Source organism: Anomaloglossus baeobatrachus, chromosome 7, assembly GCF_048569485.1.
Source record: "Anomaloglossus baeobatrachus isolate aAnoBae1 chromosome 7, aAnoBae1.hap1, whole genome shotgun sequence".
NCBI classification, from domain to species: domain Eukaryota; kingdom Metazoa; phylum Chordata; class Amphibia; order Anura; family Aromobatidae; genus Anomaloglossus; species Anomaloglossus baeobatrachus.
Window position 1 is genome coordinate 106,824,224 of NC_134359.1, and position 72,089 is coordinate 106,896,312.

The 72,089-nt window shown below is 46.0% G+C and overlaps 1 protein-coding gene across 1 annotated transcript; it reads left to right on the plus strand.

Annotated features, from left to right (window-relative positions):
• Nucleotides 1–25,297: 25,297 nt before the first annotated feature.
• POFUT2 (protein O-fucosyltransferase 2) lies at nucleotides 25,298–59,566 on the plus strand. Its single transcript, XM_075318956.1, has 9 exons — nucleotides 25,298–25,538; nucleotides 31,458–31,708; nucleotides 45,802–45,946; nucleotides 49,507–49,617; nucleotides 49,706–49,772; nucleotides 55,554–55,679; nucleotides 55,839–56,019; nucleotides 57,056–57,179; nucleotides 58,380–59,566. The coding sequence occupies exons 1-9, from the start codon at nucleotides 25,387–25,389 to the stop codon at nucleotides 58,531–58,533; spliced, it is 1,311 nt and encodes a 436-aa protein (XP_075175071.1). The 5' UTR covers nucleotides 25,298–25,386; the 3' UTR covers nucleotides 58,534–59,566.
• Nucleotides 59,567–72,089: the final 12,523 nt, after the last annotated feature.

Here is a 72,089-nt window from a genome sequence, read left to right on the forward strand (position 1 = left end):
AATAGTCCTGAGAAGGACTTTTGGTCACACTGTTTGCAGCCCTGCTACGGAAATAGCTATAAAGGGCCGCAAACCTTTCCCTGAAGCAGCAACACTCTCCCTGCACTGACTGTCTGGATGGCTGTGTGCAGAGCACAGCGCGCCCGCCGGTATAAAGGCTCGGTCACGCTGTGCAGGCCGGCCAATCACTGCAATTCCACAACTAACAGGGCTGTGGCATTGCAGTGGTCTGCCAGCCAATCCCTGCATGAGGGCTGGCTCTCAAAAGAGCGCCAACATGCAGGGATGAAGACCACGAGTACAGCACGAGTATCGCGAGATTACTCGGTCCCCGCCGAGTAGCCCAAGTACAGTGATACTCGTGCGAGTACCGAGTAGTAACAAGCATGCTCGCTCATCACTAGTAGGGATACAAAATATTTGATAAAGGAACTAGGTATTTTAATGGGAAGAGTTTGAAGAATATATTGGATGCGGAGAAGAACATTCATTTTACGCATTTCACATCTAACAAACTATGTGAAGAGTTTTTTGACCCCTTTGCGCAATCCTCTTTAATGCCTGTAGAAAGAGCAAGAAATTAATTTTGAAGATGAAATTTAAGTCAGGAGGGAGGAGAACACCCAAGTATTTTAAAGACAGAGATGACCAACACAATTTAAATGTCTTTTACAATGAGGAAACAAATTGTGAAGGAACTTTTATGTTCAAGGCCTCTGACTTGGAAAAGTTAATTTTAAAATTGGAAAGGAAAAAACATTTTTTAAACTCCAACATCAAATTAGAGAGAGAACTAACTGGTTTAGAGAAAAAAAAATAACAGGTCATACAAATAAGCTGAAATTTTATAAGAAAGATTTTGAATATATAGGCCTGTAATATCCGGATTAGAGCTGATCGAAAGAAGGGTTCAAGGGTGAAGATAAAAATTAGGGGAGAAAGGGGAATGTCCTGTCGGGTGCCATTTGTAATAGGAAATCCCTTGGAAAAAATGCCATTGTCTCAGACACAGAGCTCCAATCTAATTTACCATAGAGCTCTGCAATCCAATAGATTTCAGTACCTCTTCCATAAACACCCAGATGACCCTGTTGAAAGCCTTTTTGGCATCAGTGGACAGAAGCATCAAATGGGTATGAACTAATTTGGCCCTGTAAATGAGATTCAAATCCTTGGTAGTATTATCTCTTGTCTTTCTACCAGACATAAATCCCACCTGATCCGGATGAATGACGTCTCCAAGTAATGGCACTAGTCTGGTTGCTAATATTTTGTTAAAACGTTTGAAATCTACATTAGGTAAAGAACAGAGGACAGGATCTTTATCTTCTTGCTGTATAACCACAATATTAGCAGAGAATTTGTGCCGCCCCTGCAGCAGTCGAACTGCTCGGATCCGGGGTTGCTGTGGCTCGGGGGTCTCCGGACCCGGGGGCTTGCGGCCACTAAAATATAAAGGGGGGATTTACAGGGGATAAATGTTCGTGACGCCACCTGCGGATTTCGGTAAGGGGAGTACCGCCGTTGCCGAAGGGAGTACCGGGGCAGATGGTGTGGGGGCAGCAAGGTGTCAGTCCCTTCGCAGGTGGGGAAGACCCCGGCCTCTGGGGTTTTGGTGAATGCTGGAGAGCGCAGGGTGCAGGGGAAACAGAGTACTCTCTGTGGGTTGTCGTGGTGTTGGGTGAGGATTACAAAGCAGACACTCAAACTGAAGATAAACCAAAGTCTCTATGCATCCATTCACTACAGGGGAGCCCGTCCAGTTGTCCGCTCCCACCGGTGTCACTTGATAGTCCAGACCTTTGACTCCGTGCACACTTTTAGTGTTCGTTGTGGCCCCTTGGCGTGAAGCTGTTGGGGCCCCGCTACCCATATGTATGGCAGCTGTGCTCTTGATGGCTGGCACTTGCGATTTCAGTTAGGTTGCTTTTCTGGGAAACCCTATTCCCCGCGCTGTGCTGATGCCTTCAATCTCTGAGCTCCTAGGGAAGTTTGTGAAGATATTCTCCCTCCCAGGTTAATTATCAGGACGGATGAACCTGCTCCTGACCTAGGGTCCTGGACCCCGCTGTGCTTGGTACCGGTCGGTTCTTTTGGGGTTCTGATGCCGACAGTCCTCCTAGGCCATGTTCGTCGCACCCTTTTCAATGTCACTGCCAATGGTCCCTGACTCCTGTGGTTCCGGACCACCATCTGTGACCCAACCTGTCGCCTCCATGGGAGCTACAACTCCCCAGCTCCTCACTCTCTGAGGGCTACTACAGAACTGACTCTAAGCTCTGCTCTCCACTTCCTCCCTCCCACCAGTTTGCCTGACCCCTAGGTGGGAGGCGCTATCCAAGCTTAACCAACCCACAGGTGTGTCTGACAGGTTTGATGTGAGCTATGGTTGGGATTTGTAGTGCTGATGGTGTGATACCGGTTATTAGGAACCTGGAACCATGGGGGGTAGGCCATGCAGGATTGCAGTACCCTGTGTCACCCTGATATATTCAGGGGCGCCACAAATGTATCTTTAGCAAGTGGAGAGACCGCAGATTTTGATATATTATTGATAGCAGATAGGAAGAGAAAAAATGGGTATGATCCAAATTTTTTGTAATATATAAGGGTGAGGTCATCAGGGCCAGGAGATTTACCAGTCGGAGAATTCTTGATTGTATTATTAAGCTCCAGCTCAGTGATAGGACTTTCAAGAGCAGATATGTCCTCACTCTTCAAAGAAGGGAGACCCAAATTTGTAATGTACTCTTGAATACAGTTCCGACACTCCACCTTAGTAGTCTCAGATGAATGTCTATCAATAGAATATAGAGAAGCGTAAAACTCCTTAAAGGAAGAGGCAATATCCTTAAGTAAAATAGCTTTATTGCCCAAAGACGTTCGGAACAATGGAATAAATCCCTTGGATTGCTGAATCCTCAAGGCTCTGCCAAGTATTCTACTACTTTTATTCCTGAACTCATAAAAGAGCTTTCTACATTTGGCCAAGCATTACACCTAGCTCTATGAGATGATAGAGATCTCAACTGCTCTCTTTACTGGATTAGATGAACTTTTGTATTGTGATCAGGGAGGCCCTTATGTCGAGTTTTCAAGTTTATGAATGTCGGCCAGCAAATCACTGATTGCTAAAACTTGATTCCACTTTCGATGAGATTCATGTTTAAGAAAGATCCCCATGAGCACATATTTATGAGCCTCCCAGATTATATTTGTAGACATTCCCTCCATGGATTTGGTGGCAAAATAGTCCGTTAGAGAGTTCTAGATTTCATGGATAGTAGTCTGGTTATTTTTTAATGCCGCATTTAGTACTCAGTGCCCATGCCTGGAAATAAGATGAGACAATGAGAGAGGGAGAGTGACGAAAGCATGGTCTGAGAAATAGATGCTATCAATTGCAACATTACCAAGCAAATGTAGTTTGCTTTGTTTGATGAAAAAGTACTCTATGCGCGAAGTATCATGAACTGAGTAATAGTATGTATAATCCTTGTCTGACGTGTGTAAAAGATGCCAGGTGTCAATCAACTGATTTCCATGAAACCTATGTCTAAAATGTCATAATGTAGGTCCCCTTTGATATTTCTACTGAAGGTTCAAGAGATACATTGAAATCACTCTCTAAAACTAAAAAAAATTTTGTTTAAAAGAACAGAGAGTCCTCAGTGGTTGATACCTTTTAATGGCTAACTGAAAAGATGGTAATAATTGCAAGCTTTCGAGACTACTCAGGTCTCTTCATCAGGCATGGTATAACACAAAATCTGAAGAGTGTGTTATACCATGCCCATGAAGAGACCTGAGTAGTCTCGAAAGCTTGCAATTATTACCATCTTTTCAGTTAGCCATTAAAAGGTATCAACCACTGAGGACTCTCTGTTCTTTTAAACAAATTTTTTTTTATCTCTACTGGCTAACACGGTACAAAGATATATTTTACTTGTCTCTAAAACTAGTGTACCTTCTGTGAGCTCTTCCACTAAATCAAGATAATGTAAAAATAAAGAGCATTGTCCCATGTTAGGAAGATATAGAGATGCAAAAGTAAAGACTTGGAAGGCAATTCGGCCTTTGAGCAATAAAAATCTGCCCTCCTGGTCAGTGTGAGACTCCTTAAAAGAAGTGATCTTGATATCAAAATAACTGTTCCCCTTGATTTCGAGTCAGTAGAGGGAGAATTGGAAATCTCCTGTCTTGGTTTACCTGTACAATAGTGGGTGTCTTGTGAAAAGACTACTTGTGATTTGTTTATCCATAGCATATTCAGGGGAAAAGAGCAACTTTCAGAGCTATGAAGACCCTTTACATTTAGTGAACCTACATGAATCTCAAACTTTACCTGCTTAGACATGACCCAATCGGTCAGCTCAAGAGGAAAGAGAGAGAGAGAGAACAAAGGGGGTAGGGAACACAGAATATGAAGGAAGAAGAACGAAAGAATAGACAGGTTGAAGAATGAAAGAATAGACAAAAAAAAGAATTAAGCGGAAATGATAGAGAAAAGAGAGAAAAGCTAGAAGAGGATGAGCAGAAAAAGAGGAACAAAGGAAAAAGAGAGAAGACAGCTTACAATAGCAAACAAGCCATGAACCAGCCTAATGCCTGCTAGGGTAGGGTGGAAGCTAACCATGAGGAGGGAGCCCGTCGGTCCACATAAGATCAATGTACAATGAGCAATAGACTCCCCCAACAACAATGTGAGGGAGTGCACAAACTTAAATTATTGCTGAAGGAAACAAAAATTAGCATGTAGCACCCATGGGGAAAAGGAGTCAATTGGCTCACCTTTACTTGTCGCCGGGCCAGTGATGCATATCTCTGCGATGTCACGGGAGGCCTGGACGGTTCCGTGGCCACAAGGTGTACAGTGAAAGGGAAAGGTGATGGAGGTGGGAAGGATTGTTATGATGCCACCTGCGGTATGCGGCCAGGGATTAGCCACTGCTGTTGTCGCTGTCCTCCGGGGCGGATGGTAGTAGCAGCAAAGATGGTTTCGTTCCCCACAGGTGGAGAGGGCCCCAGGGAAATGATGGTGGTTGGGATGGCCGGTGGCGCCGAAGCGCGTGACGCCGTCGCCGTCAATGACAAGGACGTTAACAAAGTCATGTTTACTCACAATTCGTAAGATGCCCCGGTGGTGCCGCTCTTCGCCGCGATGGGCTCCAGCCGGTCCCGGGTAAATCAGAAGCAATTACCGGTGTCTGTGGAGTGTGAAACCTTCCTCCTCTGCACTTACTTGTGGATCCCCATGCCTTGAAGCAACGGGGGGACCCTGGTGTTCTTTTAAAGTGTTCCGTCCCGTATGCAGGTGGTGCAGATCCTCGCTGTGGGGCCTGGCTACAATCCCGACCCCGGATCCTATGTGTCACTGTGCTCCAGGATAATAGGTGGTGAGTGATGGGACTTAAGGCTGCTTTACACGCAGCAACATCGCTAGCGATGTTGCTGCCTATCGCACCCACCCCTGTCGTTTGTGCATCACAGGCAAATCGCTGCACCTGGTGTACAAAATCGCTAGTACCCGTCACACGTACTTACCTTCCTAGCGACGTCGCTGTGGCCGGCGAACAGCCTCTTTTCTAAGGGGGCGGTTCGTGCGGCGTCACCCGGCAGGCGTCCAATAGAAGCGGAGGGGTGGAGAGCAGCCGCAGGAAAGTCACGTCCACCTCGTTGCCGGAGGACGCTGGTACGGTGATGTTCGTCGTTCCCGGAGTGTCACACGTAGCGATGTGTGCTGCTTCAGGAACGACGAACAACCTGTGTCCAGAACGAGCAACGATATTTTGAAAATGAACGACGTGTCAACGATCAACGATTAGAGTATTTTGCATCGTTAGTGGTCGCTTGTACGTGTCACACGCAATGACGTCGCTAATGAGGCCGGATGGTTAGCGATGTCGTTGCGTGTAAAGGGGCCTTTAGAATGCCCATCCTCTGCAGATTCTGGTAGACCAACGTGGAGTATGTCCTACCCCAGGGCTCTGCACCCTGACTGCGCTGGCACTGTGGGAACAGTTAGGCTCGCCTTCAGCTACCATGTTTTACTTTGTCTCACTAGCTCCACCGGTTGCCTCTCGCCCCATTCCAGTCTGCCCGTTCTAGCAGGAGTAGCTCTCGAGCACTCCCTCCTTCGACCGTGTTCTTCAGAGTCTCAGACTATTCTAAAATGAAACTGTATGTGTGTTCCTACTCCCTTAGTGCAGCTCCCACCTTTCTGATGACTCACCAGTGGTTGTCCCAGCAACCAGGAATTTCCCTTGCTGTCTGGCTTCCTGAATTGTGTAACTGTCTGAATCACTGGCTGGATGTTGTGTAAGTGAAAAACACCAATGATTAACCTCCTCTTACCAGGGATAAGCATGGCATCTTAAATAAGATGCAATACCCTGTGGCGACTGAAGCTTCAGGGGCGCCACATACAGAAGGAGAACGATATAAATGACATATCCCTCCAAACAGCCTTAAAGATACTTATAATACAATTGAATACCTAGGATCGTGTCAGAGACAATGACCCAAATAATATCCATTTCTTGGTACACAATATACACAATAAACATCTGAGCAATGTTAAAATTATTAAGATCAGCTACAAAACAGCAATAAGCAGAACCATCAAGTCAGGTTTCCATCAAAACAGTTGGAGTGGGTATAGGCAAGTTTGGCCCAGTAAATATAGTTGCTGAGCTAGCCTTAACAGATCAGGAGATGAATCTTCTTTAGTCCCTCTACAACTTGGTTCCCGGAGGTCTCCAAAGAAAGCCAATTTGGAACAGTCAGGTGATCAGATCCCAAGATGTCGAACAGACCGGGTTGGTTCTTGTGTTTCTTCAGTAGGAAAGATTAATCTCTTTTACGTACCATAAACTGGAATAGATGTTCCCACCTTTAAGAAGCATTAAACTCCTTTACTTTGGCCAGCAAGGGCTCAAGTGAGCGCCAGATAAGTCAGAATGTTTTGTGTTAAAGTATTCACAGGGTCAAGTTCCCAGGTAGCTGGAGAGATGGGTGGGTCTGGCTATCTACATACCCTACCCATGGGTGTGTCTGATGTCTGTCATATATCTGTAAAATGGAGACAGGTTGTTTGGCACATGGTGATGGTGTTCAATGTGTGAGGAGCACTGTGTGACAAGTAGTCTCTCAGAGCCTCTGAGAGAGTGTGTGCACAAGCACGAGCCAGTGTGGAGAGGCTGCTAACTCTCATAAAGGTTTGAAGCCTCTGGAAGGGACCTTTTGGGGAAAGTGAGGGTTCGCTTCAACTGACTGGAGTGAGTGGAGGCTGAATAAGCTCCAATGGCATACTGGAGGTGTATCTGAACCTGTGCGGTAATGGTTTTTTTCTTTTTTTTTTAAGGTAATGGTTTGTAGATTGTGTATGTTTCTTAACCCATTACTTGCCAAATTAGAAATTTTCATTTTGTTTATTAAATGACAGATTTTTAATGAAAAAAAAAATTAAAAATTAAAAATGAAAATGAAATTTAAGCAAAATTAATGAACGTAATGTATAAATTAAATGAATTAATGATTAATTAATTAATTTAATTAAATGAAGTTTAAGCAAAAGATTAGGCGTCCCAAAAAAAGGACATTGGTAGATAATAGGTTAAAGCCAGAAGAGGCTACATGTTATGTTCTGGAGAGCTGTATTTAATAAACGGATACCACGTGTACCCATTATAACCTATGGTGCTGCTCATATATCTGTGTTTTCAAATGGATCATGTGAACCACACAGAGACGTCTGTTTTCTTCAGGCAGCACAGATGACATGGGCCAATACAAGTCTATGGATCCTTGAAAAACATGCACAGCACAAGGATGGCATCCATGTGCTTTATATGTTTAACATTGCGCGTATGGGAGAAACTTTGTAATATCTTTATCTTTTACCATACCAGAATAACAAGGCTGGAAAACACTGATGACACCGGTACCAGTTTTACACATACGCTTTTTATACGCACGTGTGAAGGAGACCTGAGGTGATTAAACTCGGCCCAGGAGACCCCTAGGTCCCCTCTAGACTGCTGTGTATCAGTGAATTGTGTTAGTTATAAACCACTCTCTAATAGCTGACACCACATAGACCAGTAATTAGAGAAATGCTGCTGGTATTTTATTTCCATCATTTGAAGGTCTTTTAATATTATGTCTTGCAGCTGAATGTAAAATCCTGTAGAAGATTCCTGTTGAATTTCAATCTGTCTATGGCTGCAGTTGCTCATTGTCTCACTCTTTGTAGAGCAGCCCAGTGCTACCTCCAGGAGGAGCGGCGATTAATTATGTAGATTGCATATTAACTGACACCCTGTCTGGGCTGCTCCGGCACTTGATATTCACAGGACTGCATATTCATTGGAACCACAGACAGGAGCTTCTGTCTCAATGTCATATTATATTTTGGTTTCTGTAGTTCCCTTTCAAAGTGGTTGCGTTTATAGGAACCATTTTCTTAAGTCCTATAAGAGCAAAAAGAGGAGTCCCAAACAGAAACCCCCAATATCTGATTATGTTAATGAGAACTTCAGATTGAAATGATTGTGCAAAATCTCTGAATCAAGATCATTGAGGGACATGGAAAAAAAAGTGTTCAACATCGAATTGCAGCTATGCAAAAATGCATATGAGTGTTACTATGACGACTGTTGGGAGTGTAGAAACAGCAGAATCCTAACAGTGAGCACATTATGATTCCACAAGTTACAATCCCTGTTAAATTATAAAAAATATCCCAGACACCTATATGAATAAATCAAGGCTGGTTATTAGAACTGTCTTGTTACATCTTCATACAGGTCAGTTCCTTAGATGTCCACAGTCTCTACTATCAATGCCCTTGTTTTAGGTCTTTGCCACAGGACCAGTTAAAAAAAAATTGAGGTGGCCATCTTCCTATTCATTGAACATCTTTTACCCTTCTAAATTTTAGCATATGAGCATGCCGTGTAGAAGACTCTGGAGATGGGACATCCAGTGTAGTCACTGCATCTGCATTTCAGCAAGTTAGATGAGAATATGTGATTTAGTTTTCACTAGCTGTAGTATCCAGCGTTGCCCGGAATAATAAGTAAGTTTCTCTCTCTGTCTCCCCCCCACTCTCTGGCTAGATCATTCCTCCTTTGCCAGCTATAGTTTATCTTAGCTGGTCTGGTGGGGTGTTGTCAGAATATCTGGTGGTTGTTATGTTTGTTGCTGAGTGTGGTTGCCTTTTTGCTGTTACCTTCCTGCTCTTGCTTTACTGCTGAGACTCTCATTGTCTATTCCTGTGTCTGTGCACTGTTAGAGTTTTCTTTTTCCCTTATCTGTCTTTATCTGTTTCCATCACAATCCTGCCCCATCCTTGTCAGGTTGGGTGGGGGTATCAGAGTAGTACTGGTCAGGAGCATGGCCAGGAACGGGACTCAGGCATCTCCACCATAAGGAGTAACCCTGAGGTTAGGGACAGCCCAGAACCCCTTAGCGTGAGGGACAGCATAGGAGCCCTGTGCTATCCTAACAGTCACCTCGTGACACTACTGTTGTATCATTTCCCTGATGTACCCTTTGTGTTGCCCTTCCGCCGGCGTAAAATTACCCTGGTGGTTCCCGCAGTATTGCGCCGCTCACTAGGAGTCCCTTTGTTCCTGGCTTGACGCTTATAGTCACATCGGGACAATAACAAATTGTTTTTACATTGCTGTGCATTATGTTCATTTTCTGTGGAAGTTTTACTGTTCAAATTCCAGGTGTAATCCGCCTGAAAAATATATAGTGCACACATACCCTAAAGAAGTTATTGAAGCGGTTTGTAAATTCAAGAATTAAAAATCCGAATGACAAGACGTTTCCGTCTTACAATGTATGGTAGGTTGCTTTTGTACATGTATTTTGGCACAGAATAAACACGGGATACACACCGAAATTCACATATCTAAAAAAAAAAGTACATAATGCAGCTGTTAGGAAGTCATACTATTCATAATAACACATCCTGACTTGACATATTTGCTAAACACCCAGGTTAAATTATAGGACAAGCCTAAGTACAAGGTGTGTCCCTCTCTGTTGCACTTAATCATTTTTATGTAACATGAGCTGCTAATTCTCCTTGTTCTTCTTCCTCCATATATTAGAGTGTTACAATGTTTTATAGCCACCAAAATAATATCATACTAACACATTTGTTGGTATTGCTGTGTAGGAGTATTTGTAGCTTTCACCTGTTACACAGTACAGATAAGACAAATCTAAAATTTCAGGTTTGACTGCAGCTAACCACAATGTCCCAAGAGAACCACAAGAAAAGATCAAGAGAGAAATATGTGGAGTGTGCTACATGAGTGCTGCCGGCTGTAGAGAGCTACAGTTCATTGAGGGAACCATGAATGCCAACATGTACTGTGACATACTGAAGTAGACCATAGGGTAGAAGACAAAATATGAAGGAGATGGCTTAGATGATACAGTCTCACAGAAATCAGACAAGAATAAGGTACTACCATCTCCAGCAAATCTCATTACCTGCTAAAGTAGAGAAATAAGAGAATTCTGTACTACAGTATTTAATCACCGATCAAGGGCCAGCAATGTGCACTTTGTTTCTGCGGAGTCCCTAAATAACTGCTAAAGCAACTCTCTCGCTTAGGCCTCATTCAGACATCTGCCCTGTACTTGATACGTCAGTTTTTTCATGGATTCTACTCACGGACACCATTAATCTATGGTGCTATTCACATGTCTGTTTTTTTCCAGCAGCACAGATGACAAAGGCCAATACATGTCTATGGGCCAGTGAAAAACTAGTACAACACATGGATGGCACCCATTACATTGCAGAGAATAGGAGAAGCTTTGTAAATTATATAGTTAAAGGGGTTGTCTACTACTTAGACAACGCTTTCTCATTCTCCATCTTCGCCCCGTATAAAAATAACAAATCCTATACTCCCCTCCCGTGCGCATTCCATGATGTTGTTATGGCACACGATCCCCGTGACCAGTCAGTGCCAATTATTGTGGTTACTAAAATTTAATATTAACTGTAGATCAACACTGGCTGAGTCTAATGGAGAAGCATTTAGGTATAATTGTTGATAATCAGCTAAATTAGAGCTCCTAAAGAAAGACCAGGAAAGATCAAAGTGCGCCTGCGCAAGATTGCAATGTCGGCTAGTGTGCATGATGTAGGACGCGTCATGCACATGTGCCTCAGAAGGAGGACGGCAATCGCCACAGAGAAGAGGCGCCGAACAGGAGAACAGCGACACCCATCAACCTACACCACCCCTTAGGTGAGTATAATAAAAGTGTTTTTTACGTTGTACACAGTGGCCTGGGATCTTATATACTCTTATATACTGTAGTCTAGAATGCTGTATATGAGAGCTCACTGGTGGTGGCTGCAGTTTACAATCGCCAAATCAGGTGACAGGTTCCCTTTAAAAGGTCTCAGGTGTGAATGGGGAGCAGGTTTGTTACATTTTGTGTCATCGCTCACACACTCTCTCATACTGGTCACTGGAAGTTCAAAATGGCTCCTCATGGCAAAGAATTCTTTGAGGATCTGAAAAAAGAATTGTTGCTCTACATGAAGATGGCCTAGGCTATAAGAAGATTGCCAACACACTGAAATTGAGCTGCAGCATGGCGTCCATGACCATACAGCAGACTAACAAGAAAAGTACCACTCAAAACAGGACTTGCCATGGTCCACCAAAAAACTTGAGTTCATGTGCTCAGTATCATATTCAGAAGTTGTCTTTTCAAAATAGTTGTATGAATGCTGCTAACATTGCTGCAGAGGTTAAAGGGGTGGAGGGTCAGCCTATACGTGCTCACACCATATACAAAAACTGCATCAAATTAGCATGCATGGCTGCTGTAAGAGATGGAAGCATCTTCTAAAGATGATGCACAAGAAAGCCGTAAACAGTTTGCTGAAGACAAGGATTCCTGGAACCATGTCCTATGGTCTGATGATAACAAGATAAACTTATTTGATTCAAATGGTGTCAAGTATGTGTAGCGGCAACCAGGTGAGGATTACAAAGAGAAGTGTGTCTTGCATGGTGAGAGTGTCATGGTTTGGGGCTACATGAGTGCTGCCGGCTGTAGAGAGCTACAGTTCATTGAGGGAACCATGAATGCCAACATGTACTGTGACATACTGAAGTAGAGCATGATCCCCTCTCTTCAAAAACTGGGCTGCAGCGCAGCATTGCAACATGATAATGACCCCAAACACACCTCCAAGACGACCACTGCTTTGCTAAAGAAACTGAGGAACTGAGGGTACAGGTGCTGGACTGGCCAATCATCTCTCCAGATGTAAACCCTGTTGAGCATCTGTGGGGCATCCTCAAACAGAAGGTGGAGGAGCGCACGGTCTCTAACATCCACCAGCTCCGTGATGTCATCATGGAGGATGGAAGAGGATCCAGTGATTCCTGTGAAGCACTAATGAACTCCATGCTCAAGAGAGGTAAGTGCTTGAAAATAATGGTGGCCACACAAAATATTTACACCTTGGGCACAATTTGCCCATTTTCACTTAGGAGTATACTCACCTTTGAGATATTAAAGACCTAGAGAAAGTTCAAAGAAAGGAGATCAAAATTTTTGGGGTCAAATGACCACAAATATGATTTGCACACTTTTGGTTTACGTGCTGACTAGATTCTCATCCACTTCTCTCAATTTTCTTTTGAAAGAAGCAGATGACAATCTAGTCAGCATATGACCACAAGTATACAAGTCTCATACTTGCGGTCACATGAGCGCCCAATCGTGTTGGAAATAGAGGGGAATCCTGACAGTGCGCATTGATGGTCAGTGGTCAGAAGCTTTTTCAGCAAAATGTTATATGCTATTTTAGGGTAGTTTGTGCTTTCTTGTAAATGGCTGATCTTAAAGCGAACCTGTCACCGCAAAAAAATGCTTCTTACCTGCAGATATAGTGCTAATCTGCAGGTGAATAGCATTTACTCATGTCTGGCAACCTTACTTAGTCAGCGGTTACCGGGAGAAAAAAAATTACAATCTTCTGGCGGCCGCTTGCTTGAATTCATCAGGATACTGCAAGGGGTTATAAGGCCAGAGTCACATGAGCTTATAAAAAAAGGAACGATTTTCATCCAGGAGAGTTGGACGAGTGAAATCCGTCTCGTATTCCATATGTCATATGAGTGCTATGCAAGTGTGATTTTTCTCATCTAGAATATGTATGCCATTCATATACAATGAGTTGTTTTTTTTCTCAGCAACTATTATTCTACAATCATTTACAGGACCATTTACAGTGTTCTATGCTACAGAATGGTAACGTATCTGTAAAAATCGGACAATTTTTTTTTTATTGGTTTGCACTCCTCCATTTTATACTCTCATGTGATTGAGCCGTTACAGTCGCAACACAGCTCTGTAGCATGGTGGGGATCAAGAAATGTCTCGGGGAGTGATTGCTCACTGAGGAGTGAGGATAGTGAGCAGTGGCTGTAACGGCTCCCTGCACCATCCCGATGGCTGCAGTTAGTAACTACATAGTGGATATTACTTCACTTTCTCCCTGTAGCTTCCCGTAAGCCTCGCAGGCATGATGTAAACGCTATTTACCTACAGAGTAGCACTACAGCTGTAGGTTTTGGCTTTTAATGGCACACCAAGGGTGAATATAGAATTACACACCATGCATTCAAATTAATGTGACCATAATATTCATAGTTATCTAGTCTTCCAGGGCGTATAAGGCATATGAATACAGTTACCAAACTGGAAACAGCCTCAACCTTTATTAAGTACTGTAAGCAACTAAAATTTAGGCATTTCCATTCAAAGTCAAGTTGCAGACACAATAGTAATTCTGCCCATTATATGTATTCTGGGCAGACCAATTTCTGTAGAACATGCATTTTGCAGATGTATTAAAAATGGAAGCAGCTATGGTGGCTTGTGACTTGAAAGAGATGTAGCAATGAGCCAATATATAAATGTTATTAATGAAAGTGACACAGAGACCCCTTCATACTATTGATTGACAGATCCCGTGGTGTTAAGGGTGCATTACACGCTGCAACATCGCTAGCGTTAGCTAGCGATGTTGTGCGCGATAGCACCCGCCCCCGTCGTTCGTGCAACATTTGGTGATCGTTGCCGTAGCGAACATTATCGCTACAGCAGCGTCACACGCACTTACCTTTTCAGCAACGTCGCTGAAACAATCCCACCTTCAAGGGGGAAATGCGTTTGGCGTTATAGCGACGTCACTGCGGCATCACTAAGCGGCCGCCCAATAGCAGACGAGGGGCGGAGATGAGCGGCCGGAACATGCCGCCCACCTCCTTTCTTCCTCATTGCGGGCGGCCACAGGTACGAGGTTGTTCCTGTGGTTTCACAAATAGCGATTTGTGCTGCTGCAGGAACGACAAATAACCTTGCTACTGAACAGACGATTTTTGGGTTTTCAACGACGTGTCACAGACCATTGATTTTTACCTCTTTTGCGATCGTTTAAGGTCGCTCATAGGTGTTACATGCAACGACGTCGGTAACTACACTGGATGTGCTTCACAAACACCGTGACCCCGACGATATAATGTTAGCGATCTCGCAGCGTGTAAATGGCCCTTTAGACCCTTTTCAATCAAATATTGTTGCAGATAGTCATTTATTACAGAGGTCTGGTAGGTTAAGTGCTTTTGTTGTGCTAGAGATATTACATGCACGTGTGTATTTCTTCCATGTGTTCTTGATCTGTAAGGCATTTGGGCGTGATGCTGTTTCGCACATTATAAGATAAGCTCGTAAAGAAATCTATGGAAGATATATGTATGATGGGCATGCTTTCACAACCATTCTAGTTATGCTTAGAATTTAGAAGGCTAAAAACATATTTTGCTCAGGGCTTGGCTATTCTCTTGAATTAGTAATGTTTAGCTACAGTCTGTGTTTTGTTGTAGACGTCTGGACAATATACAGTACATTGCTGTATGACACCATGTGGTAACCTTACTAACTACAGGCCCATAAAAGAACACATCGAAGGCTCTGGAAACCTCATTATGCATTGATAGTATGCAAGGAGGACAGGGGCGGACATATCATTGGTGCAATCTGTGCGAATACTTAAGGAAAATTCATTGTACGTTAAGGGATTAAAATGTCTCTTTGGCGTGCCGAAAATGTCCTTTTTTGGGTTTATTTTGTCCCCGACTTCTATTGAAATGTATCCGGTTAAGGATCAGGTCATTCATGACTGGGTTCAGCCAACTTCTTTGAAATCCCTTCAAAGATTTTTGGGCTTTGCCAATTTCTACCGTAAATTTATAGGTAATTTCTCTAGTGTGTTTAAGCCTTTGACTGATTTGACCAAAAATGGAGCTGTTGTTGAGAATTGGACTTCAGAGGCAATTATGGCGTTCCAGGAGCTTAAAAAGAGGTTCACTTCTGCCCCAGTCCTGCAGCAACCTGATGTTTCTCTTCCGTTTCAAGTGGAGGTAGATGCCTCAGAGATTGGAGCAGGTGCAGTTTTGTCTCAAAAGAGATCCTAGTACTTCCAAGCTGAATCCTTGTGCTTTCTTCTCTCGGAAGTTTTCTCCATCCGAACTAAATTATGATGTGGGTAATCGAGAATGAAGTGGGCCTTTGAGGAATGGAGACACTGGCTGGAGGGGACAAGACATCAAATTGTGGTGCTCACTGATCATAAGAATCTGACCTATCTTAAACCTGCCAAGAGACTGAATCCTAGACAGGCTAGGTGGGCTCTATTTTTTTACACGTTTCAATTTTGTGGTCTCTTTTCTTCCGGGCATCAAGAATATTAAAGCCGATGCTCTCTCTAGGAGTTTCTTTGCCGATTCTCTTAATGTTGCTGAGTCATTTAACATCCTGAATAAAGGTGTGGTCCTCTCCGCTATTTCGCCCGATTTGAGGTTAGCAGTTGAGAGATTTCAGGGGGACAAACCTGAGAGATGTCCTGTGGGGAAACTGTATGTTCCTGATCAATGGAGGACTAGAGTTATGTCTGAGATTCATTGTTCCGTATTGGCTAGTCACCCTGGGATTTTTGATACTAAGGATCTTCTGAGTAGGTCTTTTTGGTGGCCTTCTTTGTCTCGGGATGTCAGGAGTTTTGTGCAATCTTGTGGGATTTGTTCCAGATCCAAGCCTTGTGGTTCACGTTCTAGTGGGTTGTTGTTGCCATTACCTGTGCCTAAAAGACCTTGGACTCATATTGCTATGGATTTTATATTGGATCTTCCTGTCTCTGAAAGGATGACGGTTATTTGGGGTTTTTATGATAGATTCTTTAAGATGGTCCATTTGGTACCATTAACGAAGTTGCCGTCTTCTTCAGAGTTGGTGCCCTTGTTTTTTCAACAGGTGGTTCATTTACATGGTATTCCTGAGAATATTGTGTCAGACAGAGGAGTACAGTTTGTGTACAGATTTTGGAGAGCATTGTGTTCTAGATTAGGAATTGAACTGTCTTTTTCTTCTGCTTTTCATTCTCAGACAAATGGCCAGACTGAGAGAGCTAATCATAGGTAAGGATGGTTGACCACGGGGAGATCAACATCCAACACCGCGGAGACACCATCATGTGTTTGTCAACGCAGTGACACTAGAACAGGGCCCCCTGGGAAAATATGCAAAACAAGGATGCCGCGGAGACACCATCACATGTTTCTCAACACTGGCAGGAAACTAGCCAGGTCTTTAACTGAGAAGGAACAACCACAGGAAGGGCAGTCTCCAGTCAAGGAAACCGCCTATACCAAAACATGGTATCCATCCACAGACAGCTGTTTTGGGGTATTTGCCCCTCATCAGCGTGGAGTAGGAAACTGGCTAGTGGGAGCAATGCCTAGTAGAAGACTACATAGGTAAGGATGGTTGACCTCGGGGAGATTAACACCCAACACCGCGGAGACACCATCACGTGCTTCTCAACGCAGTGACACTAGAACAAGGCCCCCTAGGAAAATATGCAAAACAAGGATACCACGGAGACACCATCACATGTTTCTCAACGCAGGCAGGAAACTAGCCAGGTAGAGAGAGCTAATCAGACCTTGGAAACCTATTTTAGATGTTTTGTATCTCTAGATCAAGATGACTGGGTTTCTTTTTTGCCCTTCACAGAGTTTGCTCTCAATAATAGGGATAGCTCTGCTACTTTGATGTCTCCTTTTTTCTGCAATTTTGCATTTCATCCTAGGTTCTCTTTTGGATTCCCGTTTAATAGACGAAAACTCCAGTACCTTGTTAAGTGGAAGGGTTATGGTCAGGAGGACAATTCTTGGGTCTTTGCTTCTGACATTCACACTGACAGATTGGTTCGTGCCTTCCATCATGCCCATTCTGACATACCTAGTGGTTCTGGTGAGGGTTCGGTGACCCCTCCTCAAGAGGTGGGTACTGTTATGAATGTCGTCTGTGTGGGTGCTGTTTTGGAGCTCCCTTTGGTGGCCAGGAATGGTAGTGAAGCTGAGTCTGTGACTCAGACAGGTGTCAGCGTTAATTAGGAATTCAGGAAGTCCTATTGCAGACAAGCCTGGTGTATATAGGAGAGCACTTTTTGCCTTGCTGGCGCCGGTGCTAGTTGAATTTTCCTCAGTCTCTGAACCTGGCTTGGAGTTCTGTCTTCCCTGTCTTCCTGTGCAAGACCTCTGCAGATAAGTTTGCAAGCTTTTGCTTTGCTTCCTGGCTTACACCTAAGGGTGTTTGTTTTTCTTTTTGTTTTGTTTGGAATCTGTTTTCTTGCAGGTGAAAATTTGCTTTTCTAGTTTGGTGAGCATGGGGGTTCCCCCTTTGCTAGCTCTTCTGCAAGAAAACGAAGATTCTCCCTGTCAAAATTGATTATTTGCACTTTTGTATTTTTTGTGCTCTTTTTGGTATTTTGCTTCTCCCATTATTTACAAGAGTACCTGATATAGTGGGGGTGAGGTCGTGTGACCTCCAGGGCCATTTTTACTATCAGGAGATTGGTATTTTTCTGCAGGGTATTTTTGTACTGACCGCAATCAGTTTCCTTTTCTTTCCTTTGTATCTAGGTAGTCAGGCCTCGTCTTTGCTAAATCTATTTTTCCTATTTGTGTATCATGTTTTCCTACATCACCGTAATCTCTATGTCGGGAGTTGCTATTCCTTTGGGGACCTCTTTGAGGCAAGGTAGATTTCCTCATTTCTATCTGTGAGGTGTAGCTAGTTTCTCCGGCTGTAATGTGGCGTCTAGGTGTTTAGGAACCCTCCATGGCTACTTCTAGTGTGGTCTGATAGTTAGGGGATTGCGGTCAGCTCAGGTTCCAACTACTTTTGTTTTTCTTGGTATTTTTCTACTAATGTTTTTTTTTTAATCTTCCATGGTTACCAGATCATAACAGTACACATAACACTAGCATAAAACAATGGCTTGACATCCAAATGAAAATATCCCCATTAGGAAATACCAGGGGGGGGGGGAATGTATTTATAGCCACACCCAACAGGTGACTGGACAGACAAATAAGTAAATGAAAACACTGCTAATCGAAAAGACCAAAGCAAGGATTGCAGATAATAAACACTAATGGAAAAGGTATATTTGCTGTGGCTCAGTGGACAGACAAGCATAGCACAGTGTTATGATCCGGAACCATGGAAGATCACCACAAATCATTGGCAAAAAGGTGACAAGAGCCTTGGCAACTAATCTGGCCGCCATCCCCTTACTAACCAACACAACTAGAAGTAGCCGAGGGGTGAACTAACATCCTGTGCACCGCGAACCCAGCCGGAGAACTAACTATCCTAAAAGGTAGGAAAGATGAATAACTCTCTGCCTCAGAAAATAGACAAGAATTGCAAGCCCCCCACATTCAAAGACTGCGGTGATATAGGAAAAACACAATACACAGGTAGATGACAGGATTAGCAAAAGGTGAGGCCCCCGCTGACTAAAATAGGAAAGGACAGGAAAGGGACTGATGGTAGCCAGAGAAAAACCCTGCAAAATACCAACTTCCTGATAGTACAAAAAGGCCCTCAGATCGCTTGATCTGAACTCCGTCCTATACCAGGTGCCCTTGTCATACCAATGGACAGAAAACAAGAATTATAACAAATTCAACAAGCCACAAACACATGGACCCAAAGGAGCAATACTCCACACAGAACTGCAGGGAGTTCCTCAACAATCTACTGAGGGGGAAAATCCCTGGAAGGAAATAAACTGAAACCAACCACAACAAATGACAAACCCAGATAAACAAAAGAACCAGACAATAAATAAAGAGCAAGAACTTATCTGGAGTGGATGAAATGTAGAGCAGGATTAAGCAGGCTGGAGATACAAAGAACAACTGACATCCGGCAAGAGCCTGCAATCAGACCAGGACTTAAATAAGCAGAGAGTTAGGAAAGGAAACACCCACTGCACAACCCACCTGGTCTCTGTCCAAACCCTTCCTGGCCACCAGAGGGAGCCTCCCAGCAGCCAAGACATAACTAACATTCACAACAGCACAGCCTCAAGGGTTTAAACCTTGACACAGGACACTGTTTCATATTTTTTCCTTTATTACTTGTGCTGCTGGTGCCTATATCATACCATTCTTCTTTTGTCCTTATTGTTCCTGGTGTTTGGTAAAGAAACTTAAAATATTGGCAGTGCTCGTCCACTATATATTTTTTCTGGACTGTTGATTCTGACATTCTGCATGATAGTGGATCTGATAATGACAAGACTAATAGCGTGCACCCAATTTTACCATAAAACTGTCAGTCCTGGATAATTTACCAGTGGTGTATTTTATAACAATTATATGCCCTGACCATCTGCTTTTAACACTGTGGTGCAGGCTCAGTACGGGTGTGTTTCTTCTGAAAAGCCTATACCCAGTTCCAAATTAGGTTAAGTTTTGGTCCATGTGGAAAATGGACATTACATGAACCAATATGTTAGTCCACCTGAATGTTTTCCCATTTAGTTAGTCCACAAATAAAACCAAAAAATCCCAGAACTTAGAGCCTACCAGAATGTCTGTGGAGGGGTGAAGGAAACTCCCACAAGGCTGAGGTGAGCATACAAACTTGATGCAGATGTTCTTTTTTTGGAATCAAAACCAGAACCTCGGCGCTGCAAAGCTATACTGCTATCCACTGAGAACTGGTTTTTAAAATGAGATTAACCCAAAAATTTCAGTTGGTTTACTAAGAAACTGAAGTAATTAGGAGCATAACTCTAAAGCAGTGTTCCCCAACTCTAGTCCTCATTGCCCACCAACAGTGTGTGTTTTTAGGATTTCCTTAGCAATGCACAAGTGGTGGAATCATCACCAGTGCAGGGGATTAAATTATCACCTGTGCAATACTAAGAAAATCCTAAAAACATGCAGTTGGTGGGCAATGAGGACTGGAGTTGGGGAACACTGCTCTCAAGGCTTTAGGGGTTGTTGTTTCACCTGATCACTGAAGCCTAAGTGCCCAAAATGTCCTTTTGCAAAAATGAGCAGACAAATTCTATTAAAGACAAATGACAACTTATGACAACCTATTGATTGGTGAGACTCCGATCGCTGGGACCTGCACCATTCAGAACAGGGAATTTCTATATTTTATCCCTGTTACAAAATGAAGTAGCAGGTTGGATTACTGACTACGGCTCTATTCATTCTCTATGAGGCTGCCAGAAAAAGCAGAGTACAACCCTTGGAGGTGCATAGGGAATGAATGGAGCAGCTTTCAAGCATGCACATTGCCACACCATTCTAAAGGGGATTTATTTATTTACTAACTGTAGTACCCGGCGTTGCCGGGGATATTACCTGTTTCTCTGTCTTTCTCCCAGTCTCTCTCTGTCTCTCTAGCGCTCTGTCTGACTGTCTCTGTCTGTTTCTTGGCCTGTCAGTCTTTGTCTGTCTCGATCTCTTTCCCTGTCTGCTTCTCCCTGTCTGTCTCTTCGAGTGTCAGTCTCTGTCTGTCTGTCTCGGTCTCTTTCCCTGTCTGTTTTTTTTCTCTGTTTGTCTATTTCCTTATACTCTGTCTGTCTCTTTCCCTGTATGCCTGTCTCTGTCTCTTTCCCTGTCTGCCTTTGTATGTCTCTTTCTCTGTCTGCCTTTTTTCTCTGTCTGTTTGTTTCTATCCCTGTCTACCTCTGTCTGTCTGTGTCTGTCTCCTTCCCTGTGTCTTTCTGTCTGTCTCTTTCCCTGTATGCCGCTGTCTGTCTGTATCTTTCCCTGTCTGCCTCTTTCTCTGTCTGCCTGTATCTGTCTGTCTCTCAGTTTGACTGTCTGTGTCTGTCTCTCCACCGACATCATATTACCTCACATATAAGCTGCTTATACTAACAATTTCCTTTGTTCCTATAGCAACCAATCACAGCTCCTATTAATAGCCTGTAGTTCCCAGCTCCATTCACTTTAATGGAGGCAGGTTTTTGGAGAGTAACTAAAGCGCAGGGTTAAATTATCCCATCAGAACATAATCTATGACGTTCCCTGAGTCAAATGTGGTGTCTGTGCAAAATTTTGTGATCATAAATGCGACGGTGCAAATTCCTTTAGCAGACACACACACACACACACACACTCAGCTTTATATATTAGATTTTATTCACTTATAGCACCATTAACTTCATAGTGCATTGCAGATTTCAGCATTGCTGTCCACATTATGGGTTCACAATCTAAATTCCCTATCAGTAGAGCCTTAAGCGGTCTTTACATGCTGCGACATCGCTAGCGATGTCGCGAGTGATAGCACCTGCCCACGTCGGTAGCCCGTCACGGGGTGATCGCTGCCGTAGCGCTACGGCAGCGTCACACACAATTACCTGATCACCGACGTCGCTGTGGCCGCCGAACAATCTCTCCTTTAAGGGGGAGGTTCGTTTGGCGTCACTAAGCGGCCGCCCAATAGAAGCGGAGGTGCGGAGATGAGCGGCCGGAACAGCCTGCCCACCTCCTTCCTTCCTCATTGCCGGTGGCCGCAGGTATGATGTTGTTCCTCGTTCCTGCGGTGTCACACATAGCGATGTGTGCTGCCGCAGGAACGACAAACAACCTGTGTTCCAAACGAGGAACGATTTATTAAAAATGAACGATGTGTAAACGACGAACGATTTGACACCTTTTTGCGATTGTTACTGATCGCAAAAAGGTGTCACACACAACGACATAGCTAACGAGGCCAGATGTGCGTCACCAACACCGTGACCCCAGCGATATCTCGTTAGCGATATTGTTGTGTGTAAATGGGCCTTTAGAGTGTGGGAGGAAATCCACGCAAACACGGGGAGAACATACAAACTCTTTGCAGCTGTTGTCCTTGGTGGGATTTGAACCCAAGTTCCCAGCGCTGGATAGCAACAGGGCTAACCACTGAGCCACCATGCTGCCCTGTTCTGCTGATCAATGCAGGTCCCAGCGATTAGAGCTAGGGGCAGACATACCATTGGTGTAGCCTGTGCCGAGGTATGGGGGGGGCCCTTTTCTACCTCCAAAGAAAATAGAAATTGTATTATGATGAGCTATTGGACTGTAAAAGTTCCATATCTTGTTCTTGCACAGGGGCCGTCTTCTGGTCAGATCCCCACTGATTATACAAATTATAAGCATAGATGATAACTTTTCACTAGACAACCCTTTAAAATTAATTTCTGCAAGTAATGAAGGAGTTAATGACTAAAATGGAAAAAGGAGTACAACAAACAAGGATGAGAAATACTATTACAAGATCGCCATCTGCTGTATAGATAGAAAGTGGCACTTACACATCAGCTGCTCTACCACCTAGGCTTCCTTCACATGTCTGTGTTTCCATACATGTGGCATCATGGGTTGCCAACCGTCCAGAAATTCCAGGAAAATCTGTAAACGATTTGCCCCGTCCATAAAATCTTTTTTTAAGGTGTCTGTGATTCTTTTGAAGCTGAAGAAACTTCTACAGATTATATCAACTGCAATTATCATCATTTTACAACGTAGATTGAATGAAGTTAACCCCTTCACCCCTGGGTGATTTTCCGATTTAGTTTTTTTTTTTTGCTCCCCTTCTTCCAAGAGCCGTAATTTTTTTATTTTTTCCGTCAATCTTGCCAAATGAGACCTTGTTTTTTTTGCAGGACAAGTTGTTCTTTTAAATGAAAAAATAAGTTTTACCATATATTGTACTGGAAAATTGCAAAAAAATTCCTTTGCACGATTGTTTTTGGGGTATTTTTTTCACCATGTTCACTACATGGTAAAACTGATGTGTCGGTGTGATACCTAAGGTCGGTAGTAGATACCAAACATGCATAGGTTTACTTTTATCTAAGGGGTTAAAAAAAATCACAAGTTTGTCCAAAAAAGTGGCGCACTTTTTGCGTCATTTTTCGTGACCCGTAGCGGTCACATTTTTCGGGATCTGGGGCTCACTGACAGCTTATTTTTGTGTCTCAAGCTGGCGTTTTTAATACCATTTTTACGCAGATGCTACGTTTTGATCGCCTGTTATTGCATTTTCTGCAAAATTTGCAATGAGCAAAAACCGTCATTTTGTTGTTTGAAATTTTTTGCTGCTACGCCATTTACCGATCAGATTAATTGATTTTATATTTTGATAGATCGGGCATTTCTGAATGCAGCAATACCAAATATGTGTGTATATATATAATTTTTTTAACTCTTCAATTTGCAATGGGGCTGATTTGAACTTTTAGGGTTTTTTTTTTTTTAACTTTTTTTATTTTACTATTCCTCTAAAGGCCACGTCACACACAGAGAGAAATCTTTGGCAGATCTGTGGTTGCAGTGAAATCATGGACATATTGTTCCATTTGTACACAGCCACAAACCTGGCACTGATTGTCCACAATTTCACTGCAACCACAGATCTGCCGCAGATTTATCTCTGTGTGTAAAGTGGCCTTAAGGGGCTGTAAGGATCAGCAATCTCATTGCTGATTCATTTCTCATGATCAGAGCAGCATCGCTATGGTCAAGAGAAATGCTGCTTCTTGCTACAGCTGCTGCTCTGTCAGCTGTAACAGAAAATATGTCATGATAGCGACAGGAGTCATCAGATGACTCTGTGCTACCGTGGCAACCATCAGCTTCCCGTGATCACTTTGCGGGGCCTCCGATAGCAGTGGGGAAATGCGCGTTCCCTGCTGCGGCGATTTAAATCGTGCTGTCACCGGAATTCTGCATCTCACATACACAAGGTCATGTGACCGCCGTTCCCGGCTTTGACATCGGAGAATCCTCATAATGCACACTGCGAGTGATGTGAGGATTCACAAATCTGCAGTCACACATGGAGTCACTTTCATTCAGAACTGATATCATACAGAAACATCAGCCCCTTTCATACAACACTGCCCCCATACAGAACTTCCCACATTATCATCAGCCCCATCATACAAAACTGCCCCCATAAACATCAGCCACATCATACAAAACTGCCCCCATAAACATCACCCCTTCATACAAAACTGCCCCCATAAACATCACCCCTTCATACAACACTGCCCCCATAAATATCACCCCCCTTCATACAAAATTGCTCCCATACAGAACATCTGCCCCTTCATACCGAACTTCCCACATTATCATCACCCCCTTCATACAAAACTGCCCCCATAAACATCCGCCCCATCATACAAAACTGTCCCCATAAACATCCGGCCCATCATACAAAACTGTCCCCATAAACATCACCCCTTCATACAAAACTGCCCCCATAAACATCCGCCCCATCATACAAAACTGCCCCCATAAACATCCGCCCCATCATACAAAACTGCCCCCATAAACATCCGCCCCATCATACAAAACTGCCCCCATAAACATCCGCCCCATCATACAAAACTGTCCCCATAAACATCACCCCTTCATACAAAACTGCCCCCATAAACATCCGCCCCATCATACAAAACTGTCCCCATAAACATCACCCCTTCATACAAAACTGCCCCCATAAACATCAGCCCCCTTCATACAGAACTGCCCCTCATATATACGTGTTCCCTCTGTATAAGCTCCCCCTCCCACTATACACACAGCGCCTCAGCGCTCCATACAGAATGTCCCCTCACACCCCAGCCTCTCAGAGAGGCCTCCTCCTCACAGTCCTCCAGCCCCTGCCGCCAGTACACAGCACTGCAGTCACTGCCCCATCCTCCGCCTTTCCCCATCCTCCGCCTTTTCCCCCCTCCTCTTCTCTTCCTCATATCCCTCTCCCCTCCATCTTCGCCTCCTCCCCTCCATCTTCGCCTCCTCCCCTGCTCCCTCCTCCTCCTCCTCCTCCTCCTCCCGCCTGGTCATGTGACCTCTCTACAGTCACAGCTATGAGCTGGAGAACAGCCTGATTTTGGGGGTCGTCATAGCAACGAAATGCCGAGGTCCCGGCAGCGGAAGTACGGTCCGGCTGGATATGGCGGCCGGTAGGGATCAGGCCGGGCTCCAGGTTTTCAGACTTTGGTTCTCCTTCATTCTGTTATCCGGGGTCCGGGGCCACCAAGAGGAGTTCAGTCCGGGACACTCCGTGCGCTCGCTGGATGTCGGGGCCGCCGCAGCTGACCGCAGGTATTGGCAGTGAGAATTGGAGCTTATGTATGTACGCGCGGATCCATAGAGTACCAGTGCGGGGCTGCAGAGGTCCTGGTGGCCGGGGGGGCTCCTCACATGTAACGACGCTGACTATTTTCAGGCTCTCCTCCCCTTCTTACAACAGGCAGAACTTCACGTTTTCTTGTTGAGGACAGTTTTGTTGGTTCATTCACTGTGTAGTAAACCTGAGCCGACGTCGCCATTATGGGGATATATCCTTTATTGCTGTTGTGCTTGGTTGTTCTTTTTTTGTTTTTTATTTCTATTCTTTTATTACCTAACGACAATTCCTAACCTTATGGTAAAAAAAATTGGGGGTTGGTGCCATCATTTTCTGATATTGATACTTTTTTTTTTGTTTTGTCCATGGAGCTTAGTGACATTTATTTTTATAAGGTATACAATTTTATATTCCTATACATTAGATCTGTATGGATGCCGGGATTCTACAGATTGTTTTTTATTTTATCTATCTTTAACTGGGGAGAGAGGGATTCACACTTCAGTAAGCTTCACAGGAGTACGAAGATGGCAGTGACAAAGCCTTCTGCATGCTCTGGTTGCCATGGCAACCCATCATCACCCCTGGGAAAGCAGATGGACACACAAATGGATGTAAAAACAGGAAGATGAGACTTAGGCTGCTTTCACACTACGTTTTTTTTAACATGCGTCATGAACATTTTTTTAACGCAATAACGGATCCAGTGCAAATGCGTTTTCATTTCAATGCATTTGCAATGGACTCGCGTCAACATGCGTTCACATGCGTTTGCGTGCGTTATAGTGAGGATCCAGCGACTTGCAGTTTTTTTACTTTTTTCAAAAACGCTACTTGTAGCGTTTTTGAGCTGCGTCCAAATACTGTTTTTCACTGGATCCTGACTATACTGCACGCAAACGCATGTGAACGCTGGCATGCTGATAGACAGGATCCTGCTTGCTCTACTGAGCATGCCCAGAAACCATCCTGGCGTGATCCCTCCCTCTCTCCCCCTCCCTCTCTCCCCCTCCCTCTCTCCCCCTCCCTCTCCTCTCTCTCTCCCCCGCCTGAGAGCGGCGGACGCTCGTAACCAAACTAAATAACGGGTAACCAAGCAAAGCGCTTCGCATAGTTACGCGATGTTTACCTTGGTTACGTGTGCAGGGAGCAGGCAGCCCGGCTCCTAGCAGTTGCGGATGCTCATAACCAAGGTAAATATCGGGTATCCAAGCAAAGCACTTCGCTTAGTTACCCGATGTTTACCTTGGTTACCAGCATCCGCAGCTGTCAGATGCCGGCTCCCAGTCTATCACGTTCAGTTCCCCTCACTCTCGATCACATGACTTCAGTGCCCGCCCATAAACATCCAGTGACAGGATCCTGCAAAATAACACATGCGCTTTTCTTTGTAAAAACAGGATCCACTTTTCCAGCAAAAAACATTCATGACGCATGTTAAAAAAACGTAGTGTGAAAGCAGCCTTAAAGGGAACCTGTCACGAGATATGTCACCTATAAGCTGCAGTCACCACCAGTGGGCTCTTATATACAGTATTCTACAATAGTGTATATAAGAGCCCAGGCCGCTTTGTATAATGTAATAAATAGCTCTAGTAACTCACCTGCGGGGCGACCCATTCCAATGGGTGTCTCTGGTCTCGGTTTGCTGCCTTCTCTCTTCCTTCCCAGCTCCATGTAGATGATGCGTCCTACATCATCCACACAGAGGCCACCATTGCGCTTCTGTTCACATGGACTCCTCTTTGCCCTGCTGAGGGTAAAGCAAAGTACCGTAATGCGCATGCATAGGGATAGGTCAAAGATCGCTTTCATATGCGCACTACAATACTTTGATCTCCCTCGGCATGGCAGAGAAAAGTGTGTGCAGGAGTGTGATGGAGGACTCTATATGGATGACACTTGGACCCATCATCCACATGGAGCTGGGAAAGAAGACGGTGATGGAAGGAAGAGAAGAGGCGCTGGACAGAGGAAAGCGACCCCCATCGTACCGGACCTCCCCGCAGGTGAGTATAATAAAGCGGGCGGTTGTATGAGCACATGTTCACAATTTGCATACTTTTAGTCAATTCATTTCTATTGAGAGAAAACAAACCACTCTAGTTGATATGTGTTCAGGACGATGTAAATCGCACCCATGTGGTCATGCAACTACTGACTAGCGCAGGGGACCATAAAAGCGTTAGCACCGCGCTCCGCCACTCTGGCGTGGTGCTTTTAATCTAAGTCCCTGCCCCCTGTCTTGTACTTATCTTCTGGCAGCTTCATCTGTTATTACCGCCACTGCTGTTGGTCTTTGGCAATTTGTGACCTGCTGGCAGCTCTAGTGTTTCATGGAGCGCGCCGGAGTTCACAACTCAATACAGGTCTATGAGAGCCTCGTTCTGGCTTCATAGAGATGCTTGTAATGGTACTTCTGACTTCCAGCCAACCAGAATTACAGCCACAAGATGGTGCCGTAGGACTGGAGCAGCGCCGATAAAAAGAGAAACCGCCAGAGGGTGAGTATATGATTAGAGGCAGGGGGCTTTGATTTAAAGTGAACCTGTCAGGTCCAATATGCACCCAGAAAGATGAGCAGATCTGGGTGTACAGTTAGGTCCAGAAATATTTGGACAGTGACACAATTTTCGCGAGTTGGGCTCTGCATGCCACCACATTGGATTTGAAATGAAACCTCTACAACAGAATTCAAGTGCAGATTGTAACGTTTAATTTGAAGGTTTGACAAAAATATCTGATAGAAATTGTAGGAATTGTACACATTTCTTTACAAACACTCCACAATTTAGGAGGTCAAAAGTAATTGGACAAATAAATCAAACCCAAAAAAAATATTTTTATTTTCAATATTTTGTTGCGAATCCTTTGGAGGCAATCACTGCCTTAAGTCTGGAACCCATGGACATCACCAAACGCTGGGTTTCCTCCTTCTTAATGCTTTGCCAGGCCTTTACAGCCGCAGCCTTCAGGTCTTGCTTGTTTGTGGGTCTTTCCGTCTTAAGTCTGGATTTGAGCAAGTGAAATGCATGCTCAATTGGGTTAAGATCTGGTGATTGACTTGGCCATTGCAGAATGTTCCACTTTTTTGCTCTCATGAACTCCTGGGTAGCTTTGGCTGTATGCTTGGGGTCATTGTCCATCTGTACTATGAAGCGCCGTCCGATCAACTTTGCGGCATTTGGCTGAATCTGGGCTGAAAGTATATCCCGGTACACTTCAGAATTCATCCGGCTACTCTTGTCTGCTGTTATGTCATCAATAAACACAAGTGACCCAGTGCCATTGAAAGCCATGCATGCCCATGCCATCACGTTGCCTCCACCATGTTTTACAGAGGATGTGGTGTGCCTTGGATCATGTGCCGTTCCCTTTCTTCTCCAAACTTTTTTCTTCCCATCATTCTGGTACAGGTTGATCTTTGTCTCATCTGTCCATAGAATACTTTTCCAGAACTGAGCTGGCTTCATGAGGTGTTTTTCAGCAAATTTAACTCTGGCCTGTCTATTTTTGGAATTGATGAATGGTTTGCATCTAGATGTGAACCCTTTGTATTTACTTTCATGGAGTCTTCTCTTTACTGTTGACTTAAAGACAGATACACCTACTTCACTGAGAGTGTTCTGGACTTCAGTTGATGTTGTGAACGGGTTCTTCTTCACCAAAGAAAGTATGCGGCGATCATCCACCACTGTTGTCATCCGTGGACGCCCAGGCCTTTTTGAGTTCCCAAGCTCACCAGTCAATTCCTTTTTTCTCAGAATGTACCCGACTGTGGATTTTGCTACTCCAAGCATGTCTGCTATCTCTCTGATGGATTTTTTCTTTTTTTTTCAGCCTCAGGATGTTCTGCTTCACCTCAATTGAGAGTTCCTTAGACCGCATGTTGTCTGGTCACAGCAACAGCTTCCAAATGCAAAACCACACACCTGTAATCAACCCCAGACCTTTTAACTACTTCATTGATTACAGGTTAACGAGGGAGACGCCTTCAGAGTTAATTGCAGCCCTTAGAGTCCCTTGTCCAATTACTTTTGGTCCCTTGAAAAAGAGGAGGCTATGCATTACAGAGCTATGATTCCTAAACCCTTTCTCCGATTTGGATGTGAAAACTCTCATATTGCAGCTGGGAGTGTGCACTTTCAGCCCATATTATATATATAATTGTATTTCTGAACATGTTTTTGTAAACAGCTAAAATAACAAAACTTGTGTCACTGTCCAAATATTTCTGGACCTAACTGTATATTGCTAATTCCTGCCTCACAGTCCCTGTATACACTAGCACAGATAAAGGGATTGTTAGAAAAAATATTTCTAAAGATCTTTTACCGTATGCTAATGAATGAGAGGACTAGTCCCCTGGGCGTTAATTCCCCTGGCTAGTTGCCCCCATTAGTACATCAGTACGCCCCTGTGGGTGTGCTAACATGCTAATCAATGCGCAGTGTCAGAGGATGATCTCACTCACCTCTCCGCTGCCATCGCGTCCGACGCTGGATTTCGGCTCAGTGCACATGACCTCGGAGTTTGAGTCATGCTCTTTTTGAAGTCGGGTGTACACGTCAAGGCTTCAAACTCATGTAGTGCGCATAACCAAAAGTCCGGGGTCATGTGCACTGACCCAAAATCCAGGAGTCACACATGATGGCAGCGGAGAGGTGAGTGCGACCATCCTCTGACGCTGCGTACTCATTAGCATGATAGCACATATACAGGGACATACTACATACTAATGGTGGTGACTGGCAAGGGGAACTAGCTCCCAGGGGACTAGTCCCTGTTCTCATTAGCATACGATAAAAGATCTCTAGCAATACTTTTTCTAAAGATCCCTTTATCTATGCTAGTGTATACAGGGACGGTTAGGCAGGGATTAGCAATATCCATCCAGAACTGCTCGTGGTTCTGAATACATATTGCACCTGACACGTTCCCTTTAACACTAGAACTACTGGACTCGTGACACCTACTAGAACTACATAGTGCGAAGTAGTCAAAAGGACTACCTCAGTAGTTCTAGTGTTAAAGCACCATCCTAGCTCTGAAAGAAAAAAAAAACCTGCTGCAGTGCCGTTCTAAGGGTTTTTGTAAAACTAAAAAAAAAAATGATTCCTTAGAAACAACACATCCGCCCCCTCTAGTGCACTGCAACAAGTATTTTTTTTTATTACAGAATAGAAGTTGAAATAACAGTTGTGATTGGTGGCTATGACTAATTGTGCAAAGCTGCGTTACTTTATGTACAGCCTGAGAGGCAGAAGCAGGCCAGTCGGCATAAAAGGAATCTGTCACCAGGTTTTTGGCTCCTAATCTAAGAGCAGAATTATGTAGGGGCAGAGATCCTGATTCCAGTGATGTTTTACTTGCTGGGCTACTTGCTGTAGTTTTGATAAAATCACTGTTTAATCAGCAAAATATCTAGTAAACTAGTAAACCTGCTGCCAGGTAGTATGCCATATTGATGAGCTTCGTATAACCCAGCCTCCATCACTGATTGGCAGCTTTCTGCCTATGCAGAGTGTACACAAAAAGCCATCAATCAGTGATGTGGGTGGGGTTATACAGGGCTCAGCATTCAGAGAACTGCTAGATCTGCAGCAGATAAAACAGTGATTTTATCAAAATAACAGCAGGTCAGTAAGTGACACATCGCAGGAGTCAGGATCTCTTTGCCTACATTGTGCTGCTCTTAGATAAGGTGAGAAAAACCTGGTGACAGATTGCTTTTAAAGCATTAGCAGAGGTGTTTTTTTTTATCCACGCTGTAGTAAGTTTCATCATGATTGCTTCCGATATGATGCAGACAAGTGTGATTTGGTCGTTTTCTCAGTTTATTGTTATGTTTTTCTTCTAATTACGCAGTAACGTTGTGCTTTCTCGTCACTCAGATACCTGCTGTACGATGTGAACCCTCCAGAAGGATTTAACCTGCGCAGAGATGTCTATATCCGCATGGCTTCCCTTCTTAAGACTTTGCAGAGGGGCTCAGATTGGGTGCTGGTCTTACCCCCATGGGGTCGTCTCTATCACTGGCAGAGTCCTGACATACATCAAGTGCGGATTCCTTGGTCTGAATTTTTTGATCTTGACAGCCTGAGCAAAAATATCCCCGTGATTGAATATGAAGCATTCTTGGCGGGTATATCGAGTCATCACATGTATATTTAGAAATGTAATAATACTTTCTTTGCAAAGTTCAACATCTACAAAGTATATCTGGACATCCCCCATTATATTATCCCTTATGTGTATGTGACTTTTATTTTATATAGTTGGACTCCCAATAACAAACTTCTGAATCTCTTTGGGGGTTATGTGGGGAACAATCACCCCCTTACCTCATTACAGAACGCCCAGATGAACTGTACATTATACACTATGCACACAGACAAGGTCCCCCATACTCTAATACACCGCAGTCACCATAAAGGTCACATATTTCTCTGTGTAGTCCATACATACTACACAGGACGGAATTGGAGATCTCCGGAATGACCACCCCAGGGACATTTTTAATACTAATAACACTGAACACTACAATGCTGAAAAAAGATGAAAATCTAGTTCAAAAATCTAAAATGTAGGGTAAGGGTATGTACACATGTTAGGCTAGGTTCACCTTTCCGTTGTTTCCCATCAGTCACATGCATTGCTTGACAATTGTGACTGATGCGTTGTACAACGGATGACAAGAATAAGAATTCATTGTCGAATTCCGTTGTAAAACGTGAGAGAGAGCGATCAGCTGATCGCTCTCATTAGCCGGCTGCCGGGTGATCAGCTGATCGCTCTCATTAGCCGGCTGCCGGGTGATCAGCTGATCGCTCTCATTAGCCGGCTGCCGGGTGATCAGCTGATCGTTCTCATTAGCCGGCTGCCGGGTGATCAGCTGATCGTTCTCATTAGCCGGCCGCCGGGTGATCAGCTGATCGCTCTCATTAGCCGGCTGCCGGGTGATCAGCTGATCGTTCTCATTAGCCGGCTGCCGGGTGATCAGCTGATCGTTCTCATTAGCCGGCCGCCGGGTGATCAGCTGATCGCTCTCATTAGCCGGCTGCCGGGTGATCAGCTGATCGCTCTCATTAGCCGGCTGCCGGGTGATCAGCTGATCGTTCTCATTAGCCGGCTGCCGGGTGATCAGCTGATCGTTCTCATTAGCCGGCTGCCGGGTGATCAGCTGATCGCTCTCATTAGCCGGCTGCCGGGTGATCAGCTGATCGTTCTCATTAGCCGGCTGCCGGGTGATCAGCTGATCGTTCTCATTAGCCGGCCGCCGGGTGATCAGCTGATCGCTCTCATTAGCCGGCTGCCGGGTGATCAGCTGATCGCTCTCATTAGCCGGCTGCCGGGTGATCAGCTGATCGCTCTCATTAGCCGGCTGCCGGGTGATCAGCTGATTGCTCTCATTAGCCGGCTGCCGGGTGATCAGCTGATCGTTCTCATTAGCCGGCTGCCGGGTGATCAGCTGATCGTTCTCATTAGCCGGCCGCCGGGTGATCAGCTGATCGCTCTCATTAGCCGGCTGCCGGGTGATCAGCTGATCGCTCTCATTAGCCGGCTGCCGGGTGATCAGCTGATCGTTCTCATTAGCCGGCTGCCGGGTGATCAGCTGATCGTTCTCATTAGCCGGCCGCCGGGTGATCAGCTGATCGCTCTCATTAGCCGGCTGCCGGGTGATCAGCTGATCGTTCTCATTAGCCGGCTGCCAGGTGATCAGCTGATCGTTCTCATTAGCCGGCTGCCGGGTGATCAGCTGATCGCTCTCATTAGCCGGCTGCCGGGTGATCAGCTGATCGCTCTCATTAGCCGGCCGCCGGGTGATCAGCTGATCGCTCTCATTAGCCGGCTGCCGGGTGATCAGCTGATCGTTCTCATTAGCCGGCCGCCGGGTGATCAGCTGATCGTTCTCATTAGCCGGCCGCCGGGTGATCAGCTGATCGCTCTCATTAGCCGGCTGCCGGGTGATCAGCTGATCGCTCTCATTAGCTGGCTGCCGGGTGATCAGCTGATCGTTCTCATTAGCCGGCCGCCGGGTGATCAGCTGATCGCTCTCATTAGCCGGCTGCCGGGTGATCAGCTGATCGTTCTCATTAGCCGGCCGCCGGGTGATCAGCTGATCGCTCTCATTAGCCGGCTGCCGGGTGATCAGCTGATCGCTCTCATTAGCCGGCTGCCGGGTGATCAGCTGATCGCTCTCATTAGCCGGCAGCCGGGTGATCAGCTGATCGCTCTCATTAGCCGTCCGCCGGGTGATCAGCTGATCGCTCTCATTAGCCGTCCGCCGGGTGATCAGCTGATCGCTCTCATTAGCCGTCCGCCGGGTGATCAGCTGATCGCTCTCATTAGCCGTCCGCCGGGTGATCAGCTGATCGCTCTCATTAGCCGTCCGCCGAGTGATCAGCTGATCGCTCTCATTAGCCGTCCGCCGGGTGATCAGCTGATCGCTCTCATTAGCCGGGTGATCAGCTGATCGCTCTCATTAGCCGTCCGCCGGGTGATCAGCTGATCGTTCTCATTAGCCGGCTGCCGGATGATCAGCTGATCACTCTCATTAGCCGGCTGCCGGGTGATCAGCTGATCGCTCTCATTAGCCGTCCGCCGGGTGATCAGCTGATCGCTCTCAGCCGTCCGCCGGGTGATCAGCTGATCGCTCTCATTAGCCGGCTGCCGGGGGATCAGCTGATCGCTCTCATTAGCCGGCTGCCGGGTGATCAGCTGATCGCTCTCATTAGCCGGCTGCCGGGTGATCAGCTGATCGCTCTCATTAGCCGGCTGCCGGGTGATCAGCTGATCGCTCTCATTAGCCGGCTGCCGGGTGATCAGCTGATCGCTCTCATTAGCCGGCTGCCGGGTGATCAGCTGATCGCTCTCATTAGCCGGCTGCCGGGTGATCAGCTGATCGCTCTCATTAGCCGGCTGCCGGGTGATCAGCTGATCGCTCTCATTAGCCGGCAGCCGGGTGATCAGCTGATCGCTCTCATTAGCCGGCAGCCGGGTGATCAGCTGATCGCTCTCATTAGCCGTCCGCCGGGTGATCAGCTGATCGCTCTCATTAGCCGTCCGCCGGGTGATCAGCTGATCGCTCTCATTAGCCGTCCGCCGGGTGATCAGCTGATCGCTCTCATTAGCCGTCCGCCGGGTGATCAGCTGATCGCTCTCATTAGCCGTCCGCCGGGTGATCAGCTGATCGCTCTCATTAGCCGTCCGCCGGGTGATCAGCTGATCGCTCTCATTAGCCGGGTGATCAGCTGATCGTTCTCATTAGCCGGCTGCCGGATGATCAGCTGATCCCTCTCATTAGCCGGCTGCCGGGTGATCAGCTGATCGCTCTCATTAGCCGTCCGCCGGGTGATCAGCTGATCGCGCTCATTAGCCAGCTGCCGGGTGATCAGCTGATCGCTCTCAGCCGTCCGCCGGGTGATCAGCTGATCGCTCTCATTAGCCGTCTGCCGGGTGATCAGCTGATCGCTCTCATTAGCCGTCCGCCGGGTGATCAGCTGATCGCTCTCATTAGCCGGCTGCCGGGTGATCAGCTGATCGCTCTCATTAGCCGTCCGCCGGGTGATCAGCTGATCGCTCTCATTAGCCGGCTGCCGGGTGATCAGCTGATCGCTCTCATTAGCCGGGTGATCAGCTGATCGCTCTCATTAGCCGTCCGCCGGGTGATCAGCTGATCGTTCTCATTAGCCGGCTGCCGGGTGATCAGCTGATCGCTCTCATTAGCCGTCCGCCGGGTGATCAGCTGATCGCTCTCATTAGCCGGCTGCCGGGTGATCAGCTGATCGCTCTCATTAGCCGGGTGATCAGCTGATCGCTCTCATTAGCCGGCTGCCGGGTGATCAGCTGATCGCTCTCATTAGCCGGCTGCCGGGTGATCAGCTGATCGCTCTCCTTAGCCGGCAGCCGGGTGATCAGCTGATCGCTCTCATTAGCCGGCAGCCGGGTGAGCAGCTGATCGCTCTCATTAGCCGTCCGCCGGGTGATCAGCTGATCGCTCTCATTAGCCGTCCGCCGGGTGATCAGCTGATCGCTCTCATTAGCCGTCCGCCGGGTGATCAGCTGATCGCTCTCATTAGCCGGGTGATCAGCTGATCGTTCTCATTAGCCGGCTGCCGGATGATCAGCTGATCCCTCTCATTAGCCGGCTGCCGGGTGATCAGCTGATCGCTCTCATTAGCCGTCCGCCGGGTGATCAGCTGATCGCGCTCATTAGCCAGCTGCCGGGTGATCAGCTGATCGCTCTCAGCCGTCCGCCGGGTGATCAGCTGATCGCTCTCATTAGCCGTCCGCCGGGTGATCAGCTGATCGCTCTCATTAGCCGTCCGCCGGGTGAACAGCTGATCGCTCTCATTAGCCGGCTGCTGGGTGATCAGCTGATCGCTCTCATTAGCCGGCTGCTGGGTGATCAGCTGATCGCTCTCATTAGCCGGCTGCCGGGTGATCAGCTGATCGCTCTCATTAGCCGTCCGCCGGGTGATCAGCTGATCGCTCTCATTAGCCGGCTGCCGGGTGATCAGCTGATCGCTCTCATTAGCCGGCTGCCGGGTGATCAGCTGATCGCTCTCATTAGCCGGCTGCCGGGTGATCAGCTGATCGCTCTCATTAGCCGTCCGCTGGGTGATCAGCTGATCGCTCTCATTAGCCGGGTGATCAGCTGATCGCTCTCATTAGCCGGGTGATCAGCTGATCGCTCTCATTAGCCGGGTGATCAGCTGATCGCTCTCATTAGCCGGGTGATCAGCTGATCGCTCTCATTAGCCGGGTGATCAGCTGATCGCTCTCATTAGCCGGCCGCCGGGCGATCAGCTGATCGTTCGGCCGCAGAGAGAGAGCATGCGCAGCGAAATCAAAAGGATTCTGCTGCTCAAAAAAACGCTACATGCTGCGTTCCTGCCGCCCGACGGTCAGTCGTTCCACGACTGATCAGTCGGGCGGAGGATGCAATGCAAGGGCATCCGTCACAATCCGACGCTCTTACAAGTCGATGGGAACAACAGAATCCGCCAAACGGATTCCGTTGTTTACCAGAGCCGCGGATTGTGACTGATAAAAATTGACGGAAATGTGATCCTAGCCTTAAAGGGAACCTGTCATGTTGTTTTTTTTATATATTATACCGCCCCTGGTGTGTTTTACATGATGCAATGTGCATCACTAACATGGTTAAAAAAAAATTCCATGTATTTATCTTAAAAAAAGATTTTATTTGCATAGGTAAATGCAGTACATACCTAAGGTTTCAGTCATAGGGGCAGTGCTTTTGCTGGGATCAGTCAGTGTCACACAAATTCAGGCAGGACTCTTTTTTTTTTTAACTTAATCACACCCCCCGTATTGTAATTGATTACACCACAGGTCCTTCCCCAGTACTTCTCTGCTGAGCTCCACCCATTACAGTCACATGGTCGTGACATCACCACTTCTCCAATGCTGAGCTCCGGAGACGAGCAGAGAAGCGGTGAAGGACCTGTGGTGATGTCACGACCATATGACCGTAATGGGCGGAGCTCAGGACAGGAGAATTGGTGGTGGGGCATTGCCAAGTTCAAAAAAGAATCCTGCCTCAACTTGAGTGACAGTGACTGAACCCAGCAAAAGCACCGCCCCAATGACTGAAACCAAATGGTATTTACTGCATTCACCTAAGCAAATAAAGTCTTTTTTTTAAGATAAATACATGGATTTTAAATAAAAAAAACCCAAAATATTTTAGTGATGCACATTGCATTATTGATAAACACATTTTGGTCAGTTTAATATATGAAAAAATCCACATGACAGGTTCCCTTTAAGTACTTGGTACACAAACTTCTGCACCATTTCTTCATCTCAACGCAGCTGTAAGAATGCATGTTTTTGCCACTTTTTTGGTGCGTAGTTTTGTTTTTACTTGCGGTTTTGGTGCAGATTTTTCCACCTCATTAGTATGAGTGAAATCTGCAGCAATAAAAGCTGATTTAAATCTGCAAGGAGAAAATAAGCAACGTGTGCATCAGGATTCTCAGGACTGTGCAGAAACAAACATGACAAATCTGCAACGTGTGCACAGGCCCCAAAACTATACACGACTGGCACAATCTGATTTGTGGGGGTCCAACGGCTGGGGCTCAATGGATGCCAAAAACAAGTCTCAAAGTTCCATAATGCAGCAGTAGGTCTTGAGTGATAATCACCCCCATAATACAGTTCGGTCCAGAAATATTTGGACAGTGACACAATTTTCGCGAGTTGGGCTCTGCATGCCACCACATTGGATTTGAAATGAAACCTCTACAACAGAATTCAAGTGCAGATTGTAACGTTTAATTTGAAGGTTTGAACAAAAATATCTGATAGAAATTGTAGGAATTGTACACATTTCTTTACAAACACTCCACATTTTAGGAGGTCAAAAGTAATTAAACAAATAAACCAAACCCAAACAAAATATTTTTATTTTCAATATTTTGTTGCGAATCCTTTGGAGGCAATCACTGCCTTAAGTCTGGAACCCATGGACATCACCAAACGCTGGGTTTCCTCCTTCTTAATGCTTTGCCAGGCCTTTACAGCCGCAGCCTTCAGGTCTTGCTTGTTTGTGGGTCTTTCCATCTTAAGTCTGGATTTGAGCAAGTGAAATGCATGCTCAATTGGGTTAAGATCTGGTGATTGACTTGGCCATTGCAGAATGTTCCACTTTTTTGCACTCATGAACTCCTGGGTAGCTTTGGCTGTATGCTTGGGGTCATTGTCCATCTGTACTATGAAGCGCCGTCCGATCAACTTTGCGGCATTTGGCTGAATCTGGGCTGAAAGTATATCCCGGTACACTTCAGAATTCATCCGGCTACTCTTGTCTGCTGTTATGTCATCAATAAACACAAGTGACCCAGTGCCATTGAAAGACATGCATGCCCATGCCATCACGTTGCCTCCACCATGTTTTACAGAGGATGTGGTGTGCCTTGGATCATGTGCCGTTCCCTTTCTTCTCCAAACTTTTTTCTTCCCATCATTCTGGTACAGGTTGATCTTTGTCTCATCTGTCCATAGAATACTTTTCCAGAACTGAGCTGGCTTCATGAGGTGTTTTTCAGCAAATTTAACTCTGGCCTGTCTATTTTTGGAATTGATGAATGGTTTGCATCTAGATGTGAACCCTTTGTATTTACTTTCATGGAGTCTTCTCTTTACTGTTGACTTAGAGACAGATACACCTACTTCACTGAGAGTGTTCTGGACTTCAGTTGATGTTGTGAACGGGTTCTTCTTCACCAAAGAAAGTATGCGGCGATCATCCACCACTGTTGTCATCCGTGGACGCCCAGGCCTTTTTGAGTTCCCAAGCTCACCAGTCAATTCCTTTTTTCTCAGAATGTACCCGACTGTTGATTTTGCTACTCCAAGCATGTCTGCTATCTCTCTGATGGATTTTTTTCTTTTTTTTCAGCCTCAGGATGTTCTGCTTCACCTCAATTGAGAGTTCCTTAGACCGCATGTTGTCTGGTCACAGCAACAGCTTCCAAATGCAAAACCACACACCTGTAATCAACCCCAGACCTTTTAACTACTTCATTGATTACAGGTTAACGAGGGAGACGTCTTCAGAGTTAATTGCAGCCAGGGCCAGATTAAGGTTGGTGGGGGCCCCTGGGCAGAAAATCTGGTGGGGGCCCCATAACGTTAACATTTTTAGCCATAATAGTAGAGCACGAACCGTAGCATTTAGATATAAATCCAATGAACATTTATCTTATCCTGTTCTGCCACATTCAGATTTACAGTACTACAATACAGATACAGTCCAGGATAAATCACAGCTGTCCACTTACACACAGAAAGTAGAGTTAAGGCTGCTTTACACATTTCGATCTCGTATGCGATCGCACACGCCCCCATCGTATGTGCGGAACAGGCAATTTGTTGCCCGTGTCGCACAAACGATTAACCCCTGTCACACGTACTTACCTTCCAAATGACCTCGCTGTGGGCGGCGAACATCCACTTCCTGAAGTGAAAGGGACGTCACACAGCGGCCGGCCAATAGAAGCGGAGGGGCGGAGATGAGCGGGACGTAAACATCCCGCCCACCTCCTTCCTTCCGCATTGCCGGCGGGACGCAGGTAAGCTGTGTTCATCATTCCCGGGGTGTCACATGGAGCGATGTGTGCTGCCTCAAGAACGATGAACAAAGACGTTCAATTTTTAGAAAATGAACGACGTGTATGCAATCAACGTTTTAACGCACAATCAGGGTCGCACGTAGCTGTCACACACTACAATATCACTAACGATGCCGGATGTGCGTCACTTACGACGTGACCCCGCCGACACATCGTAAGATATATTGTAGCGTGTAAAGCCCGCTTTTGTCACATATTTTTTATTGATCCCAATGTTAAGGCAGCCAGGGCCAGCTCCAGGGTTTTGTGGCCTCCGGGTGAGTCTCAGTGGGCCCCATCCACACACAGACACGCACACACACATACAGGCATGCGTATATACATATTTGAAGACAAATTCAGAAAAATACATATAAACAGACAAATATATGCACAGTTATATACACTGACATACATGCAGACACAGACGCATTAGGGCTCGTGCGCACGTTGCGTAATGACATGCATTTACGCTGCGTATAGCACTGCAGTGTAAATGCATGCGTCCTGTGTCCCCTATACAAGCTATGTAGATTGTGCATGATACGTGCGCACGTTGCTTTTATGAACGCAGTGATTTGGGTGCTAAAATGTTGACCCAAATCCGTGCGTTCATAAAATGAGCATGTCAATTATTCCGTGCGCTATGGATGCAGCTCCCGCTCTGTCTATGGTGGGGGCAGCAGCCAGAGCGCAGGAAATCGGCTTTTTTTGTACAGAAAAACTGAATCCATTATGCAGTGTTTCTGCAGCGATTTGACGCGCACATGTGCTGTCAAATCGCTGCAGAATATTCAGCAGTTACGTGCGCATGAGCCCTTACAGGTATTAATATGGGAAAGTCGCCAGCAGCCTCACTCACCTCTCCTGCTTGTTTCCGTCCAGCTCCTTCAGGACATGTGGCTGTTTCACGATGGCTGTCACTAACACACATGACTGCACACTGACAGCACTGCTGTATATACATCACAAGAGGGGCTGGGGGCTACAATATATACATTACAGGAGGGGCAGGGGGCATAGACGTTACTGGAGTGGCAAACAGCTCTGGTGGTGTACTCATCACTGCGATGGGTGACATAGCGCTCTGGGGAACCCATATAGTTCTGGGGGGGGGCGCACAGACTGCTCTAATTCATATATACACACACAGTACTGCTTCTTACACACACATCTCTGACACACACACTACAATGCACCCCCCATCACCCCCTACACACACACACACACACAATACAATGCACCCCCCATTACCCCTACACACACACGCACACACACACAATACAATGCACCCCCCATTACCCCTACACACACACGCACACACAATACAATGCACCCCCCATTACCCCTACACACACACACACACAATACACCCCCCATTACCCCTACACACACACACAATACAATGCACCCCCCTTTACCCCTCCCCACACACAATACAATGCACCCCCCATTACCCCTCCCCACACACACACAATACAATGCACCCCCATTACCCCTACACACACACACACAATACAATGCACTCCCCATTACCCCTCCCCACACACAATACAATGCACCCCCCATTACCCCTCCCCACACACAATACAATGCACCCCCCATTACCCCTCCCCACACACAATACAATGCACCCCCCATTACCCCTCCCCACACACAATACAATGCACCCCCCATTACCCCTCCCCACACACAATACAATGCACCCCCCATTACCCCTCCCCACACACAATACAATGCACCCCCCATTACCCCTCCCCACACACAATACAATGCACCCCCCATTACCCCTCTCCCCACACACAATACAATGCACCCCCCATTACCCCTCCCTCCACACACAATACAATGCACCCCCCATTACCCCTCTCCCCACACACAATACAATGCACCCCCCATTACCCCTCTCCCCACACACAATACAATGCACCCATTACCCCTCCCTCCACACACACACACACAATACAATGCACCCCTCATGACCTCTCCCCCCACACACAATACACCCTCCATTACCCCTCCCCCCCACACACAATACAGTGCACCCTCCATTACCCCTCCCTCCACACACAATACAATGCACCCCCCATTACCCCTCTCCCCACACACAATACAATGCACCCCCCATTACCCCTCTCCCCACACACAATACAATGCACCCATTACCCCTCCCTCCACACACACACACACACACAATACAATGCACCCCTCATGACCTCTCCCCCCACACACAATACACCCTCCATTACCCCTCCCCCCACACACAATACAGTGCACCCTCCATTACCCCTCCCTCCACACACAATACAATGCACCCTCCATTACCCCTCCCCCCACACACAATACAGTGCACCCTCCATTACCCCTCCCTCCACACACAATACAATGCACCCTCCATTACCCCTCCCCCCACACACAATACAGTGCACCCTCCATTACCCCTCCCTCCACACACAATACAGTGCACCCTCCATTACCCCTCCCTCCACACACAATACAATGCACCCTCCATTACCCCTCCCCCCACACACAATACAACCCTCATCACCCCCTACACACACAAGTTACACTGCTCCATCCCTACACACTCCTGCCTCCCCCCCCTCCCTCGGAATACAGTGCTCCTCCTCTGCCTGTCACAGAGCTGTGTTCCTTCACAAATGTTCCCCGTTGTGTCCTCTGCCCCTCCTCACTCATCCCCATTAATTACACCTGTCTCTTCAGCTCCTTCATGGAGCGCTCGCTTCCTCATGTCCCCAGTGTGGCGCCGGCAGCACTGTGATGACGTCAGCAAGGTGCTGATCTCATCACGTTGCTGCACGTCGGGGGCGGGGCCCAGTCCCGGCGCGCTGTTCAAATGTATTTACGTCTGAAAGACGCAAATACATTTGAATAGGAACGGAAACAGGAAGCTGCGGTCATTGGCTCTGCTGCGCTCCTCTGCAGTGTACATGCCGGCACACAGCAGAGCCGGCACACAGCAGAGCCGGCACACAGCAGAGCCGGCGCACAGCGCGCTGCCTCCTGCTCCTGCTAGTGTGCCTGGCATGTAAGGAGCGCAGCGGGGACAGCAGACAGCGGCCCACCACACCGTGCCCCTGCTTCTAGGTACGGCCGCAGCACATAGCAGGGAGCATTAGCACACCTCTGACCCCGGAAGTTCAAGCGGCCGCTGGTACTTCCGAGGTCAATCAGCGTCCTGTGCCCGCAGTTTGTTTTTGCGTCTTAAAGACGCAGATGCAAATAAATAGCGGTGTCCCCCCCCCCCCCCCGAAAACACAGCTGATTTATTAGACTGTCTTTACGGAGGGGGAGAGGGTGTGAAAAAAAAAATGCTGACAGGTGCCTAGTGCCAAGTATGGTGGGGGCCCCCTTAGAAGCTCTTTTGGTGGGGGCCCCTGGGCTCCAGCCCCGCCTGCCCCGCCTATAATCCGGCCCTGATTGCAGCCCTTAGAGTCCCTTGTCCATTTACTTTTGGTCCCTTGAAAAAGAGGAGGCTATGCATTACAGAGCTATGATTCCTAAACCCTTTCTCCGATTTGGATGTGAAAACTCTCATATTGCAGCTGGGAGTGTGCACTTTCAGCCCATATTATATATATAATTGTATTTCTGAACATGTTTTTGTAAACAGCTAAAATAACAAAACTTGTGTCACTGTCCAAATATTTCTGGACCTAACTGTAAATAGACTGGTGATCACACATCCACTACTTCTTTGTTCTCATGAGCCGTGGGGGGTCCCAGCAGTTTAACCCCCGTTCAATTTAAATGTATCACATGTCCTGTTAGATTAACCCTTTTAAACACTATTTATTTTTTTAAGAGACCTAATTCTATGTACACATTCTCATTCTTATGTACACATTCTCATTCTATGTATACATTCTCATTCTATGTACACATTCTATGTACACATTCTCATTCTATGTATACATTCTCGTTCTATGTATACATTCTCGTTCTATGTACACATTCTCATTCTATGTACAAATTCTATGTACACATTCTCATTCTATGTACAAATTCTATGTACACATTCTCATTCTATGTACACATTCTATGTACACATTCTCATTCTATGTACAAAATCTCATTCTATGTACACATTCTCATTCTATGTACACATTCTCATTCTATGTACACATTCTATGTACACATGCTCGTTCTATGTACACATTCTCATTCTATGTACAAATTCTATGTACACATTCTCATTTTATGTACACATTCTCATTCTATGTACACATTTTCATTCTATGTACACATTCTCATTCTTTGTACACATTCTCATTCTTTGTACACATTCTCATTCTATGTACACATTCTATGTACACATTCTGGTTCTATGTACACATTCTATGTATACATTCTCATTCAATGTGCACATTCTATGTACACATTCTTATTCTATGTACACAATCTCATTCTATGTACACAATCTCATTCTATGTACACATTCTCATTCTATGTACACATTCTCATTCTATGTACACATTCTATGTACACATTCTGGTTCTATGTACACATTCTCATTCTATGTATACATTCTCATTCAATGTGCACATTCTATGTACACATTCTTATTCTATATACACAATCTCATTCTATGTACACAATCTCATTCTATGTACACAATCTCATTCTATGTACACATTCTCATTCTATGTACACATTCTCATTCTATGTACACATTCTCATTCTATCTATACATTCTCATTCTATGTATACATTCTTTGTACACATGCTCATTCTATGTACACCTTCTATGTACACATTCTCGTTCTATGTACACATTCTCATTCTATGTACACAATCTCATTCTATGTACACATTCTATGTACACATTCTCATTCTTTGTACACATTCTCATTCTATGTACACATTCTCATTCTTTGTACACATTCTCATTCTTTGTACACATTCTCATTCTTTGTACACATTCTCATTCTATGTACACATTCTCATTCTATGTATACATTCTATGTAGACATTCTCATTCTATGTACTCCTTCTATGTACACATACTCATTTTATGTACACACATTCTCTTTCTATGTACACAATCTCTCTCTATGTGTACATTCTATGTACGCATTCTCATTCTATGCACACATTCTCGTTCTTTGTACACATTCTCGTTCTTTGTACACATTCTCATTCTTTGTACACATTCTCATTCTATCTATACATTCTCATTCTATGTATACAGTCTTTGTACACATGCTCATTCTATGTACACATTCTCATTCTATGTATACTTTCTCATTCTATGTACACATTCTATGTACACTATCTCATTCTATGTACACAGTCTCATTCTATGTATACATTCTCATTCTATGTATACTTTCTCATTCTATGTACACATTCTATGGACACATTCTCATTCTATGTACACAATCTCATTCTATGTACACATTCTATGTATACATTCTCATTCTATGTACACATTCTTATTCTATGTACACATTCTTATTCTATGTACACATTTTCATTCTATGTACACATTCTCATTCTATGTACACATTCTTATTCTATGTACACATTCTGTACATATACAGAATAATACAGACACTGAGAATTACACCAAGTATACAGGACAGGTGAAGGGGCACTGTGCAATGGAATTACAAAATAATACAGACACTTGAGAATTACACACGGTATCCAGGACTGGGGAAGGGGTACTGTGCAGTGTATATATACAGAATAATACTGACAGTGGAGAATTACACCCAGTATACAGGACAGGGGAAGGGGTACTGTGCATTTTATATATACAGAATAATACAGATACTTGAGAATTTCACCCAGTATATATGACAGAAGTGGGCATATGCAGTTTATATATACAAAATAATACAGACACAGGAGAATTACCCCCAGTATACAGGATAAGGGAAGGGCACTGTGCAGTGTATATATACAGATACTGACTGAGAACACTGGGCTAAAGGAAAAGAGAATTTTCCTTCCTTGTTTGTGTGTGTCTGTTTTCTGTACTAATACATGTATACAGTTGAAGCCTTTTTGTTGCAGCTCATATCTTGTTTTTGAGTCTTATCTGCCTTTTTTTTCTAATTTCCAGAATCTGGGGGACCTTTTATTGAGCAGGTGTATGTATTACAAGGTTACTCTGAGGGCTGGAAGGAAGGCACCTGGGAAGAGAAGGTGGACCTGAGACCGTGTATCGATCAGCTCATGTACTCTGAGGACAACCATGGCTACTACAGGTATGTACCTGATAAGCCTACGTCATGAGGGATTGCTCACAGGACATGCGCAGTGATTGTGTATATTATTTCATTATTTTATCCCATTTTTTTAACATAGCCAAATTTTCCAAAATACCAGCTCTGATGATCTGAGGTAGGTTGTATTAATCACCCAGGAAGGTTAACAATGCAGCAATTTTTACTTACAATAGCCCTTATGCTCCTTCAGATGACGGCTATCAACAATAGTCCTTAAGATAGTTCCTCTGATCCAGGCGATGGATATCACAACCACAGCATGTGTATCCACCTTCAATCTCTATAGTCCATTCATGGGTACCAGGACCCGACCTCCTTAACAAAGCATGTGGCTCACTCACCTCTCCTGGGATTAGCTCCCTAGTTTAGGAGATGTGATCACATTCCACCCCCTGAAACATTTGTTACATGAACTCTAAAGTATGCAGAAGGTTCTAGAAGTCACGTTTGAAAATATATGTATTGGAGAAGCCCCCTGCAGAGATGAACAAGGACTCTCAGCCCCACCACCAGATGCAGGACCATGAACCCTACTATAGGCCTGATTATATTAGAGTCCATGGAGACAGGCTGGAGTTGACACTCTATTACTGGGAGAACAGTGGCTTTATGAGGGCCCCTGAGACACTCAGGTTCCCTTTAAGATGCCCTGACTATCGGGTCCCTTATGCCCTCCAAGCCAGCAGCATTTATATTTGCATGTTAAAATTCCCTTCCTAACCAGCCAAGTGCAGAAGCTGGTCTTCCGAATATGCCCCTCTGAAGCCGAGTAGCATCTACCTTGCTTCTGAGGCGCACTGGTGCTGGCGACATGAGCCGTGCGCATGCACAAGATTTCCAGGACTGGGATGATACCGATTCCTGGAAATCATGTTATCAGGCCCACAGGAGCATGAGAACAGTAAAAGAAGGCCAATTTAGTCTGTGGAAACCATGCCCCTTCAACTAGTCAAAGGCCTAATTAGCATATGAAAGTGGAGGTAAAAAATACCTTTTGATTTTAGAAAATTATGTTATAAGTGTACAGGGCTGGCTAGGAATGGAATTTTAAGATGTACCGTATTTTTTATTTTATAAGACGCACCAGATTATAAGGTGCACCCCAAATTTGGAGCAAAAAAGTAGAAAATAAAAATATGGGGTCCGTTTTATAATCCGATGGTGTTTTATCAGGGAGAGGGGGCAGCAGCGTAGCGGGGGTCACAGGAGGCAGTAGCAGTACTGGAGTACTAAAATGCTGCCAGTGGTACAGAGCGGGGCCCAGATACTCACTGCTGGCGCTGCTCTGTGCGGGGCTGGTGACGCGGCTCTGCTCTGTGCGGGGCTGGTGACGCGGCTCTGCTCTGTGCGGGGCTGGTGACGTGGCTCTGGTATGCGCGGGGTTAGTGACGTGGCTCTGCTCTGCGCAGGGTTGGTGACGTGGCTCTGCTCTGCGCAGGGTTGGTGGCACGGCTCTGCTCTGTGCGGGGCTGGTGACGCGGCTCTGCTCTGCGCCGGAGGCGGTGCATCACCGGCCATTCTGAAGATGTCGGTGGTGAGGGTTTCAAATAATGGCGGTCGGAGTCAGCGCATGCGCAGATGAGAACTTGAGCTGAGAGCTCCATCTGCGCACGTGCTGACTCTAGTTGCCATTATTTGAAGTCCCGACCGCCGACATCTTCAGAATGAGCACCCGCCACACAGAGCAGTCCCTCGCAGAACAGAGCAGAGCAGTCCCGCACAGAACAGAGCCACATCACCAGCCCCACACAGAGCAGAGCTACACCACCCGATGCACAGAACAGTGCTGCACAGACCAGCGTGGGAAGCACACCGCATAGCATTACCCCTGTCTCTTTTGACCCCTCTTCACCACCCCTTGGTAAACTACATTCGGATTTTAAGACGCACCCCTCATTTACCTCCCAAATTTTTGGGAGGGAAAGTGCATCTTATTATCCGAAAAATACGGTAAATGCTGCTGGTTTGGAGGGCATAAAGAGAACCTGTCAGGTGCAATATGCACCCGGAACCATGAGCAGTTGTGGGTGCATATTGCGAATTCCTGCCTAACCGTCCCTGTATACACTAGCATAGATAAAGAGATCTTTAGAAAAAGTATTTCTTAACATGCTTTATGATATGCTAATGAGCGGTTTACAAGGATGTTGGTTCCTGCGCTCATTCCGCCCTCTTAGCATGGAAGCAGCCCACAGGGATGTGCTAACATGATATTCAATGCCCATTGCCCAGTGTCATCGGCGGTTACCCATGAACCTGTGTCCGTTGTCGCCGCTACAGAACTTCGGGTTTAGTGTCAGTTCACACGATCAGACGTCCCAACACTTCTGGTTATGCGCACTAGACCTCTCTGAAACCAGGACCCGTACACCCGGCTTCATAGTGCGCATGACTGGAAAAGCCAGGCATTCTGATCATGCGCACTGACACTAAGCCCGGCATCTAAAGCAGTGACAACAGACACAGGTATGCGCGTCACCGCTGATGTCTCTGGCAATGGGCATTGAATAGCATGTTAGCACGCCGCTGTGGACGTGCTAACATGCTAAGAGGGCGGAATGAGCACAGGAACTCGCCTTGCAACTAATCCCTGCGCTCATTAGCATATCATAAAGGATCTTTAGCGATAGGTTTTCTAAAGATCTCTTTATCTCTGCTATTAGATGCTGGGACAGTTAGGCAGGGATTAGCAATATGCACTCAGAACTGTTCGTGGTTCTGGGTGCATATTGCACCTGACAGGTTCCCTTTTAACTGAGAGCAAGCAATGTCTAATAAAGTGCAACACTAAAGCGGGCTTTACACACTACGATATTGCTAGCGATATTGTACGCAAAAGCACCCGTCCCCGTCGTGCATGCGATTTCATGCGATCGCTGCCGCAGCGAACATTATCGCTACGGCAGCGTCATACACACTTACCTGGTCAGCGACGTCGCTGTGACTGCCGAGCAATCCCTCCCTCAAGGGGGAGGGATGTTCGGCATCACAGCGACGTCACCACGACATCACTAAGCGGCCGGCCAATCAAAGCGGAGGGGCGGAGTTGAGCGGGACGTAACATCCCGCCCACCTCCTTCCTTCCGCATTGCGGCCGGCGGCAGGTAAGGAGACGTTCCTCGCTCCTGCGGTGTCACACACAGCAATGTGTGCTACCGCAGGAGCGTCGAACAACATCGATAATCAACCATTACCGATTTTTGGTTCTGGGACGACCTCTCCATGGTGAACGATTTTCACCATTTTTGAGGTCGCTTAAGGTCGCTGGTCAGTGTCACACGCTGCGATATCATTAATGACGCCGGATGTGCGTCACTAACAACGTGACCCCAACGATAAAACATTAACGATATCGTAGCGTGTAAAGCCCCCTTTAGATTGATGCAACCGGCGCTCCGTGTTGTAAAAAGTCCAAATCCCCATCAGTCCAAAACTCTTTAGTCCGCAGCCAGCTCCTCACACCAGCAAGCCTAATTTTAGTACTTAATAACCTCTAGGTGGACTACTAGAAAAGTACTCATACATGTCTTTATTTGCAGAGGATGGTTCTGGGGCTATGAGGAGACCAGAGGGCTTAATGTCAGCTGTCTCTCTGTACAAGGCTCTGCCTCCATCATCGCACCAATACTACTGAAGAACACCACTGCCAGGTGAGCAGACAAAGTTCCACTCACACAGACTATAATCAGGCGCCCCATCCCAGCAGTCGCGCTAACTGCTTTTCTTTTTCATCTTTAGGTCCATAATGCTGGACAGAGCTGAAAACCTTCTACATGATCACTATGCAGGACGAGACTACTGGAATGTGCGTATACCAACCTAATCCGTTAGAACCTGGATATCCGTGTTGTGAGCTGATATTTAATGGACTTGTTATGCAGATTGTGTGTGTCTGGGGCACATATCTCTATATAGATACATAGATTTAAAGGAGATTTTGAGAAAGTCCTGTGAGACCACCAGCCATCTCCAGGATGGGGTCAGAAATCCCCGGAATGGAGCTCGGGTGTACATACACGCTCAGTATCGGCACTATACATTGTGTGACTGCAGGAGGTAGCGGAGCGCTGTACTCGGCTTTCTCCGGCATCCCATAGACAATGAATGGAGCCAACACTGACCATGCACCTCAGCTCCATTCAGGAGAAGTCTGCAGAGCCTTTTTCTCATGATTGATTGCAGTCCCTGAAAATGGAGGATAATTTGCAATACTGGGATTGTCTTGCCACAAAAACCTATGACATCCAATGTCTTTATTAACGTAAGGAACCAGTGACTGCTTTTGAGGACTTGTGTGTATTTCCACAGTTTTCCCCATGAATGGCAGCTGATGGCTGAGGGAGAGGGAAGCAAAACCTGCAGAATTTGGCTTCTTGAGACGACCCTATTTAAAGCATCACAATATGTGAAGATCATGGGTTAAGACTATAGCCCATCAACTTTGGGGCTGGGGTGGAGTTCAATTACTTTAAAGGGCCATTATCTTTGTTGCAGGTGGCATTTTACTTCTTTTACCCTCTAACCTAAAGCTTTAATGGATTTTTTAAGATGAAATTGAAAAGGAAAAAGGTTTCCTAAAGAGAATGACTTGTTCTAGAAAGATTACAACCTGTCACCGAAACACAAAATAGGTGATTGCTGGGGTTCATCAGTCCGCATTTGTATGGAGCAGGCGTTATGTCACTCCTTCTATTGTCTATTGGACTGATGAGGATAGGAAATTAAAGTGCTGTTACCCTTCATTCATATCCAGGATGGAGGTAGGACACATGCTTTACTACTACTATTCTATTTAAAGAGGTATTCCCATTTCCAAAATCCTATCCTAATCTATATATATATAATTGCCTTATTCTGTCTCTGTCTGTCTGTCTGTCTGTCTGTCTGTCTTGCTACAAAATTGTGTCCTTACGGTGACACAAAGCGGATTGGCCGCTGGCCTCGCCATGGCCCCGCCCCCCCGCACGGATTGGTCGCTCGCCCTGGCTCCCCCCCCCACACGGATTGGCCGGCCGCTCGCACAGGCTCCACCCCCCCACGGATTGGCCTCTCGCCCCGGCACCCTGCACGTATTGGCAACTCGGCCACGCCCCGCCCCCTCACGCAATGCACGCTCGCTCTGGCCCCGCCCCCCGCACGCATCCCCCGAACTGACACGGAGACACGACTCCCAGGTGAGTACTGTACCCCCGGGAGCCCACACCAGCATACGCCGCCAACCCAGCCGACACAAACCCTCGCATTGCTGGGGCTGGCCGCCGTATGCTGGTGTGGGCTCCCGTGCGAGTGGGGGACGGGATGCGCTGGTAACCATGGTAGCATAGTTACCAGCGCATCAAGGTCCTGCAGCGGCGGAACATCCACACGCACACACATAACAACAGAGACACACACACACACACACACACACACACACACATCAGATCACACTCACTCTCACACACACCTCACACACACATCACATCGCATCCACACACTCACAGCATCCGGAGATATTGCTTGCTTCTCGGCCGCGATACTGTGCTGTGAGCTTCCAGGACCTGCCGGAGGATCACATGGCCGGAAGCATGTGGTATCTCCGGATGTTGTGAGTGAGCGCGTATGTGCAATATCGTCAATGTGTGTGTGTGTGTGAGTGTATGCGATTGGGTGTGTGTGAGTGTATGCGATCGGGTGGGTGTGAGTGTATGCGATCGGGTGGGTGTGTGTGTGTGTGAGTATGCGATCGGATCTGTGAGTGTTGGCAGAGGAGCACGGCGTGCTGGAGGAGGCTGGGAGGAGAGAGGCTGATCCTGGGGAAGGCTGGGAGGGGGAGGCTGATGTTGGGGGAGGCTGGGAGGGTGTAGACTGATGCTGGGGGAGGCTGATGCTGGGGGTGGCTGGGATGAGAGAGGCTGATGCTGGGGGAGGCTGATGCTGGGGGAGGCTGATGCTGGGGGAGGCTGGAAGGAGAGAGGCTGATGCTGGGGGAGGCTGGGAGGAGAGAGGCTGATGCTGGGGGAGGCTGATGCTGGGGGTGGCTGGGATGAGAGAGGCTGATGCTGGGGGAGGCTGATGCTGGGGGAGGCTGGAAGGAGAGAGGCTGATGCTGGGGGAGGCTGATGCTGGGGGAGGCTGGGAGGGGGAGGCTGATGCTGGGGGAGGCTGGGAGGAGAGAGGCTGATGCTGGGGGAGGCTGATGCTGGAGGAGGCTGGGAGGAGAGAGGCTAATGCTGGGGGAGGCTGGGAGGAGAGAGGCTGATGCTGGGGGAGGCGGAGGCTGATGCTGGGGGAGGCTGGGAGGCGGAGGCTGATGCTGGGGGAGGCTGATGCTGGGGGAGGCTGGAAGGAGAGAGTCTGATGCTGGGGGAGGCTGATGCTGGGGGAGGCTGGGAGGAGAGAGGCTGATACTGGGGGAGGCTGATGCTGGGGGAGGCTGGAAGGAGAGAGGCTGATGCTGGGGGAGGCTGGAAGGAGAGAGGCTGATGCTGGGGGAGGCTGATGCTGAGGGAGGCTGGGAGGTGGAGGCTGGGAAGAGGGAGGCTGGGAGGAGAGAGGCTGATCCTGGGGAAGGCTGGGAGAAGGGAGGCTGGGAGGAGAGAGGCTGATGCTGGGGGAGGCTGATGCTGGGGGAGGCTGGAAGGAGAGAGGCTGATGCTGGGGGAGGCTGATGCTGGGGGAGGCTGATGCTGGGGGAGGCTGATGCTGGGGGAGGCTGGGAGGAGAGAGGCTGATGCTGGGGGAGGCTGGGAGGAGGGAGGCTGAGAGAAGAGAGGCTGAAGCTGGGGGAGGCTGATGCTGGGAGGAGAGAGGCTGATGCTGGAGACAGAGAGGCTGATGCTGGGAGGAGAGAGGCTGATGCTGGGGGCAGAGAGGCTGATGCTGGTGCAGCATGGGGGATGGAGCACGATGGGGAGTGCGCAGCATGGGGGATGGAGCACGTTTGGGAGTGCGCAGCATGGTGGATGGAGCACGTTTGGGACTGCGCAGCATGGCGGATGGAGCACGTTTGGGACTGCGCAGCATGGCGGATGGAGCACGTTTGGGAGTGCGCAGCATGGCGGATGGAGCACGTTTGGGAGTGCGCAGCATGGCGGATGGAGCACGTTTGGGAGTGCGCAGCATGGCGGATGGAGCACGTTTGGGAGTGCGCAGCATGGCGGATGGAGCACGTTTGGGAGTGCGCAGCATGGCGGATGGACCACGTTTGGGAGTGCGCAGCATGGCAGATGGACCACGTTTGGGAGTGCGCAGCATGGCGGATGGAGCACGTTTGGGAGTGCGCAGCATGGCGGATGGAGCACGATGGGGGGTGCGCAGCATGGGGGATGGAGCACGATGGGAGGTGCACACCTCCCCCCAACACACACACACACACAACACACCACACACACACTGGGAACCACAAACACCGCCCTACACAGACACCCACACACACAGACAACGCTGCACACACACAACACCCAACACACAAACACCGCGGCATACATAAATATATGCACATACCACGCAACACACACACATTGCACAAAACATACCTCCCCACAAAACACACCACACCCACACAAACCGCGCAACACACACACACAACGCTACAGACACACAGCGCTCCACAAACAACGCAACACATGCAACACACATACAACACCGCTCTCACCCCCCGCCACACCCAGACAACACCCAGAACATGTACAGCGCCTACACAAACACTTGCTAACTACACACAACAACATCTATATATATATATATATATATATATATATATATATATATATATATATATATATATATATATATAAAATATATATATCTCAAAAATCATACATTAACTACACAATACGTAAATTCTAGAATACCCGATGCGTAGAATCGGGCCACCTTCTAGTATGTAATAGATGTAGTAATAATATTAGCAAATACCTACAATTAGAAATGTAGCATAGTTCTCCTGATTTACTGTCACTCACCTCATGTGCAGGACATTGCAGGACTTAGGTATCCATGGTTATGACTATGAGCAACTAACTAACCGTGACTTTATGCGTAGTTAGTTGCTCATTGTCATAACCGTGGATACCTAAGGTCCTGCAATGCCCTGAACATGGGGTAAGTGATGTAATGAATCAGGAGAGCTATACTACATTTCTAATTGGATGTCTTTGCTAATATTATTACTATTACATCTACTACTTACTGGGATAGGATCTTGGAGATGGGAATACCCCTTTAAACATGGGACTCAAGATCCTTGTTCTCTCCCAGCTTTTAGGCCCCTGGTAATGACACAACTATCCCCTTTATTTAGATGAATGCCTGCTGAGAAAAGTATTGTTATTGTTTTATTCCTTTTTATATATTTTTATTAGTGATTTCTAGAAAATGTTCCTGAAACGGCCATATCTGAGGCTAATATTTTTAGTACAGTATAGTTTTCTCATGATACATTTCCTTTATGCGAAATACATCTTCTGACAACCTAATTTAGACACCAAAGCAAGCAGAAAAGTTACCAAAGTCCATGTTTTCAGAAGCAGAATGCATAAGATAAGCGGATTGTGGTGTCTCACCCCTTCCAAATTTGGCTGTGATTATACCATTACAAAGTCTGAAAAAAATATGAAGGCGCATGACACTTTCACCAAACTGAATACAGGCTGCAATATATCGCCTGCGTTAAACAAGAGATTCATGCAAGTGTTTTTTAAAAATATAGTATACTTTTATTAATTTAGTTAAAACAATTTAGTTAAAAAAAACAAAAACAAAAAAAAATCAGGAAAAAAGACTCCTATGAGGAAACATATAGCCTGTATAAACCAGGAGGTTAGAGAGGTGTATGACATGATAGTATCAGTCAAAACAGCCATCTGCACAACTGATGTTAGATTTGTGTATAAATAATAGTCCATTACTCACAAATTGCACATATGCAGAGATACAAATTTTAAAGTGCACGTGTGTATCAATAATAAGTGAATGCGTTATAAATGAATACAGTGCAAACCATAGCTAAAGTACATGTATGCGTAGCCTGTGCTAAATATATAATTTGCTAAATATAGGACATATAATAAGACAAGTTTGGCTAATGCCTGAACAAACACAAAATCAGAGTGCTATTGGTTACTACATGTCAACACCTCAAAGAATGATTACCTTCTCTAGGCTTACACGACACCATCCGTGCCACAATATCAAATCCATATGCAGTTAAAAACCTTGTGGTTGAAGCTTGATGAATATGAGGGGTCCCAGGCAGAATGTCCCTGCACCCCGACGCGCATTTCATCCAGCTTCCTCTGGGTGCCTGAAGAATTAAAACTACAAAAGTGGAATAAATCACAACAATCTTTGCCGATGTACTTATCTGACGGTGACACACGGCAGTTGACACATGCACCAAATTCACAAGGAGAATGCCTATTATTGAATTTGGCACATATTACTGCTGCACTTCCTTCATTAAGACTGGCAAACAAATGAACCGGGGTTATGTGTTTTGGGAGTACTCTGTATAAAGTGACTTATTTTGTGTATATTAATAAAAGAATATTATTGGTGGAATTTCATTAAATATTTTAACCTAAATTTGTACTTCCTTGTGCAGACACGTCGCAGTATGGTGTTTGCTCAGCATCTGAGGATAGTGGGGGACGAGTTCAGGGCCAACTTTCTGGAGTCTAATGATGAAGCTGACAAAACAGTATTCAGTGAAGACTGGACCAAAGTGAAGGTAACGTGTGCCTCATTATTACATTAGTGGTGGAAAGAACCATGTGGCGCTAGCAGGTAATATAGTGTGACCGATCCCCTAACTATTTTGGGGCTTAGGCTGAATAAACTAACAATTAGGATGGAGGTGAAGTATTCATGTCCAGTGTTTTCTCTGCAGCAAAAGCCCAGCGCACCAATAGGGGGACCTTACCTTAGTGTTCACCTTAGAAGAAAAGACTTCATTTGGGGGCACAGAGACGATGTACCCAGCCTACGACGGGCAACAGAAGAAATTCAAAGTCTATTAAAGAAGCTGAAGCTAAAAAAGGTTTTCATTGCTACAGATGCTGACAGACAAGGCAGGTGTACAGATTTTATTATGGTTCATATTTTTCTTTACACTCCACTCTAGTCAGATGATATTGACGACCTAGTCTACGTGTAGGCCATCAATTATTGATCAGTGAGCCTCTAGTACCCAGCACCCCCACAATCATCTGTAATTGGCTCCGGCCAGATGTAGACATTGTATAGGAGCTAATGTGTATTACCCAGCAGTGGCCACTACACATTGAACAGAGTTGAACAGTGCAGTTTTGTTCAATGTTTATATCTGGAAATAAAAGTCAATAGCAATTGAACAGTGAAGTTGCCCAATTTCGGACCCCCACTGATCTTACGTTGATGACCAGTCCTAAGGTTTCACTCACACTACTAGATTTTCGGTTCCAGTGCGATCCGACAAACATCAGATCACATTCAGACTAGTGATATTCTATGGGACCGAGCACATATCCGATTTGAATTGCAGTCTGAGTTGGAACTGATTCAGATCGCACTCAGCCATGGAAGTCAATGGATCAGTGGAAACTATCAGACTGCGTTCAGATGACCTCTGAGTTCAGTTAGATTTTTCACTTGATGACACAATAGAGAAGATGTAGAATTTTTTTTCCCATCTTCTGCTCATCGGAGAAAATCGGATCACACTATGATCACAGTGGGATATGCATAATCATTCTGATTCTCTTGGATGAGAGAATATATGGCTGTCTGACCCTAGCCTAATGATAAGTCATCAAAATCAAGCTGCCGAATAACCCCATGAAACGTCTGTATTCAGCAATATGCTGAGAAAATCATCCGCTGAATGAAAGTTGCATATAATTGCTTATATCATGATGTATGGTGTAAAACATATTAGTATTATACTGTAATAGTAGTTATTTCATGGATTTGTGAACTTACCCGCATAATAGTGTTCTCAATTGTCTCTCGGTATTTATTTTTTTTAATGATTTTAGCAGGAGTACTTCTTATCCACCAATAGTATACAAAGCCTGAGCACATTGAATGTGGAGTAACTTTAATTGTTTTCGAAATCCTTTTTGGTAGATCTTGAGGAGCTGCGAAAGTTGCTTCCTGAAATGGTGAGGTTCGAGCCAACCTGGGAAGAGCTGGAGCTGTACAAGGACGGAGGGGTTGCAATCATAGATCAGTGGATCTGTGCACATGCCAGGTAACGCACGAGTCTCAATGATCCTACTAGCATGAATGTAAATGTGGGTCCTAAAATTACTAATGGCCCATTTGTATGCCGATAAATGAACACCGATGAATATGCTGGACTACCTGCAGCACGCCAAGTAGTCCTCTCATCATAATCTACTGCAGATTAATCAGTGATTTTATCAAAACTACACTAAGCAGCCTAGTAAGTGATACATCACTGGTATCAGCATCTCTGCCCCTACGTTATGCTGCTCTCAGATTAGGTGGCAAAATCCTGGTGATAGATTTCCTTTAAAGAGAATCTCACCAGGTTTTTCCCTATTTAATATGAGAACAGCATTACGTAGGGACAGATACCATGATTTCAGTGATGTTACTTATTGGGCCGCTTGCTGCAGTTTTAATATCACTTTTATCAGCAGGAGATAATCACTGCTGGAGTAGTAAACATGCTGCTAGGTAGTCCTCCGTATTCATGAGCTCTGTGTGATCTGCCCCCACCACTAATTGGCAGCTTTCCGTGTACACTGTTCATAGGCAGAAAGCTGCCAATCAGTGGTGTGGATGGATTATACAGAGCTCATGATTATGGAGGACTACATCACATCAGAATTATTAGTCCTCTAGTGATAATCTCTTATGGATTAAAACACTGATTTTATTAAAACTGAAGCAAGCCGCTCTGTAAGTAACCGTTTAAATTGTGGCCTCTGGCCCTACATTATGCTGCTCTGAGATGGGTAGAAAAACGGGTAACAGATTCCCTTTTTGTTTACAATTTTTGTACAGCTACGAAATCCTTGTGGTACTTTTGCGTTTTATAAAGTTGTGATCTCTTTGGCTCTCTAGGAGATGCAAAACTATTTTATTTCTCCCAACATTTTCTGACAGCAATATTTTTTTTGTGCTAGATAGATTTAAATAGAACTGGGTGGTGATAGAAGGGGGATAGTGTAGCCCTTCTAGGTCCCAAGGAGTGGAGTTGTTGAGGCACGCGCAGTTTATGCCTTCCTTGTGATCCGCACACACTGACAAGGATCTCTCGTATACTAACATAGGTTTAGCTTTTACTCCAGGGGTTAATTCACTAACTTAAGTGACTGTGGTTTATTTTTTTGTGTTGGGCATTCTTTTTACATATGCAAATTATCAGACAGTTTTTATAGTAATGTGCATACATATATTTTCTTCTTCTGATTCTTGACAGATACTTCATTGGTACCTCCGTCTCCACCTTCTCATTCCGCATTCATGAAGAGAGAGAGATTTTAGGCTTTGACCCAAAGACGACCTACAACCGGTTCTGTGGAGACAAAGAAAAGGACTGTGAGCAGCCCACACACTGGAAAATTGTGTACTGACCGACGGACACCTTGCTAGGCAGGCATGGTAAAGGCCGGACCGTGCATCACGTGCTATGGTTAAAGGGAACACCTCTGTATGCCGTCTACTTCTCTCGGGTACTCTCATGGGCGATGTCTTTAATTAGAGCTTCAGCGGGCTTAGATTTGATTATGCCTCGTGTGAATACAGTAATATACGGGTTATGTGAACAACGTAATCTGGGACCAGAAAAAGATATGACTGTCGAAAAGACTGGTGCCAAGAATACATCTATAAATCATGAACACAATGGATTGTGAAGCTGCTCATAATGCACAAATATCTTCACGACGGTCTCGACCTTTAGTAAAACCACATTTTATATTTATGTCTTCATTGGGGTTTTCTTCTGTTTTTAATATCACAATATGTTGTGTAATATTCATGTATTTCTGGCCCTTTTATATATTCGTCTACCCCCACCCACCCCGTTCAGGCTTGTGTTGTAGACATCTTTTACCTTATGATATATGTGGTGTGTGTGTGTGTATATATATATATATATATATATATATATACCATAATGAAACTTATGACCTTCTAATAGGCTGGATGGTCAGAGACCTTGTTAAGGTCTGACCCCTTGAATCACAAAAATCAGGGACCCCAAGTGGACAGCGTGGTTGTATGAAGAAGGTTCCGCTCCCTGTCAGTGCCATAGCCTTGGATCAGCAGTGCAAATCTCGACTGCCCACCTATTCACACGGGAACCTCGGACCCCTGATCAGACCGAGTTGTCATTATGAGAAATCCCCTTTAAGTGTTGCAGGTCTCCACTGTGTAATTACCAGTTTGCTTTTTTTCTGTGAGCGGTCTGTTCAATGAATATTTTGATAATGGATCATTGGTAAACGATTTAGACCAGTGATTAATCTTTTTTTAATAAATATAATGACCCCGTACCATGGAACAAAAAAATGATACTTGTTTTTAAATGGGATTTTAGAGCAGTAAATCTGTTCTGTCTATACCTCAACTGTTTTTTATAGGTTAATAAAGATCTTGTAATAACTGTGTCTGTTTTTAGTTCGCACAAGTGAATAAATATATGGCAAAATCACTTCAATGACCGCACTAGAAATACGCAATTGCAACTACAGAAAAGAGACCATAAAATAACACAGGTCTGCGACTAAAAAGCTGTCTGATTATTTTCATCTAAATTCCATGTATTTTGGTGTGCTGAAAATGAAAAAAATATTGAAAAAAATCCTGAACGTCAGGATTTGCCACAAGATGCAAAATTCTCTTAAAATTTTAGTAAATTTTTCTTTTTTTTTTTTTTTGGGGTTTTGAAAGTCAAAATTACTATTAATTAATTCACATCAATGCATTGAAGATATATAATGCCAAAAAAATATAACTTTCAAAGAAAAGAACTTTCAGAGTGAGCTAATGAAACCAGCATCAACATTTTGCAAGCTGAAGGAGCGGGCTCTGACATGCCCGGGCTTGTTTCAATTGTTTTATCTTTGTTCTCGCCTGTTCACACTTTTTAATCTCAGTTCTTGTTAGCTCTTGATATTCAACCGTGTTTCCTAAAATTAGCATTATGGCTCAGCGGAAGTTTATTAATTCGCCTGACAGTTTCTGTTACATTTGTGGTGAATATACAGTGTTGAAGCAACAGCTGAATATTACAGACTTTGTGAAAAAAGTATACTTCATATTTCGGACTAAAGCTTGGAGATCAAGATAAAGCTTGGGTGCCTCATAAAGTGTGTAAACGGTGTGTTGAGGACCTCTGAAATTGATTCAAGTGTGAGGTAGCGTGGTCGGCACGGGATCCAGGCATTAAGGTTCACAGCACACGGTTTTAATGTCCAAACAAAAGTCCACAACAATATACATGTGCCTCTCCAGCAGAGAACTCAGGGAGTTCTGTTCACTCCCTCACACCCGGCACACCTGCCCTTGTTCCTGTTTCCATTTAACCCTTCCTTCAGCCTGTAGGAAAACAGCATTAACCCTAGAGTGGATTTACTTTCTATCATGGAGTGAGCACAACCGGGGCGAGACATACCGGCCGTCATAGATAACCCCGGTCACAGTCTCACATACCCCCCCCCTCAGTTCAAGCGTGCGGGGTTGAACTCCCGCCATCAAACACGGGCCGCGGGACAAGGCATCGGCGTTGCCCTGCAACCTACCGGCCCTATGTTCAACCGTAAACTGGAAGTTCTGCAGAGAAAGGAACCACCGGGTAACCCGGGCATTCCGTTCCTTGGCGGACCTCATCCAGACCAGTGGAGAGTGATCCGTCACCAAGTGAAACTGCCGTCCCAGCAGGTAATAGCGTAGGGACTCCAAGGCCCACTTGATCGCCAGGCACTCCTTCTCCACTACGCTATAATTCCGCTCGGGAGGGGTGAGCTTCCTACTTAAGAAGGTGACGGGGTGTTCCTCCCCCTGAACCACCTGAGACAGCACTGCCCCCAGGCCGACCTCTGAGGCGTCAGTCTGCACTATGAACTCCTTCCGGAAATCAGGGTGTACAAGAACGGGCTGTCCGCACAGGACCCCCTTCAGGGCCCGGAAGGAGTCCTCGGCCTGCGGAGTCCAGCGCACCATGACGGTCCGTCAAGGGGGCTGATAGTCCCGCAAAATCCTTTACAAACCTCCTGTAGTATCCCACGATACCCAGGAAGGCCCTAACCTGCTTCGTGGTCAGGGGTCTAGGCCACTTCTGGATCGCCTCAACCTTGTTAACTTGGGGCTTAATCACTCCTTGGCCTATCACGTAGCCCAAGTAGCGGGCTTCCGTGAGTCCCAACGCACATTTCTTGGGATTGGCTGTCAATCCGGCTGTTCGAAGCGCGTCCACCACCGCTTGTACCTGTTCCAAGTGGGTCTGCCACTCGGAGCTGTAAATAATGATGTCATCAAGGTACGCTGATGCATACGCCTGGTGGGGTTCCAGCACTAAGTCCATCAACCTCTGGAACGTGGCCGGAGCGCCATGTAACCCAAAAGGCAAGACAACATAGTGGAAGAGACCCTCTGGCGTAACAAAAGCGGTTTTCTCCTTGGCGGACTCCGTCAGTGGCACCTGCCAGTACCCCTTGGTCAGGTCGAGCGTGGTAAAATATCGCGCCTGTCCCAGCCTATCAATCAGCTCATCCACCCGGGGCATGGGGTAGAGCTCGAACTTGGATATTTCGTTCAATCTCCTAAAGTCATTGCAGAACCTTAAGGAGCCATCGGGTTTTGGTATTAGGACAATCGGACTAGCCCATTCACTCCGGGATTTTTCGATGACCCCCAGGCGTGACATTGTCTTTACTTCCTCCGATATGGCTTGTCGTCGAGCCTCCGGTACCCGGTATGACTTCAGGCGTACCTTCAGGTGGGGCTCGGTGACAATATCATGTCGTATCAAACTGGTCCTACCGGGCAGCTCGGAGAAGACATCGGGGTTCTGCTGAACCAACCGTCTGGCCTCTCGCCTCTGAGTCTTGGTGAGGGCTTCTCCAATCCTTACTTCCGGTTCGTCCTCTCCAGAGGTCGCTGGAGCCGGATGTGAACGACCCGAAGAGGAGGGAGATGGGGAAAAAACAGCCATCAGGCTTTCCCGTTCCTGCCAAGGTTTTAATAGGTTGACATGGTATATTTGTTCAGGTTTCCGCCTACCGGGCTGCAATACTTTATAGTTAACCACCCCGACTCTTTCCTTTATCTCGTAGGGGCCTTGCCACTGAGCCAGGAATTTACTCTCCGCCGTGGGGATTAATACCAACACCCGATCCCCGGGTTTAAAGGTCCGCACGGTGGCTTGTCTATTGTAGCGGCCGCTTTGCGCGGCCTGAGCCTCCTGTAAATGCTCCTTCACAATTGGCATGACCGCGCTTATGCGGTTCTGCATACCCAAAATGTGTTCAATCACACTTTTATGGGGGGTGGGCTCTTGCTCCCATGTTTCCTTTGCCAGGTCCAACAATCCCCGGGGATGTCGCCCGTATAACAATTCAAAAGGCGAAAACCCCGTGGATGCCTGTGGCACCTCACGGATGGCAAACATCAAATAGGGAAGCATCATATCCCAGTCTTTCCCGTCTTTTGAAATCACCCTTTTGAGCATGGTTTTCAGGGTTTTATTGAAACGCTCGACTAAACCGTCCGTTTGAGGATGATACACAGACGTACGCAACTGCTTGATCTGGAGTAGCCGGCATAGCTCTTTGGTCACTTTAGACATGAATGGGGTCCCCTGATCCGTAAGGATCTCCTTGGGCAACCCCACCCGGCAGAACACAGCAAACAACTCCCGAGCTATAAGCTTTGCTGCAGTATGTCTGAGAGGTATCGCCTCGGGATACCGGGTGGCATAGTCAACGATCACTAGGATGTGTTGGTGCCCTCGAGCGGACTTTACGAGGGGCCCCACCAGATCCATCCCTATCCGTTCAAAAGGGACTTCTATAATGGGTAACGGTACCAACGGACTGCGAAAATGGGTCAGGGGTGCGGTAAGCTGACACTCCGGGCAGGTTTCGCATAACCGTTTTACCTCCCCAAAGACTCCGGGCCAATAGAACCTTTGCAATATTCGCTCCTGCGTTTTCTTGACCCCTAGGTGGCCACTCATCAGGTGTTTATGAGCCAAGTTGAGGACCCGCCGGCGATGCGGCTGGGGCACCACCAACTGCTCTACCCCCACGCCCCGTATTTCATCTACCCGGTAGAGTAAATCCTGCTTAAGAGCGAAATGGGGGTACCTTACCTGGGCACCGGGCAGCTGTGCCACCCCGTCAATTACTGTCACCCGACTCCGGGCATGTATTAATGTAGGGTCCTGGAGTTGGGCAGTCCCAAACGTATCCGGGGACGCCTCCAACTCCGGGATGGGTTCGACCGTCTCAGCCTCTCCTGCCAATACCTCTAGGGGCGACCTATCGGGTTCACATTCTGTCCCTATCATGGGGACCCCTACGGCAGGTGTCCCGGATTCAGGATTGTAGGGCTCAGGTCCCGGACTGACCAATATCTGAGGAGACTTAGGGGGTCCCTTCCATAAAGTCCAAAAATAGGGCAGATCCCTTCCTAGGATCACGTCATAGGGAAGAGTGTTAAGAAGTCCCACCTCATGTTGCACCTGACCGCAAGGTGCTGTGATGGTGACAATCCCTGTGGGATAGTCTCGGCGGTCTCCATGTATGCAAACCACCCCCACGGTACGTCCTGTGGCCTTTACTTTAGCCCTCACGGTGGATCACACAAGGGTCACTAAGCTTCCGGAATCCAACAATCCTGTAACCGGACATCCATTCACCTGTATTTGGCACAAGTGGGGCTCCGTCTCTGGGGAGACCAGGTCAGCGGTACACACCACCTGAGCATACATTGAACCCCGCCGGGTAACCCCACAATCCATGGGCTCCGTGGTGAGTGGACACTGGGCTTCCATATGTCCCACCCGCTGGCACCGCCAACATCTAATGGGGACGGAAACCCCCTTGACGGGTTGTCGTTTAGGGTACAGAACCTTCCGGACCTCAGGAATGGCGGCCGCGGCCTCAGACGGGACGGTAGGGGACTCCTGCACCATTGTCAGCGGTGGGTCCTTGGCCCTAGGCTTGGAGGGGCCGGACCGACGGGCGGTACGCAAAGTCTCAGTGTCCCGTATCAAGTCCTGCGTAGCCACATGCCGCTCTACCAGGGACACTAATTGGTCCAGGGTACTCGGGTCACCCTGTCCTACCCACCGTTGAACGGTGACGGGTAAAGTGCGCACAAAACGATCCACTACTACCCTTTCCACCATTTGCGCCGGGCTCAGAGTGTCAGGCTGCAACCACTTTTTTACAAGATGCAACAAGTCATAGGCCTGGGAGCGTACGGGTTTGGCTTCCTCATAGAACCACTGATTTACTCGCTGAGCCCGTACATAGGTATTCACCCCCAACCGAGCCAGTATTTCGGCTTTCAGGGTCACATAGTCAATGGCGTCCTCGGTACAGAGGTCCAGGTACGCTTTTTGGGGTTCCCCCGTCAGATAGGGCGACAATACCTCAGCCCACTGGGGGGTCGGCAGCTTTTCCCGCTCGGCCACCCGCTCAAACACCGCCAGGAACGCTTCCACATCATCCCCCGGGGTCATCTTTTGCAACGCTTGTCTCACCGCTTTCCGGACGCTGCCGTCGTCACCCGGTCCCGGGGTTGTTGCTGCCGGTCCGGCACGGATCGACTTGGCCAGGAGAACCATCTGTTCTTGATGTCTTTGTTCCTGCAATTGCAAGGCTTGCTGCTGACGTGCATTGGCCTGAACCAGCTGTTCTTGGTGCCCTTTGTCCTGCCCTTGCAAGGATTGCTGCTGATGTTCCAACGCCCGGAGCAGGTGTGCATTGGTCTGTTGCTGCTGTGCATTAGCCTCTTGTAGCTGTGCATTAGCCTGTTGTTGCTGTGCATTAGCCTGAGCCAGCTGCTTTAGTATGTCCTCCATGGCGTCACCGGGTTTGGGCTGTAGTATAGCCGCTCGAATCCAGGACATGTGCTACTGGGTCACCAGGGATGGATGCTACACCTCACCGGCTGGCATGCCCGCCGATTCTCCACCATATGTGAGGTAGCGTGGTCGGCTGCGCAGCAGAAGACACGGGATCCAGGCATTAAGGTTCACAGCACACGGTTTTAATGTCCAAACAAAAGTCCACAACAATATACATGTGCCTCTCCAGCAGAGAACTCAGGGAGTTCTGTTCACTCCCTCACACCCGGCACACCTGCCCTTGTTCCTGTTTCCATTTAACCCTTCCTTCAGCCTGTAGGAAAACAGCATTAACCCTAGAGTGGATTTACTTTCTATCATGGAGTGAGCACAACCGGGGCGAGACATACCGGCCGTCATAGATAACCCCGGTCACAGTCTCACACAAGGGTAAGAAAAAAGCTTTCCGTTATGGGATTCCTATGGTATGGCGAAAGCAAAAGAACCATAGTGACGATTGTTACTTTTGTTCATGCGATGTGAAAGGGTATAATTCAAAATGGAAGCATTCCATTTCATACCCCAATATTCACTCAGCAATTCATCCCATCCCCCATGGCACAGATATACCAGTACCCAAGGCCCCTGCTACCTTGGAAGAGATAACTATGTCCGATGAAGGTGGAGTCATACCTGAACCAGATGAATCAAGTTCTGACTTTGAAGATGATACAAGACCAAAATTGTTTTCCCAGGAGATGAATAATTTGGTAAGAGACTTAACTCTTCCCAAAGATGCCGCTGAGTTACTCGGCTCAAGGCTCAAAAGCAAGAATTTATTGTTGCCATGAGTGTCTTTTTCATGGTTCAGACATCATGAAGACGAGTTTGTTCCTTACTTTGCCCAGGAAGATAAGTTGGTTTATTGAATCGATGTCAAAGGTTTGATGGGTCAATTCAAAATCCAATATGATTCAGCGCAATGGCATCTTTTTATAGATTCTTCAAAAAGAAGTCTCAAAGCAGTTTTACTCCACAACGGCGGTTTTTATGCTTCCATCCCTGTAGGTCATTCCGTACACCTCAAGGAAACCTACGAGAACTTGTAATTTGCTCTTCGTAAACTTAAATATGAAGACCACGGTTGGCAAGTGTGTGGGGGTTTGAAAGTCTTGTGCATACTGCTCGGGTAACAAGCTGGGTATACCAAATACCCTTGTTTTCTGTGTCTATGGGACAGTCGAGACCGACAAAATCACTAGACCAAGAAGAATTGGCAGCCGAGGGTACTCACAGTTGGTGAAAAAAATGTCCTCCGAGAAACTTTGGTTCCTCCCCATAAAGTTCTTCTACCACCTCTCCACATCAAATTGGGATTGATGAATTCGTAAAATCACTTCCAAAAGATGGAGAATGCTTCAAATACTTGATCGCCAAGTTTCCAGGCCTCTCGGAGGCAAAATTGAAGGAAGGTGTGTTCGTCGGACCAGACATTAGAAGGCTTATAGCTGATCAAGAGTTTATCAATACCATGGTGCATCTTCAAAAAGAAGGGTGGATTGCATTTAAAGAGGTCGTAGAGACATTTTTAGGCACAAATAAAGACCCTGATTACAAACAAATTGTCGGACGAATGCTGAAAGCATTTCAAGCTGTAGGTTACCTGATGAAAAAAGTTTGAAAATGCATTTCCTCCATTCCCACCTTGACCACTTTCCTGAAAATTTGGGAGCTGTGAGAGAAGAGCAAGGTGAACGATTCCACCAGGACATTAAAGAGATGGAAGATGGAGCATTACAATGATGGCAGACTACTGTTGGACGCTTCAGAGAGACATTACAGATGCTACTCACAAGCGTAAATGTACCAAGAGAAGCCTCACAGGGAAGAAGAATCGATTTTAATGTGTGTTAGTGAGCTCATTGCAGTTAAAAAAAAAAAATATATATATTTTCATGAAACATTTGTAATAAAAAATTAATTTTATGAATCTATCTTCATTTATTTTGAGGTATTGTCTTATTTAACATAGTTACTTAAATTGTCAGAAAACGTGATGTCCTATAACAAAACAGAGGTCATTTTCAGATTCAGCGCACTCAAAAACATAAAGATTACGTGGAATAACCAAAACAGCTCTCGGAAAAATATTTTTTGCAGACCTGTGTAATACTTAAGATCTCGGTAATCGCCCCCGTTTTAGCATTTTGGAGTCTTGTTTGTGATCTGTTCAGTAGTGATTGTAGTTATACTGTCCTAATCTGGGTCACTTTACGTTCATCTATAAAACACCACTGCAGCGGTTCTTTCCCAGCCTTGGAGTTCTGCTTCTAATCTAAGGTCCATGACCACAGTCTTATACTCACGTTCTGGCATCTTCACCTTTTATCGGTGCCACTCCGGTCCCACAACGTCATCTTGTGACCTCAATTTCTGACCCATCATAAGTCAAAAGTAACAGTCACAAGCTCTCAATACAGGCCTATGAAAGTGAGAACGAGGCCAGAACGCGGCTCATAGACTTGTATTGAAAGTGACCTCCGGTGTGTTCCATCAAACACTGGAGAGATCTAACAGGTCACAAACTGCCGGAGAGAAGATGAAGACAGCAGCCGGTAAGTATAAGACTAGGCTTAGGGAACCTAGATTAGAAGTACCCCTCGAGTGCTGAAATAAAAAATATTGTTGGAGTTTTGCTTTAAAGGTGTGATCCGGGCTAAAACGACAAGTCTGACGTCACTTTTAGTGTTGAGCGAGTACTTAACTATTTGTACTCGCTATGCTGTCAGCGCGTACTTTCAGCTACTCGCATATTCATTTCGAGTAGCGCAGTTTCAAGAAAAAAGGGTATACCAATTAGGGATCACCAAAACATCACATGTTTAGAAAATTAGAAAATCTTTATTGCAAAAAGTAGGACCACATATATCCACACTAGGATTAGAGCACACATAGGAACACTGTATAAAAACACTTAATAAGCCAAAGGCATCATATCCCCGACACACCAGGACCCAATACAATAAATAGACAATATAAATGTGCAATACAAAAACTCTTTTATTTGGGATGGACGTCTGGGCACAGCTTATTTCTCCAGTCGGTGTACAGTGCTTTAGAGATGTCATAAACCTTTGGCTTTTTAAGTGTTTTTATACAGTGTTCCAATGTGTGTTCTACTCCTAGTGTGGAGATATGTGGTCCTACTTTTTGCAATAAAGATTTTCTAATTTTCTAAACATTTTGATGTTTTGGTGATCCCTAATTGGTATACCCTTTCTTTCTTGAAACTATGCTGTGTTTGTATACCAGGAGATCCCACTGGGTGGTGCCCTTCCCTCCTATGTGTTGTTCGTTACGAGTAGCGGGCGCAATGTAAGTCAATGGGAAATACTCGCTTAAGTAGCGAGTAACCCGAATGCCATACTATTTGTGCGAGTAGAGAATAGTATGGCTTTTGGGCTACTTAGCGAGTATTTCCCATTGACTTACACTGCGCCCGCTACTCGTAGCAAATATGCAAGTAGCGAACAGTACTCGCTAACTACTCACTCAACACTAGTCACTCTGTGTCACTATGTGACTGCAGGCTTGTGAATCCTCACATTGTATGCACTATGGGGATTCACCAGTGTCAGCGCCGCGAACGCCGATCACGTGGTTACATGTATGTGATATGCAGATTCCAATCCAAAAATCGACTACATTGTTTCCAGCCTCACTCAATACACTTGCACTATGTGTACCGGAAACAGTCTAGTCAGATTCTGGCCGGGAATCTGCATATTGCATACTTGGCTGTAGTTCACGGCTCTTGTACTGGAGGAGAATCCTAACATTGCACACTGCCTGCGATGCGAGGATTCACAGGTCTACAGACACAGAGAAACTCTGCAGATTTTTCGTTTTAGACCAGATAACCCTCTAAGTTTTACAATGATTTACTAGTTCTCTCTCGTCTGCCTTAATAGTGGGAGTCCTGCTGTTGGGAACCAACCATGTTCAGCTACTAAAGCATTTCTAAGGTAAAAAACAAACAAACAAACCTTGGTACAAGTGCCCAGACGGTCCTATGTGTCATACTACTGGCATCACCGCTCAGCAATGTGTGCCATAGTGCCAGCCGTATGATGTGTGATCACTGAGACCATTTATTGGCTGGTCACATGCCGATCACTTGTAAACAAAGACCAGAACGATAGTTGGAGCTGCAGCCAAGCATTGCCGGGGAAATAAAAGACGGGTTTATTTTGTTATTTTAGAATATTTGCAGCTGTTTTTTCTTTTTTTTGTGTTAGATTGAGGAGTCTTTTAGCTGTGAGACACGGTGTTGTTTTCAAAAAGCGCCACCAAATTACCCTAGAGAATGTAGAGTTCGGAAACCTTGAGCTGGTTAAAACAAGTGACCTGCTCCTTCCTCGGGCGTCTGACGCCAGGAAGTCTACTGCTCTCTATATTTGAAAGTAAAAAGCAAAAGACATTGATAGCAGAACCGCGCAAAAATGATGGCAAAACTATCACCGAAGCTGCATCAGGAAAACGTAGGTGTCTTCTAGAAGCTGCTTCACCAGTTAAAATGTGGTGGTTGTGACAGCGTCTAAGGACGGACTGTGCATGTGACCTTTTTGAAGTTTTTTTCTTTTCTTTTCTGTAATTACTGGAATCCATGTTCCTTAAATGATTGTCAAATAAACATGATGACAATAAGAATAATAATGTGAGAACAGAGCGAAATACAACAAAAAGAGAAAAGTCTAAAAGAACATTCTTTAAAAAGAAATTGGAGCTCTACTGTCTTTTTTTGTTCTTTTCTCTGATGAAATAAAAGCTGTTACTATACAGAATTAAAAATAGGGACACGGCTGTATATGGGAGGAAATGAAGCCATGCAGCCCCTGCGATGTGGTATATACACCACTAGGTGGTACTGTAGCCCAAGAAAGAAGTAACAGCCGAGCTCAGGGTGCAAGGGTTTCATATTTGTCACCAATGTGACAAGGATTTGCACTCTACAAAATGATTGTTGCGTTCAATGCTTTATCACACTTGCCTCGTCTCACCCATAGATGTAAAGGCGGAAACATCAATATTAAATTGTCCAGCAGGGAATCCACAGTGTGATACCCTACCAGCAACATAGATGATAACAAACTTTGTGGATATTTTCTGTATGAAATGACCTGAAGTGCTAATTTTGAAGTCAATTAATTTTTCAGATTAAAGGGCCATTTACACGCTGCAACATTGCTAACGATATATCGTCGGAGTCACGGTGTTTGTGATGCACATCCGGCGCCGTTAGCGACATCGCAGCGTGTAACAGGAGCAACCTTTAACGATCGCAAAAGAGACAAAAATCGTTGGTATATGAGAGGTCGTTCATTTACCAAAAATCGTTGTCTCGTACGTAGCGAGGTTGTTCGTCGTTCCTGCGGCATCACACATCGCTATGTGTGACACCGCAGGAGCAACGATCATCTCCTTACCTCCGTCCATCGGCAATGAGGAAGGAAGGAGGTGGGCGGGATGTTACATCCCGCTCATCTCCGCCCCTCCTCTGCTATTGGACGGCTGCCGTTTGACGTCGCTGTGACGCCGCCCGAACTGCCCCCTTAGAAAGGAGGCAGTTCGCCGGCCAGAGCGACGTCGCAGGGAAGGTAAGTCCATGTGACGGGTGTAAGCGATGTTGTGCACCACGGGTAGCGATTTGCCCGTGATGCACAACCGACGGGGGCGGGTATGCTCGCTAGCGATATCGGTACCGATATCGCAGCGTGTAAAGTACCCTTAAGATGAAGTTTCCAAAACCACATGCAGCAATGCAGTTCTATTTGCATTTGATATATTCTTATGTTACTTAGATATGGGTTGATGGATTTCTTTAGCGATAGCTTACATACAGATACATTTTTAACCTCTTTCCGATAACCATCTTACATGCACAGCACATTTGGTGAGGGTGTATGGAGCGGGCATAGGAGCTGAGCCCAAAGTATATGCTGCCAATGCCAAGAGTTATATAGCCGGTATCTGGCTCTATCAGGAGTCATCGGAGCTAACTAAAATCTGCTGTGTAACCATCTACAAGGGGCTGCTAATAAGTCTTTGGCTTTACCCAGAAAATAATGAGATCGGATGATGAAACATTACATCTATTCCACATATTCTCCACTGATGTCAACACACTTCTTACATTGGTAGTCCAAGTTTTGTAAGCCTAGCAAAGAGAAGGATTTCGGTTGTCCCTTAAACCAGACATCCGTATTTATTTATTTATTTAATCGTATGAACGTATATCTTACCATCATATAAAAATAAACACCAGACAATAGACAGTGATTGAAAAATATCAACAGGATAAAAATCAAATTTGAATATCAAGATTTTCTATATATGCAATAGCGTTATCATTTACAATATAGAAATCCTTCTTGTCACCATGGTAGGATCTCAGGGGGCACTCCTCAACAATGTGCTGGATAGTTTGATGATCTGCTCCACAGTCACAGGTCGGAGAGTCATATTTTCCCCACTTATACATAAAATCTGCACAGACGCCAAAGTTTGTTCTGATACGATTTAGAGTAACCCATGTTTTCCTTGGTAGATTGAAGCCTGGTGGAGGGTTTTGTAAATTAGGGAACATTTGGGGATCACCTTCTACTACATTGACCCAAAGTTCTCGCCATTTCTCCTCTAAATTGAAGTTTTGTTCATGCAAGGTGATTGCAGTTCGGATGGGTGGATGTCTTGATTTCAATCGTTGTATTGTAACATCTCTGATATTTTGGTGTATTGGAAGTTTTTCATCCATAGCAGCCATGACATCAGAAATGGTGTGAAATTTGGTACCCTTGAGGTGTTTCTTCAGGTTTCGAAACATGATAGTCAGAGGGAGCTAGATCTGGTGAATAATGACTGGGTGGTCAATCAGCTGGCAGCCCAGCTCTGCCAGTTTTGCTGTGGTCGCTTGTGCAGTGTGAACAGAGGCATTGTCTTGCAGGAACAAGATTCCTTTGGACAGCTTACTGCTCCTTTAGGCCTTCAGAGCTGCCCTCAATTGGTCCAAAAGTTCAATATAATACCTTGCATTGATGGTGGAACCCTTTT

Excerpts from the sequence above, each read along its gene's own strand:
- POFUT2 (XM_075318956.1), top strand. The coding sequence starts at position 25,387 with ATGGCGGCCGGTAGGGATCAGGCCGGGCTCCAGGTTTTCAGACTTTGG. Across the intron at positions 31,709-45,801 it reads ATATGAAGCATTCTTGGCGG|AATCTGGGGGACCTTTTATT; the intron begins GTATATCGAGTC and ends TCTAATTTCCAG. Across the intron at positions 57,180-58,379 it reads TGGATCTGTGCACATGCCAG|ATACTTCATTGGTACCTCCG; the intron begins GTAACGCACGAG and ends GATTCTTGACAG.